General features: G+C 54.1%; 1 protein-coding gene across 4 annotated transcripts; it reads right to left on the bottom strand.

The window, feature by feature from the left end:
- Positions 1 to 17,969: 17,969 nt before the first annotated feature.
- TTLL1 (tubulin tyrosine ligase like 1) lies at positions 17,970 to 48,320 on the bottom strand. 4 transcript variants are annotated; one of them, XM_044227625.1, is made up of 13 exons: positions 48,242 to 48,320; positions 44,382 to 44,413; positions 41,889 to 41,997; positions 41,502 to 41,575; positions 39,255 to 39,371; positions 33,756 to 33,964; positions 32,935 to 33,115; positions 31,840 to 31,974; positions 31,084 to 31,192; positions 27,650 to 27,793; positions 25,811 to 25,897; positions 23,043 to 23,206; positions 17,970 to 18,241 (listed from the first exon to the last, which is right to left on the bottom strand). In XM_044227625.1, exons 5-13 carry the CDS (start codon positions 39,365 to 39,367, stop codon positions 18,112 to 18,114), a joined length of 1,272 nt encoding a protein of 423 aa, XP_044083560.1. In that variant the 5' UTR covers positions 39,368 to 39,371; positions 41,502 to 41,575; positions 41,889 to 41,997; positions 44,382 to 44,413; positions 48,242 to 48,320; the 3' UTR covers positions 17,970 to 18,111. The 4 variants fall into 4 exon arrangements, with proteins under 4 accessions (XP_044083560.1, XP_044083561.1, XP_044083562.1 ...); XM_044227626.1 differs by lacking the exon at positions 41,889 to 41,997; XM_044227627.1 differs by lacking the exons at positions 41,889 to 41,997; positions 44,382 to 44,413.
- Positions 48,321 to 70,060: the final 21,740 nt, after the last annotated feature.

Genomic DNA, 70,060 nt, shown 5'->3' with positions numbered 1-70,060 from the left:
ACAGGAAGCAGGTATTGGAAGTCAGGCTCCCATGGACACCACGGGGCTAATATTTACCCAAATCCCATTCACTGCTTGGTGTCAGAAGAAAGGAGAAGGAGAGGCCTAAGAGACCTGGGCTCTTGAATCTTTTGCTGAAAAGACTTTTTCCCCCAGCAGTTAGGAAAGCCTGGGACTCAGTCACAAGCTCAGAGGTTCCTCATTCTTTCCATTTTGTTTTGCTTTGCTTTTGTTTGAAAAGACTTCATTTTTTTTTTTTTTTTTTTTAGCATACAGCTTCGGGCAAGTTCCCTTACTTCTCAGCCTCAATATCCCCATCCAGACAGGGGAGCGATGGCTCACCCCTACCTAAAAGGATGGCCATTGAGGAATTAAATGCAGTAATGGATGAAAGATCCTTCCCATGATGCCCAGCACAAGGTGGGTACCAGCTCGACCGATGCTGGTATTGCCATCATGCACCTGCTTGCCAGATCCACCTCCTGGTTTACAAAGGGAAGGAGGAGCAGGTGAGGGGCCTGGCAGACCACAATGGACAGGTGAGCTCCTTCTCCCTTGCCCTCACTCCCTGGCCCAAGAGCCGCAGAGCCAAAGGGTGCTTCTCTGGAGAGTAGACATCGTTTCAGAGGATGGGGCCTTGCTCTCAGGTTATCAGCCACGGAGGAATGCGGGCACCATCTCTCTCTCCCAGGCCGCCCCTCCCTCTGCCCGCATTCCCACTCCCACAGCCCTCTGCTCCTCCCAGGCTTCATTCCTGCCTCCGCCTCGTCTCCCTATCCCCTGCTTCTCCCTCCGTGGGAGGGGCCAACCAAGTCTGAGAACAACGCATCAGAACCCACCCACCAATCCAAACTGCCCCACTGGGGGGTGGAAAGGTGCAGGAGGCCACGACCCTCCATATCAAGTTCAAGCAATTCCTCTGCCTGGTGGCCCGCCCAGGCCAGCCACTTTCTCTTCTCTCTGGGTTTGAGGGGCAGATGAGAGATCCAAGCCAGAGGCGGCCAAGGTGAGTACGAATGGTTTTGAATCAACTGAACCAGAGCCGCCGATGCCATGTGGCAGAGCCTCAGAAGTGTGTATGACTAAGGAATATTCCTTTTCTTCTCCAGATGTGTGAATGATGGACAATAGATCAGAATAAGCAGCCAGCAGGCTAATAGGCACGGGGAGCAATGGTTTCCCATTAGCAGCACAGGGCGGGCGGTGGGGCAGGGAAGAAATTGGCAGAAAGACGCTGGGGAGAGCATTTGAGACCAGAGAGTGTCAAAGCCAGGAGGCCCCAAAGGACGGCCAGTGAGTCCTACCCTCCTTCTAAGGTGAGGAAGCAGAGGCCCAGGGAAGACAGATGAGTTGCCCAGGTTTTCCAGTCATCAGTGCTAGGGGTCCTTCTCAAATTGGGGCTTCTGGTTCCTTCTCCAATGTTCTTTCCCCACGCCAACCCTATCTCTCCCTCTAACACAGCAGACACATCATACCAACTGAGGCATGAACGAAAAACACACATTGCCCACTCTGCAGCACCTCCTGCTGGGTGGAGGACCAGGATCCAGAGGGGTCCAAGCAAATATTTGGGAGTCCCGGGCAGGTCCTGAGAAAAGCAAAGTTTGAGCAGATCCTTGAAGAAGATAAGCAGGCCTTGGCAGGACCTGTTTCAGGGGCAGGTAACGGGGGCAGTGGGAATGAGAGGCTGCTGGCCTGAGTCGAGTGCAGGCAGATTCCTGAAGGCTGTGGGCAAATAACCCTCCCTAGGGTTCAAGACCAAGGTCGGGGTGGCTGGCCAGGGCTGAATCCAGCACCCTGCCAAGCACACGCTCCCAGTAGCTCCTGTGTTTTAAGCATCTGGGGCCTGGCTGCTCCTGCGTGGCCTGGAGTGCAGGAAAGCAGGGCTGAGGCCCCCTCTCCACCGTACCTCTGGCAGGCTGCAAACACGCCCTTCCTGTTGTGACAGCTCTGTTCTCTGTGCAACTGGTTCCAGCCTGCGGCTGGGGTTTCAGATTGCGCTCACGGAGGCCGACCAAAGTATCACATGGGTCCACGGAGAGCCCGTCCGCCTACCTGCCCGCCAGGCCAGGCCTGGATTAATTATAGGTCATGCCATTCCCGCCATGTGTCCACGGTGGCTCCCAGAGCCAGGCCCTCCCTGGGACCAGGTCTTGGGGGAGAGCCCCCACTCCTTCATTCATGGGTCCATCGGCCTACAGTGAGCACCTCGTGGGGCAGATCTTGAGTGGGCACCCAGGGAGGATCCAAGGGCTCCGGTGACCCAATAATAATCATGGCTACCACCCAAGCCCGTTCCATGGTGACAGGCCCCATGAGGTTGCTTTGTATGTAGCAGCTCCCAACCATCCCACTTTGTGTTTGGGGAAACGGAGGTTCAAGAGGTAGTGACTTGTCCAAGGTCACCCAGCTCTTGTGTGGCTCCCAAAGCATGCCTTTCACACTCCCCCAGACCATGCGGAGTCTCCCAGAAGAGAGAGCAATGGGAGAGCAGGGGTTGTGTCCCTGGCCCGGGGGCCTCCCTGAGCATGGGCTTGGAGCCCTGCCAGATGTCCGAGGCTGCTTCTGGGCATTTGCTCTGTGGTGCTCCCTCCAGAATTTTCCTGCTGTGGCTCCTGCTGACTATTCCTTACCAGCTGATGCTGACATCCTTGGAGGCCCTCCTCTGGACACTTCCAGAAGACCTCCTACATAGCCCCCTCCCTCTTTGGAAACTGCTTTCTGAGAGCCCAGAGCTCTTCTCTTGCAATTCTTCTGCTCTCTTCATTTGTCAAATTGCAGGGTGGACTTTGTTTTTTTTTTTTTTTTAAGTCCATGGGCCTGTCCTTCGCAACCACACCCAAGAAGCCATGCCCATGCCTGAGAGTAGGGAGCAGTCCAGGAACAGATGTGATCCTCCCAACTGTGGGGTAGGAATTACCTTCCCCATTTACAGAGGAGAAAAGTGAAGTTCAGAGAATGTGGGACATTGCCACATGTCCCTCACTCGAGGAAGGGAGGGATGATGGCAGGATCTGCAGCAGCTATTTCTGCCCAGCGTCTGTGAGTGTGAGAGCCCGGCTCCATGGTGGGCCCAACCCAGGCCTCTCAGGGCCCCATAGCCCCCTACCCCAGGCACGGTTTGCCACCCAAGCCCTTGATATACAGAAGTGTAAACCTCTTGCCCACAGCACCAGGCATGGTAGGAAACTCAGCCAAAGCCCCTGGAGCCCTTCTTGTGGCTCAGGCCTCTGGGGAGAAAAGAGAAGAACCATAGAGATGGGAGATACGCGGTCTCCAAAGGAGGAACATCTTCAGTGCCCTAGAGAAAAACAGTGATTTCTTTTTTTTTTTTTTTTAATGAATGGACATTTTTTTTAGAGTTTTAGGTTTACAGAAAGACTGATCAGAAGGTACAGAGTTCCCCCATCCACATTTCCCCCACCTAGATTTCCTCACTATTTACATCCGTATTGGTGTCCTGTATTTGTTATCGCTGAGGAACCAATGCTATCACTCACAAAAAGGCAGTTTGCAGTAGGCTCCACCCTGTCACACGTTCGATGGATCTGACCAACACATGGTGACATGGGTCCATCTTACCATGTCATCCAGAATACTGTCACTGCCCCAAAAACCCTCCGTGCGCCACCATCCCTCCCTCCCTCCCTCTCCTGGCAACCACTGGTCTTCCACTGTCTCCATAGTTTGGTCTTTTCTAGAATGTCATGGGGAGAGAGACCACACAGTAGGTAGCTTTTTCAGATTCACTTCTTTCACTTAGCAATATGCATCTACATTTCCTCTGTGTCTTTTTGTGATGCGATACCTCATTTCTCATTATTTTCTTACTGTGATAATATTCCATTATCTAGATGCAACGCAATGTGTCCAGTCAGCCACTGAAAGGACACCTTGGTAGCTTCCAAGTTTTGGCAATTATGAGTAAAGCTGCTGTGACCATTCGTGTGCAGGTTTCTGTGTGAACCTTGTCAACTCGTTTGGGTAAGTACCACGAAGCAACAACATGCGTATTTTTTTTTCAATGGGCAATGATTTCGTATTTACAGACTCTTGTGTCAGAACTGGTGACATCAGAAAAAGCACCTGTGATCAACTTGGGTAAATATGTGTGGAGTTCTATGAAAATGGTCATAGGAACCATATTCAAGCCACGGGGGTTGGGGAGGGAGGGGTGGAGAGGGAGAGTGATCCCGTGTAGGGGAGAGAGGTGAGCCTAATGTAAGTGTGGAACACCAACTGACTTGCAGGGCGTAATCCCTGAGCCCTGAAAGGTCAAGGGCACTCAGAGGAGGGGGCAGGCACTGCATCCGAAAATGGCTTCAAGCCTCCAGGACATGGTGTTTTCATTGGGCATCAGGAAGGGGCAGAATTTCAGCAGGTGGAGGGGGGAACAGAAGAGCACGCCCGTGCCAGGCTGTGGGCACAGCCTGAACTGCGGTCAAGACAGTGTGGGGGCCCCGGGGAGGCACGAACAGCTGGGAAGGGGCTGCCTGGAGGTGCACCTGTATTTGTAGATGGGAAAGCCACTCCAGGCCAAGCAGTAAGCAGGGCCGCATGCCTGTGGGGAGCGGAGGCTCCAGAGATCCTCTCAAACTAAGGGGACTCCTGGGTGACTGTTGGCTGAAATTTTCCATTTGTCCTCCTGTTTGTTCCCTTTCTTTCTCAAAGACTTTCTGTTTGGGCTCCCTTGCCCCGAGACATGAGACACAGCACCCTCCTGGCCGGAAGTGAGTGTTATGTCACCCGGACACACCCCTCAGTTTTTGTGGCTGTGACTCAGCCTTCACCGTGCCCAGCACTCAGCCAGCCCCAAGTTCACCCTCCCTTGGCACCTGTCCGCATCCTGGCTCCACCGGCTGCTCCTCCCCGAAGCAGGTGGGTGGGACCTGGAAACTGCCTGCCCAGGGGCCCGGCCAGTGGGAATGGAGGCGGGACCCAGCCACAAAGACCGTGGTCATCGCCATGGAGGAGAGCCGGAGAGCACCCACCTGGAAGGTGGGGATGACCGTCACCCTCACGTCACCACACACACTGAGCAAACAAGGAAGCGGACGCTGAGAGGCAAAGGAGCTGAGAGCCCACGGCAAGCGGCAAGCGAGGGGACAGGGCTACTCCCAAGGACTCGGATTCCACAGCCAGGTTTTGAAGTTGGGGCTGCTGGGCACCAGCTACATACTGGACACCCTTGGGAGCACTGGGGAGGCTGTGGTGAGGAGCCCCTGACCTCTCAGGGCAGACCTGCAGCGAGAGAGAGGACTCTTCCCCAATTCAGCCAGGGAGCAGAAAATCCACTCTTGGGACCTTGGAGTGTGGCCCATCCTCTCCCTGCTGGCCAGTACCCAGGCACATGCTGGCACATGCACGCTGCTGGCCGCCCTCTCCCTGTCCTGAAATGGCTCTTTCCTCTTTTCCAGAAGCACCAGATCAAAATTCTAGATTTTGCTGAGGGGATTCCTAGAGGCTCAGAGGGAGAAAGGCCCTCCCTACAAGCCACCTGCTCCAGCCTTCTCCGTGCTGCCTCCTCTCCACCACACCCTGGGGAGTTGTACTCTCCCTGGGACAGGAGGCTCACTACCTCATAAGATGAGACTATTCCAGAATAGGCAATGCTAATAGAAAAGCCCTCCCTGAGTGAAACTAACTTCTACCTCCTCACTCCTTCTGCCCTCTGAGACAACCCCCACAACATATCCCATTACCTGTGACCCCTCTTCACCTTACAGCCCTTCGAATACTTGTGTTATCCTTCGATCTTCTCTTCTTAGGAGTACAGTTGCTCAGATTTTAAACCATTCCTCAGACACTGTCTGGTCTTGTTCTGGCTTGTCGGCCCCAACACCTGCCACTCTCGCACCGTCCAAAACTGCTTCACTAAGTGACCACTGAAGACATTCAGGACAGAATGTCACCCTGATCTCACGTTCTGCCTCATGACAGCCTGGGGAGGGATGGCAAAAGCCCGGGCAGGAGGAGCTGTATGGATGGAGGGTGAGGACAGTCACAAGTGAGCAGACCCCTGAGTGTCCTCCGGCCAGTCATCCAATTGTCATTCATCCAGTTCCTGCTATTGCCAAGCCAATGCCAACTGGAGGCTGGGGTGGCAACCAGCACTTTGAGGCAGACAAAAGGCTCATCAGGAAAGGATCGTCAGGAAAGCTTCTCTAAGAGGAGAGGGCCAGGCTGCTCCAAATGGTAAGATGGAGCCAGCCCACAACAAGCAAGAAGAAGAGAATTCCAGGTAGAGGGGACAGCCAGTGCAAAGGCCCTGAGGCACTTAGAGGCTGCTGTGGCTCTGGCAAAATGAATAGGCGCAGAACGGAGAGGGTGATGGGAGATGAGGCCAGAGAGGCGAGGAGTTGGAGTTTCTTCTAAGTGCCGGGGGCCATTCCTTTGGAGAGCATTAGGCCTCAGACATGATCTGACTTACGCTTTACATTTTAGGAGAAAGGAGAGACCAGTATAGAAAGAGCTACCAGGAAGGGCTTCACGGAAGAGTCAGTGAAACCTTTCACCGTGGAATTAAAGATAAGTCATCATCTCTTACCAGCAGCAACAAATGCATTCCTTTTGTGTGGTTTGTCTCAAGAAGACCCACGCGTGTCCTGTAAGCCCGGGAAAAGATGCTCCACATCGCTGGTCATCAGGGAAATGCAAATCAGAGTCAGAGGGGGATGCCACTTCACATCCCCAATGACACTGCCGGTGGGAATGCAAAACAGCACAAACCGGCTTTGCAAAATGGCTTATTCACCTGTGATCTAGGGATTCTGCTAGATACCCACCCGTGAGAAACAAAAACATTGGTGCATGCAAAGAGTGTGTGCAAATACCCAGAGCAACGATACTCGCACAGCTAAGGAGCCAGAACGATTCACAAGCCCTCAGCTGCGTGTTGGTAAACACCACACGCTCTCTGCCCCCGCACGCTGGGATACCATTCAGCGGGAAAAAGGCACAAGAGGCTAGCATGTGCTCTGACCTCAAAAACATGATGTTAAGTGAAAGAGGCTAGACATGAAGCTACACAGAGGGTAGAACTTACACAAAATGTCCAAAAGAGACCCATTTGTAGGAACAGAAAGTAGGTGAGCGGTTGTCCGTGGTCGGGAGAAGGAATGGGGAGTTACTACAAGCAGGCACAGGGGATTGGGGTGGGGCGGAGATGTTCTAAAATTGGCCCGTGGTGACGGTTGCACAACTCTGTACATTTGCCAAAAAATCACTGAATTGTACACTGAAAAGGAGTGTTGATGGTGTGTACATCACACCCTGATACAACAGTTCAAGGAAGTGTTTCTCCTCCAGCCCCCACCGGATTTTATGCTCTACAATGGCAGGGGCGGGACCATCTTTCTCAGCAAAAGGTACCCCAGCACCTGGAGCAGCTAGGTACACGGTGAGGATCCAGTAAATCTGGCAGAATGAATGAACAAAGCCATTAAAATGATCGTCTTTAGTTGGGCGTGTGGCCCCTTGGAAGCTCCCTGCCTTTCTTCTCCCCTCATCTCCCTACCGGAAACACTCAACTACGCGGCTCATCCATGTCCTCCCTGCCATGCTGCGACCGTGCGCTCCCAGGTTGTGAAGGCCCAGGGCACCCCCAGGTCTCAGCTCCGTGACCCCAGGCAGCGTTCACTCCTGGCCTCGCAGAGATGCCGCACCCTGCCTGTTCCTGTGGGCTAGCCTGGGACGGCTGACCTTTGCCTTCAGGCCACTTGCTGGGGGTAGCCATCCTGTTTCTATGCTGATGGCCCTCAGTTCTGTGTCACAGTCCAACCTCAGCCCCTCAGCTACCAATGGGACAGCCCACTGGCATGTCCCCAAGACTCAAGTTTGATGTCTCTAAAACAGAAGGTCCTCCTTGCCCTGAGCCCTGCTCCCCTGCAGAGCCCCTGCCATAAAGGAATCTTCCAGAAACACAGGCACCCTCCCTGACACCTCTCTCCCACTTCCTCACTCATTCCTCCCCTTCCCACACCAAGTCCGGTCGATGCTACTTCTAAGCATCTCTTTTCTCTCCAGGTGCCGCCTTCCATCATCTAGATGACGGTTCTCTGAGCTGTTCTCCTTGCTGGGACCAGAACAGCCTTCGTGGAGGTCAGGATGCTGTTGGTTGGAAGCCTCGGGAGCCACATCTCGATAGCTCAGGCTAACAGCACAGAGAGGAAGGAGACTGGGGTGTTTTGTGCAATGGAAGGAAAGCACTGGTCGGGACTAGGGAGAGAAAGTCACAGGGCCACCCCAGACCTCAGCCTTCAAAGCTCATGGTCCTTCTCTCAAGGGGCCTCCACCTCGGCCACTCAGCCTCGAAGTCCCTCTGCTCGGCTTTCCACTGGGCCAGCTTGGCTGAGGGGCCCACTTGGAGCATCGGAGCACTTTCCAGACCCACCAGAGAAATCACATGGGCCTGGCGGCCAGCCCTCCCAAAGCCCCGCGCAGCTCCCAGGCCTCCCCTGATCCCGAGCATCCGTCCTGACGCAACCCGGACGGCTGGCGTCCCCCACCCTCAGCTCCCCCAGGCCCTTCATGGTGTCTCCCGGAGCAGCCTCGGTGTCCACCCTCCAAGTCACAGAATTTCTCACTGGCCTTGGCGTTGTTCCTTTCTCTGCTCTCTCCCCTGGAGGAGGAACCGCGCAGAGCAAGGACCTGCCCATCTCGTTCACGGCTGCACCCCAGCGCCCAGCGCCCAGCAGCCGCCCCTCCAGCGCGGGGTGGCTCGGTGGGAAAGCGGGGAGCTCGGCTTGCTAGGGAGAGGCTCCTGTCTGGGACACCCTTGTACGAACAAGAGTTTGCCTGCAATTCAGTTTTCCTATGGATTTATTTTCATTCTCATTCTGAAAGCTCTGATTTTGTTTTTAAAGATTTTATTTATTCATTTGACAGAGAGAGCACAAGCAGGGGGAGTGGCAGACAGAGGGAGAGGGAGAAGCAGGCTCCCCCGCTGAGCAGGATGCCCGATGCAGGACTCGGTCCCAGGACCCTGGGATCGTGACCTGAGCCGAAGGTGGATGTTTAACTGGCGGAGCCACCCAGGCGCCCCCTGCAAGCTCTGATTTTGTTTTAACTAGTCCAGGACTCAGTAAGCCGTGCCCCTTTCACTTTTCCCTTACAGAGAATTGTGACACGGAAGCAGTGTTTTCTCACGGCCACAACAGACACGGACCGTGACGGACAGCTGACCCTGAACGATGCGGGGGTTGGGGGAGCCGACACCCCCCTCCTGCCGGGCAGTTGAAAATTCACCTACACCTTTTGACTCTCCAAAAACCTAACTACTAAGAGCCTACCATTGACTGGGAGTCTTACCACTAACAAAAACAAGCTGATGAATAAATCCTATACATTCTGTGTATTATACACTGCAGCCTTACAATATTGTGAAGTAGAGAGAAGAAAATGCTATCAAGAAAATTGTAAGAGAAAACACATTTACGGCACTGTAGTGACTGGAGAAAACCCACCTGTAACTGGACCCGCACACTTCGAACCCACGTTGTTCAAGGGTCCAGTACTTGACTCAACTTGATTTTCCTGATGTTTACTTAACTCTACTTTCAAGGCTCAAACCCCTTTCTCACATACGCCCCCTGCTGGGCAACTGAGAATTGCTCCAGTCTCTGAAGCTCTCCCTCCCAGGTGTGCAGAAGCCACTCCCCCACTCCCCACCTCCCACTTCCCCACCCTAGGTTCACCTCTTCAGCTCTCCCCTGCTGTGCTTTCCTCCAGCCTCTTCCCCCCTCGATCATCCTCTGAACCACCCCCCAGACCCACATCTCAAGAACAATAAGCTTGTCACTCCTCAAAAACATTCAATGGCTCCCTAGTGTCTATGGCACTGATCCAAATCCTTTAGCCTGGCATCCAATATCCTTCATGATACGGCCCTGAACCATCTTTCTGAAACTACGCCTCTCTATTCCCCTGCTTTCCATGCAGTTTCTACTCATTCTTTAAAAGGCAGCTCAAGCTGCTCCTCCTCCAGGAAGCCACCCCAGATCAACACGACTGGAACGTGTGCTGTCCAAGCCACTTCTCTAGCCCTGAGCCTATGCTGCCTTTTTCATGGCTGCATACGCCTTGTCTTTACAAGAACCAGCCTGTGAGCTCCTTGAGGGCAGCCACCGAGTCTTAAAAGATGTAGCAAACATCTTAACCGCTGGTGATTTGGCACTTTCGTGGCCATTCCCTTCCCTTCCTCCTGATGGCCACGTGAGGTAGGCGGGCACAGGTTATGACCCCCCCCCACCCCCAACCCCGGCAAATGGGGAAACAGCTCAGAGAAGCTACGTGACCGCTCACAGTCACATGGCGAGCAAGCAGGAGGGCCCGGAGAGAGCTGGTTCCTCCACTGTCCAGCTCGGTCCTTGTCCTAGTACGCCCAGCAGTCTCCCAAACCTTATCTATGGAGGGTGACGGCCAATATTTGTCAATTATAATCTTTCATTTCCGTCCCTGGTTACAGTCCTGCTGCCACAGTGACCCGGTGTTTCTTTGTCCAAACAGCCCCGGCAGCAGACGGCCCCCTGGGCTGGAAAGAGCGGGCAGTCAGTCACATTGGTCCGGGCCCAGGGGAGCCCTTGCCCTTCACCCGCTGTGTGACCTTGGGAAGCTCCCTCACCCCGTGAGGGACTGTGCAGCACCGTGGGGCCCTCTGATTAGATGCTGGGATATTTTTTATTATTTTTATTATTTAGTAGGCCTTTAAGGCTGTGTGGGAAAACAGCCTGTAAGCTAAGTAACGACTCGGCTGCCTCCCCCCACAGGAAGGGGGTGCGGAGTTCCTGTGCGGAGGAGCCCAAGGCCAGCGAGCCCCTCGCCCGTTCTTCCTTCCACTCACCACCAGCAGCACCGAGAGAAATGGGTTTACTTGTTCTCCAAGGTTAAACAGGGCCTCTGCCGACCTTGGGGAAGAGGTCAGTCTTAACCTCAGCCACATCGAAACGAATGAAGTCCGCCACGTGAATGCCGTCCACGTTCTCCGTGGTCTCATGTTCTCCCCACCAAGCCGGGAGCGGGAAAGCCACTGTGGCCGTGTGGGGCGCTCAGCAGGAGGGTGAGGAAGGACTTACGGGGATGTTGGGTAAGTGTTGGGGTGCGGGGGCCCCGAGGAGGCGGGGGTCTGCTCCGGCCTGGGCGCTGTCAGGAAGGAGGCATCCCAGTAACTCTCATCCGGGGGCCCCTGGCTGGCTCCGTCGGTTCAGCGTGCAACTCTTGATGTCGGGGTCATGAGTTCGGGCCCCACACTGGGCACAGAGCTTACTTAAAACAAAACCAAAACCATGGGCGCCTGGGTGGCTCAGTGGGTTAAGCCGCTGCCTTCGGCTCAGGTCATGATCTCAGAGTCCTGGGATCGAGTCCCGCATCGGGCTCTCTGCTCAGCAGGGAGCCTGCTTCCTCCTCTCTCTCTCTGCCTGCCTCTCTGCCTACTTGTGATCTCTCTCTGTCAAATAAATAAATAAAATCTTTAAAAAAAAAAAAAAAATAAAAAAAAAAAAAAAAAAAAAAAAAAAAAAACCAAAACCAAACCTTCGTCCACAGGGAGGGGCCTGAGGAAGCGGGGCCGGGAGGTTTGGTCCTTCTGTGGCCTGAATGATGTTCACGCTGTCGACCGCCGTCCACGTTCAGTTATGACCGAGGGGTCTTGTCTTTCTCTTGATTATCAGGCGGAGTGGCCTTGTCTGGTGTTGGTATCGTGTACTGTTGTTTACGTTCCGCATGAGGACACCAAGCTGTGAGGACCAGGCTCACTCCCAGCTGCCAGGGCCACTTCCTGCTCTTCGGGGTCAATGTCAGAGGACAGAAGTCCTCCGGTCTCGCCAGCTGGAACAGTTCCTGGTGCCCGCATTTTAAGATGTCTTCTCCTCACCACTGGCTCACAGAAGGAGAATGAGGCAGCCACAGGCCTCTGCTCCGCGCGCGCGCGTGCGTGTGTGTGTGTGTGTGTGTGTGTGTTGGGGGGCGGCACCTGGAACTCGGCAGTCCAGCTCGCTGTTCCAGCCACTATGGGAATCAGGCCTGGGTGTGAGCTGAGGCGGCTGGGCCTTGCCCAGAGTCCTCAGCCACAACGGGGGAGAGCCCCCCCAGGCAGGAGGGAACCCCCACAGTTCCCTCTCCCCAGGAGGCATCCGGCTACCAGCAGCTGATGCCTCAGGTGTGCTCTTGGGAGCAGCAGCTCAGGAGGAGGGGTGGGGAGAGGACCTGGAGGCCAATGGGGAATGGGGAAGGAGCGGGGGCAGAGGTGACACTGGGGACCAAATGCAGGAGAGAGAAATCACAAAGACTCAGTTGGAACTGGAAAGAGGGCGGGGAGAGCACTGAGAAGGGCCTGAGTCTGACACCAGAGGCACCAAGCACCGGCAGGGCCTGGACGGTACAGGTCACAGGCATCATGGGGCCATTACTGCCCGGTAGGCAGGGAGTCCCCCCCAACCCGCCCCAGCAATCATAGTCACGCATAGTGATCATTTTACCCAAAACCCCCCGAAAACCCTGGTTTTCTCTGAAGCATCTGACTTGGCAGGAGGCTGAGGTGAGAGCTAAGCAGAGAACGGGGCTGCTCCTGGCTGGGACTGGGGCCACCGCGTGGGGTAGTGGATGCCTAGGGGAGAGGCAGGAGGTGTGACCCTTCCAAGGACCCGCTCCAGACGACACCGGCGCCCTGAGCCTTCATTGTGAGGCTGGGTGGGCTGAGGCAGCAAACCCGACGGAGAACAAGCTGGGTCACTGGTCCCCAGGTGGGCTAGTCCTCTGGACCTGGCTCTTCTCTTACCCCCTGTACTGGTTTTCCATGGCCACTCTAACAAATTACCACAAATTAGGTGGCCTGAAACAACAGAAATTTGTTCTCTCACAATTCTGGGGGCCGCGGTCTGAAGTTAAGGTGTTGTCAGTGCAGGCTCCTGCTGAGGGGGGCTTCTGGGGGGGAGAGTCTGTTCTGGCCCAGCTTCTGGTGGCCGCCGGCTTGCCTGGCGCTCTATAGCAAGGGGCGGCCTCAGCCCCGTCTCTGCCTCTGTCCTCACGTGGCCTTCTCTGTGTGATTGCGTCCTCTCTTCTGATAAGGACACCAGTCATTAGACTTAGGGCCCACCCTAACCCCGAGAGGATTTCATCTTGAGATCCTTAACTCATCCGCCTACAAAGACCTATCTCCAAATAACGTCACATTCCAAGGTCCTGGGTTGGCATGAAATTTGGAGGGGTGCCATCCAACCCACTACACCGCCAAGAAGCCTCGTCATTGGTCCCCCTTGAGGTTGAGGCTCTGAAGAGGACGTCCCCACAGAAGTAAGCCCAGGGACCAGGTCCAAAGCCCTGCGTGGCTCCGGGGGCTACACGGCGGGTGTAAGGTGCTCCGAGGAAGCTGCCACTGCCATTCCCTGGGCCACCATCCTGGCCAAGCCTCCAGGATCCCAGTGAAGATGGCCACGAGGGCCCCACTGGCCCCTGTCACCACATTTTCTGGGGCACACCTGGATCCCCCGCCCAAGAGGCTGCTGCCATTGGTGGTCAGTGAGGCCCACTACACGTCCGCGAGGGCACACGGCCACCCGAGCCATCTGCCCGGCCACCTTTGAAGCCCCATTCAAGCTACAGCTTCTTCACCCCTGAACCCTGGAAGCAGGCTTTGCTTAGGACTTTGCAGTCTCCAAAGATCCAGAAAGAGGATGTGGGCTCCGACTGGAGTTACCGGACAGTGTGTTTACATGAGAAAAATCAAGGGAGCTGAACTTGAAAATGGGGGAAAAAAAATGTGGCCAAGTGGGAGGCAGGAGAAGCCTGTGGCTCCCTACAGGGGACCGTGTGGTCCTCTAGATTGTTTCTGCTCAAGGAGCACCAGCTACGGGGGCAGTGAGCGGGAGATGGACCGCTTTGAATGCTCCCAGGCACAAAAGTATGGAAATGCTATTTTTAACTTAAAAGTATAGGAGATACAATATAGTTCACAGGCTGGGACAGATCAGGGAACATAAGAATACAGCGTCTTCCCAAATGAGAAACAGGGAGCAAAATTGGAAAGATGCTCCGTTGCCTCACAAAGGATCCTGAAATGCCCGGAGGGCGGTCTGCTTGGGCACAGCACCTGTTAAATGACACAGCGGCCACCTTGTAGGTGCCTGGTCGCTGAGCAGAACCAGGTGCTCGGCCTCGAGGCAGGCTGGCCAGGGTCCCTGCAGCCGACCCTCAGCTGCCTCCCTGAGAGCCTGATGATGCTGGGGAGACCAAGGGCCAGGGGGCTGGGAGGAAACACCGCCCCCGGCTAGCTGGGGGAGCCAGCGGAGCTGGAAATGGTCCTTGGAGGAAGATGGACAGTCCAGGGAGAGAAAAGTCGGGTGAGTTTGGGACTGGTGGACAGAGCATGTGCAGAGGGCCTCCTGAATCCTCCCAAGGACAAGAGACTTTGTCTTTTGGGGTGTGCGTCGAAGAACCACCATACACTGGGGCGAAATGGATGCTAGTAAAAAAAAAAATATCTATCTATCTCTCTATCTCCTGCTGGCCTGAGGTTGAAGCCTGACTGGGGACGGGGTGGGGGTGGGGCTGCAGACTGAGACTGGTGAGGGGCTCGGCAGGGGTCCGGCGGGGAGGCCCAGGGGAAGGAGGAGGCTGAGTGAGGAGGCTGTCACCAGGCTTAGGGACCGTGGGGTGGGGAGACATTTAGGAAGACACTGTGGTGTTCCCAGCTTGCGCACCCACCAGGGAATACTGGGGAGCAGCCCGTTGGGGAAGCAGGCAAATGACGAATGTGCTCTGGAAAAAATAAAATCAAACAAAAAAAAGAATCCTTGTGAAAATGACCCTCAGAGTTTGGAACCCGCCCTTCCAGCCCCCGTCGAAAGGGGAAAAAAATAACGGGAGCTGATAAGGAAGCAGAAAGTGTCATCCTGGACGATTCCAAAGGGGGGACCGCTCCGCGATGAATAGCGTTTACAATCCACAAATTTCCGTGGCCTGCTTCGGACATCGCCCGCTTCCCGCCCCTGTGTGTTCTGGAAATGTTCGGAGGAAACATCTGCCCCAGAACATGACATCACCGATGTGACAGTCAGTGTTGGACAGAATCTCTCTAGCAGACCCCGCCTTCACCTAGCAACCTGCACGTCGGCAAACTAACAACTTCACTCCTGAGGTTGACGGCATTGCCCTTTGTGCTCAGATCGAGGTCAGTGTTCCCAGCCGGGGACTCCACCCTGCTCCCAGAGACCCTGAGAACAAATCGAAAACAACACAACTGAGAAGCTGGGTTGGAGGACGTCGTGGCTGGAACCGCCGTGGGCCGGAGCCAGGGGTGGAGGCCCTCTGCCCCAAGGACTGCGCCCCTCCTGGGTCAGGAGACGCGTCGGAGCCACAGCGCCACTGGGGCGGGCCGGACCCGGGGCTGTGACACTGGTGACTCCTGAAGCGGATATAATTAATCTCCTTCTATATACCAACCAGCCAAGGTCCAAAGATCCCCTGGCCAGCCTTGGGACAAGCTAATAAATGGCAGAGTCAGGCTTGGAGCCCAGGTCTGACTCAAGGTCAAAGCCACACCCGCCATGAACGTTAGACCTCAGATCTGGCCATGGAGGTGGAACAATCTTAGGCTTTCAGGGACACCGCAGACAAGTCCCCTCAAACTGCAATTCATGTGAATGTCGGCTGAATGCCACCTGCGTCACACCTGTCTCTCTCTCTGTCCTACCACCTAAAGGGCCCTTTTCCGCAACTGGCCGTGAAACGGCGTTCAGCACATGTGAGCACACAGACACACATGACAGGACGTAGAAACCAGACATGTGTTCACACACGGGTACGAGGAAGACTTCGGTCAGCGTGCTATGTCCTCAGTACACCACCAGGAGACCAAACCCTGTTACTAACACCACAACAAGACAGGTGGGGAGTTTTTTTGGTTTTTTGTTTTTTTCAGGTGGGGAGTTTTTGTTTTGCCTTTTTAAAAAAAAGATTTTATCTATTTGACAGAGAGAGAGAGGGAGAGGGAGGGAGAGAGAGCACGTTGAGCAGGGAGACTGATGCGGGGCTCGATCCCAGGACCCCAGGATCATGACCTAAGCCGAAGGCCGATGCTTAACTGACTGAGCCACCCAGGTGCCCCTCAGGTAGGGAGTTTTAAAGATAAATTCAAGACAGTGACCAAAGCAGCAGTGAACAGTGTCAAGCATGACCATCAGGAAAAGGCTCTTTCTAGAAGGAGCCCGCATCTCGGGGGTTAAAGACGTGCATCAGTCACTCTGCCCGACTGACTCAGGGCTTCCCGGATTCTCCTCCACCTCACTCGGTGTCCAGGGCGGCTTCACGTCAGCTCGGCACCCCTGGAGCTGGGCCTGGCCGCCAGCTGCCAACGACGCTTACCTCTGGTCTGCAGGCCCCCCGGATGCTGACGTCCGCTGGGCCACACGGCGGGGACCTTCTGGGCCCATCTGACAGACTCACCTCCAAAATCGAAGTGACAAACTGGTCTCTTCCGACAGCAGCGAGACGACGGCCTCTGTGAGGACAGATTACTGACACACAGTCCTGGTTGCCGGTTTTCCTCAGAGTCACAGTTAGAGGGAGTGACACCGAAGTAGCTGTCGGGCTAAATATCTTGCTTTCTCACAGCACCATGACTCTGTGAGACAGTCCGCTTTCGTTCTTAAGTCAGCGCAATATTTTTTTTCAGCGCAGTATTTTTAAAATGTGAACACTTTGTAATAAACTCAGTTGGACGCTGAGGCTGTTAGTCTCTGGAAAGAGCTGGTTTCAGGCACTTGTGAATCGGTTTTTCCGGCCCTGATGGAATGGAAATGGGGTGCTGTGATTTATAATAAGAAATACAGGGACGTATGGGGGGCTCAGTCGGTTAAGCGTCTGCCTTTGGTTCAGGTCGTGATCCCAGGGTCCCAGGATCGAGCCCCGCATCGGGCTCCCTGCTCCTTGGGAAGCCTGCTTCTCCCTCTCCCTCCCCTTGCTTGTGTTCCCCTCTCTCGCATGTCTCTCTCAGATGAATAAATAAAATCTTTTAATTAAAAAAAAAAAGAAAGATAGAAATAGAGATTTGGTCTTTGTCCCTGTTCCTGTCACACAGTTCCTAAAACCCCTGTCCTTTCCTTTCCAAGAGCGACAGGGACAGCTTTTTGTTAGAATACTTAGTTTTGTTCCCCGTTCCTGAAATAGCCCCGGTAAAAGAGAAACGGTGTCTTCTGTTATTCCTAAAGAGTTCCTTTCAACCAAGCCATTTTGTGCTGATGGCTGACCCGGTGGCCGGGGGCTCCCAGGTAGCCTGACTGGCTGCCAGGGGACCACGCGGGGATCAGAGGGTGGACACTTCCAGCCGCTGCCCCCCAGCTCTTGGGGAGGAGGTGGGGCTAAAGGTTGAAACAATCTTCGATGGCCAATGACTTAATCAACCAATGCCATATATAATGAAACCTTCACAAATCTCGAATACGGACTCCAGAGAGCTTCCAGGCTGGTCACCCCAGGAAGGCGCTGGAAGGGCGGCGTACCCAGAGAGGGTACGGAAGCTCCCCACCCCTTCCCCCATACCTTGCCTCCTGCATCTCTTCCATCAGGCTGACCCAAGTTGCATCGTTCAAGAGAAATGGGTAATCGAGCAGGTGAACGGCTTTCCTGAGTCCCGTGAGCCACTCTGGCCAAGGAATAAAGCCCTTGGAGAAAGGTGATGGGAACCTCCCACTTAGAGCAGGGAGGTCAGGAGTACAGCAGACAGCAGGATCGGCTTCTGAGGTTATGGGGATGCGGGGGCACGGGGGACAGCTTTGCGGGACTGGGTCCTTCCCCGGTGGGATCAGCCGCCATCTCCAGGCAGATGGTATCAAAATGGAGAGAAATCGTGGACACCCAGCAAGAGCCGGAGGAGCGCTGACGGGCTGGGTGTGGGGAAACTCCCCACACGTCTGGTCTCAGAGGTACTGTGTGAGAGGGAAGGAGAAGCGGGGCATCCTTTCCTCACAAGAGACTCCTTAACCTCCCAAAGAAGTGCCTTTATTTACAGCGCTTAGGAAAGGGGGGAAAAAGCTCTAGAAAAAGGAAAATTTTGAAATGGGCCCGGGTGCACTGAGTATCCGGCAGGTCTGGCTCGCCGTCTTTCGTGGCGACTGGTGCTCACTTCCAGGTGGTGAGGACGGTTCTGCCCGAGTCTCGCGATCGGCCCCCCTTGGGCCCCTGCGACTGACCCTGACGGCTTCTCAGCTCTCGGTCAGCGCCATCGCCCTGCGCCAGCTCTTCGTCATAGCTGCAAACAGAGGATCACCTTCAGGGCTTGGCAGAAGGGGCAGCAGCGCCGAGCACGGCCAATCCCGTAGACCCCACGTCGCCCAGGGAAGCAGCCTGCCCGCCCCCCAACCCCCCCACATGCCTCCCAACTGCCAGCCCAGCAGACCCTGCCTGAGACCACAGAGCAGGCGGGCACAGACTTGCTCAATTACTCTGCGAACTGTTCCCAGCTCCTGCCGTCGACGTTTTCTAAAGGCTTCCTACCAGGCGGAAGTCAGCAGTGACCCCCAAGGAAACATGAGACACCAGGGAGGTGAGGGAGAGGACAGATGTCTGGAGATATTCTTACACACAGCATCTGGGGGCAGGTATGACGGACCCCACTTCAGATGGGAACAGGGTGCGAGTGACCCACCTGGGGAGAGGGGACCAGGACAGGGTGAGCAGGTCACCTCTGCAAGAAAGGCCAGATTGAGCACCCACCAGCTGAGGCCTCCCCTGCATTGGCCCACTAGCATTCACGTGCCAGACCTGTGTGGTGTGAAAGCATGGCCTGTGTAGGACACAGAGCCTGGGCTTCTGCCTCAGAAAGGACGGAGCTAGAATCGTGGATGCCCGTGCCCGATTCGGACATCTGGGTAGTCCCTGGCTTCTCTTGCCACAGTGAGCCCCTCCTAAGGGGTCCGCGAGGCTGAAGAAATGTCACTGCACCCACTGTGGGGCCTGGCAGGTGCAGGCCCTGGTGATGGGGTCCCACTTGTGGGGTCCCAGTGACTTCGATCACCCTCCTGACAGATCCCCACTTTCCATCTGACCCTGGGGAGAGGTTTACTCAGGGTCGGAAGGTCTGTGGGATCAAATAAATCCCAAGACTTCAGACTCTTAATTGGGGCCTTTTAACCCTGTGTATCAAGAGCATGAAAAACATTTCTGTTCCCTAGTAAACCTCCTTCCTAGGTGTCCTTTGGTGGCCACGCCCTGACTGAGGAGACTCTGTCGTAAGTAGATGTTCATGTCCAATGCGAAAGGTACGATGCTGCTCAATTAGGTTGCATTAGCTGAATTTTGCTGACTTCTCGAAAAGGGGCTATTTCTGTTCTACGTTTATTCCCAGAATCGGAATCCGCAAGCTGAGAGCAGTGTGGGGGAGAAGCTTTGGAACTGAAGAACATATTTGCTGCCTTGTGCTTCTGCTGGCAAATGGGGGGCCGCAAGGGAAAGGCACGGAGGAGGAAGGCCAGTTTGTTGACTGTTCTCCACACGGCAGACACTACGGGGTTTCCCTCTTCTAGAATGGGGATCAGGGCAACAGCGGAGGGCCCTCCTCTCCCTATCTCCTTAAGGAGAGATGCTGCTACAGGGGGGACTCCCCAGGGACACTGAGGTTCTGCCTGTGGGGGTCCCTCCCCACCCCAAGGACTGCTAGAGCCCCTGACTCCCCGCTCACAAGTTAGCCCTCCCCGTTAGCACTCTGTTGCTGGTTCTGTGTCTCCATCGCTGACCTGAGGACTGCAGTGACCCCCATCTGTCTGGCTCACAGTGCCCCCAGCACCTCACTGCTGGGTGGGCGTGCAGGAAGAATGCACTGACGACGGTGGGGGGAGTGGGCAGAACGACCACGCAGGGCTCACCGGCCTCGCTGTGCCTGTGGCAAGCAGCGGGGCTCCGGGATGGGCTGTTCCCAGGGGTGCTGCAGGGATGGTCTCCTAGGGCCCCTCCTCATTCGAGTAGAATGACAAGGGGGTTGCAGTCACTGGCACGGTCCAGACAGTAGTGTTTTATTTTTTATACCAGACCAGTGGTGTTTTATTTTTTATTTTTTTATTTTTAAAAGATTTATTTATTGGGACGCCTGGGTGGCTCAGTTGGCGTCTGCCTTCGGCTCAGGTCATGATCCCAGGGTCCTGGGGTTGAGCCCCACCCACATCAGGTTCCTTGCTCAACGGGGAGCCTGCTTCTCCCTCTGCCCGCTGTTCCCCCTGCTTACGTGCGTGTTCTATCTCTCTAACAAACCAATAAATAAAAGCTTAAAAAAAAAGATCAGGGACGCTTGCTGGCTCAGTGGGTTGAGCGTCTGCCTTCAGCTCAGGTCACAATCCCAGGGCCTTGGGATCGAGTCCCACATCAGGCTCCTGGCTCAGTGGGGAGCCTGCTTCTCCCTCTCCCTCTGCCCCTGCTCATGTGCCCACCTCCTCTCTCTCCCTCTCTCTCTGTAAAATAAATAAAATCTTAAAAAAAAAAATCAATTACCTTATTTAGAGAGGGAGAGAGGGAGTGGGGGGAGGGGCAGCAGCAGAGAGAGAGAATCTCAAGCAGACTCTGGGCTGAGCAGGGAGCCCCATGCGGGGCTGGACCCTGCATCTCATGACCTGAGCCGAAGGCAGATACTTAATGGACTGAGCCACCACAGTTGGGCTTTAAAGGCTGTACAAGCGTATACCCAGCACCTTCAGCCCTGGGCTCTGGAGGCTGCAGGCACAGAAAGCCAGGCCGCATGGCTTGAAGGCCAGGATGGCGATCAGGGCAACAGGAGCACCTACTTTTGGGGGCCAGCACCGGTAGCATGACCTTGGGCAGCTAACTGGCGCCTGGCTTCCTCCTCTTGCTTCTGGCATACTCTGGAGACCACTGCGAGCCCCCGACGGGAGGCAGAGCACAGACGCGGTAGAAAGTCAGGGCCCTCCATGCCCACGCAGCTGCTACCGCTGCAGGAGGCCGTGGCTGGGAGCCAGCAACGGGCTTCCTGACCGTGAGGTCCTCTGAGCACTGGGGAGCAGGGCTGCGTGGAAGCGCCTGGATCGATCAGCTCTGCGCGGGAGCCCTCCTTACTCACAGGGGTGGGGGGGGCGCTGAGCGGGTTGGGGGGTCACCTTTTTGCTTTGTCAGCTAACAGCAATGAGGCTCGGACTCTGTCTTTAACCGGAAGTGGGGTGTCTGCCGCCTTCCCCCAACAGCCCCGGGGCTCCGAGAGCCCGGCCTGCCGCCACGCTGGCTGGAGGAAGACCGATCCCCTCAGAACTCACCGCTCACCTGCAAACTCCTGAGTCCCCACCTCATCCTGGAACGTCCTCTGCACCTTCCTGCGCTAAACCCCGGTTCTCCCTAAAGACATGGCTTCCCTGCCACCCCTCCAGTGGGGGTGCTTCCCTCACACCCATCATGCCCCTGGGTCTGGACGGAGTCCCCCCAAAGGCCCCCTCCCAGCTCAGCAGGATCCACCACGCGCCTTGTGCAGTTACCTGTAACCTGATTCCTTACGATTCAGGCCCCTGGCTCACGGTTCTTGGTCAGGGCGATGACCAAACAAGAGACCCCAATTCCCTGACCTTGCACCCCCCCCATGACCTCATCCTTCGCCTCAGCTCAGGCCCGTTTCCACGGCCCCCGACCTTGTAACCACAATCCCGCAAAGCCCGGATTGCAGACCCTCCCTCTGACCTCTGCCTCTTCTTCCCCCGCTCCCATCCCTGTGCCCCAAGCCCAGCAGTCCGCAAGCACCAGGACCTCCAGTCCCCTCCCACTGCCCCCCACTGTCCTCCCCCTCACCCTCCTCCCTGCCCGACAAGCCCCCAGTGCCGGCTCACCCTGCACTTACCCACTTAACCACTGCCCGTGGCTAGAGAAAACCACCCCCATGCTGAGTGGTCACACTCGCAGCTCCCCACCACTGCCCCGGAGGCCCCACACTGCCCTTCTGAGCTGACCCTCCCCGCTCCCCGGTGCTGCGCGCATACGTCAAGGGCACACACGGAGGAAACAGTGCCGCCAGCTGTGGGCTCTGGAGTCCGAGTCCCCACGCCAGTAACGCCCACCTGGGATCGGCATGCGGCACACGAGGGTCACTACAAATTCTTCCTTTGTTTTCTTGAAACGTTAAATGTGCATTTTTACTTTTACACAAAGACTAACGTGACCCTAACACACACGCCCCTTCCATCTGGGGCACTGATTTCGTCTTTTCTCCAGCTCCCCTTCCAGACCTCGCAGCCCACGGCAGCCGCACCCACACAGACGAGCGAACACGTGTCCCTCGCGCACCCTTTTCTACAACGAGCTTTCCTCCCGCAGCCCCCAGGCCCCACCAGAGCTCCTGGGCCTTGCTCTCAGCGGTCACTCACTATCCCACAGTACGAACCAATGGTACGTCACCCAACCACTGTCCCCTTGACAGGCTCTCACGCTGCTCCCACTCGAGGTCACCACCAATAGGCCACTGTAGCTCTCCAAACCTTGTTTCCGCATGCGTGAGAGGGCGCTCGTGACAACACTGACCTCAGGGGGTCTCTGGGGAAATGAAGCTCTGCACGATTTGGGGCATGTGGGCAGCCCTCAGCTGTCAGGATCATCGCGAACATTCTCGCCTTCCCAACTCTGTGAGATCGCTTGCAGGAGCCCCACTCAAGCGGGACACACGGAGGCTCAAAGAGCTGCAGAGAGTTCATCAGGGTCCCACAGCTCCAGCTGCTGGAGCCTGGGTGTGCGCCGGGGCTCTCTGCTCCATGGTGGCCCGGGAGAAGGCAAGCCATAGAGCTCTCCTGCTCCCACCTGTTCCCACCTGCTCCCACCTGCCCCAGTGGCTCACGTGGTGCCCAGCAGGTGGCAAACGCTCCATCAATGTTGATCAAGCAAAAGACCCAGGCAAGGGCCTAGTTTAAGACACATTTTTCTGCTACAACATGACCTATCCCGCAATACTGATAATAAATGAAAATACTTGGCCCAAGGCAAGTCCACACACGTGTAGAAAATCCACGTTGGGCTGAGACGCCCCTCAACCCGAAATGCACAAGGACAGCTGCCCAGTCTGCACACAGACTTACAGAATTTCGTAATTGCCGAGGACTTCCTTCGGGGGTGACTTGTTCCATTTACAGTCTGGAATCTCGCCGTTCGGGACCGCGATATTGAGAGTGTCGTTGATCAGGTTATACTTCAGGATTCGGTCGTTGGCGGTACTGGAGGTGAGAGATGGGGACGCGTTCACCTGCGAGAGGAAAGGAACCACGTTCTTCACTGGGATGGCGGACTTCTGCGGCGTGAACACGTGTGCTGCTGAGGAAAAGGCCAGCTACCACACGCTGTGGGTCAAGCTGTCATGTCATACTGTTCGTATCTAATACCCTCCAGTACTTCGCATAGGAAGCATTTTTGGATCTGCTTACATTAGCTATTGGATGAAATATAAGTAATATTGAAAACGGGCCAGGAGGGGTGCCTGGGTGGCTCAGTGCGTTAAAGCCTCTGCCTTCGGCTCAGGTCATGATCTCAAGGTCCTGGGATCGAGCCCCGCATCGGGCTCTCTGCTCAGCAGGGAGCCTGCTTCCTCCCCTCTCTCTCTACCCACCTCTCTGCCTACTTGTGGTCTCTGTCTGTCAAATAAATAAATAAAATCTTTAAAAAAAAAAAAAGAAAGAAAGAAAACAGGCCAGGATTATGATTTGCAAATCACTTATCAAACAAATAAAAATGTTAAGTGAAGGCGTGCCCAGGGGGGCTCAGTTGGTTAAGCATCTACCTTTGGCTCAGATCGTGATCCCTTGTACTGTTGTACATTGGTTACTCTGCTAGCAGCACAGAGACAGAGTCTGGCTGTTTGGGAGAAACTGGATTCTAAAATCTTTAGAAAAAATGATGGGGCACTTGGGTGGCTCAGTTGTTAAGCATCTGCCTTCGGCTCAGGTCGTGATCCCACTGTCCTGGGATCGAGCCCCGCATCGGGCTCCCTGCTCAGTGGGGAGCCTGCTTCTCCCTCTCCAGCTCCCCCGCACTTGTGTTCTCTCTTTCACCATTTCTCTCTCTGTCAAATAAACAAAATCTTTTAAAAAAAATGTCAAGTGACTGTAGATCACAAATACAACTTCCGTGTCCACCTGTGTGATGAACTCTGTCCCAAGTATTGACAGCCCCCGCCACCCCTAGCTTTGCTGGAATCAGTGAACCAGATCAGCCTGACCAAGCAGCATCGTGGGGTTGGAGTAAAAAGTAATGCACCCCCTTTGAGTAATCTCTGTACCCAACATGGGGCTCAGCTCAAGCCCCAAGATCAAGAGTCGGATTCTCTACCTACCGACTGAGCCCCCAGGTGTCCCAGGGGGCCCCTTTTTGGCGAAAGGAGTAATTAAGTCACCAACAAAGCAATATTCTGCCCAATTAGGAACCCATCTGAAAGACAGAAAGTTAGTCCCATAAGGTCCCTGAGCTGCTAAGCAATGTCAAACGTCCACAGGTTAATATGCACTTACTGTGCGGAGAGACCCACGGGACACCAGTTACGACCTACTTACTCTTACTTAGGCACAGTTGTAACGCTCTTGGTTAGCTGTTCCCTCAGGCCGCGGGAGAGCGGAGCAGCAAGTCTGCAAGTGGCTCAGGTTTCTCCCGCACAGCCAGACTCTGTCTCTGAGCTGCCAGCGGAGTGCCGAACGTACAACAGGGAAAGGGACTGTACGAACCTCAGGCGCCCTTGGAATTACTCTGCTCCCATACCAGAACGCCAAGATTATCATAAATATGCTAAAATTAAGGTCTGTTATTATGTTAGTGTTATTCACAATTACCATCTAGCTCGTCAAGGAAAGCTTGACTTCCATTCAAGTTACTTTTTTTTAATGGAAAAAAAATGCTCCGTAGAACAATGGGTTGCCCAGTGGACTTTGAAAATGGAAAAAGCGAACACAGAAATATTTCATATTTGCACCTGCAAATCCCTCTCTATCTCTACGTATATCTCCATGCATGCCTCCCCCCTCCCCACAGTTTTGGCAGATAACAAGTAACCTGGAAAATATTGTTCCGGAACAGTTTGCTCTCTGATAAGGCGGCTCTCCTAGCAGCTTCCTGTAAGGGCTCCCACTGCACTGCCCTACAAGGGACCGCTCGCTATGCCCTCCTTTTGAGACTGAACTTTCCTGGCTCAAAATGGAACTGAGCTAAAGGACTTGAGCCATCTACCTTGGCAGGTGTTCAGAGGCACACATAAGGAGACAAACCAACGGAACAGACGGCCCTCGTTCTCATGGCGTGTGTCCCCTGAGCCCCAAGCCCCTCTCTCTGGCCACAGAGCAAAGCAGGGCAACCCCAGCAAGGCAGGCTCTGGGCCTCAGGCGCGTCCACCAGCACCCACAGCGGCTGAGGCAAGCATCACCCAGGCCTGTCACCAGGGAAACGGTGTGTGCCCCGAGGCCAGCCACAGCCAGAGGGATCCACTCCCAAAGTATGCCTCGGCATGGGAAGATAACATCCCTTATCTCTGGCCGGTAGGCTACCGCCTCCCACAGGCTTCCGGGTCTGGGCGCTCCTTTCCTGAACAGCAACAATGTCCTCAAGAGGACAGGACAGGACCTCCAGGGCACTACATGTCCGGAAGCACCTGGGAGCGCCACGGCACGCCACGGCGCTGAGCTCCGCTGAGTGATCTGGGCTCGGTGCCAAGAGCTGGGGAGTGGCTCCCTGTCCACCTGCAAGCTTGTGGCGCCTGCGCACCCTCCCGTTCCACCTCCTCAGCTGCATCGGCCGGCCGGGGGCCTGCCCAGGGCCTCCAGGGTGAGACGGGCAGAGGCAGCTGCTGGGGCTGCAGCCGCAAGGTTACCTCGATCAACCAGGGCTTCAGCTTGTCGTCGATGATGATGTCGTACCCGTAGCATTCGAAGCAGTGTTTGTCGTTGTTCATCACCGGCTGCAAGAGAGGAAGCGGCTTGCGTGGTGGCCCCGGGGGCCTGGCTGACACCACCACCAGGGAGGCCACAGGCGGCGGGGCGGCGTGACCTCTTGGCGGTGCTGGGTGCAGGAGTCTCACTGCCAAGGCCAGCGCGCCCTTCTCCACCCCCGAGGCTACCCTCCCTCCCTGCCATGTTCCTCCCCCTCCTCGGCTCAGACATGGAAACTGCACTCAGCCGCCGAGAGGGGACATCCCGAAGCAATCACGGGGGTCTCGGGGCCTCACTCATCTGAAGCCTGATCTGAGCAGCGGCGTCTCTGTCCGCCCAGGACTGTCCCCGGAGTGGACACAAGTCCGGCTCCACAGCCAGCACACAGAGTTCAGCCTGTGCAGTCTCTCATCGCAAACACACGGACGCTCTCCGCCCGGCTGCCAGGCCCTTCTCGGGCCCTTAAGGATGCGGGGTGCCCGGTCAGGAACCTCTGCTCTCCGTGACAAGAGTCCATGCATTTACTGCTGAATTTTGGATTTTCTTTTTAATGTTCAATTCTACTTCATAAACTGGTCTCCGGGTACATCAGAAACCCTGCTGGCCACTCACAGTGCAGATTCCCAGGCCCAGCCCCGCCTGCCTGGATCAAAACCTGTGGGAAGGCCTAGCAAGCAGCCACATCCTGTGTGCCCTAGGGATCCTCGTGCACCCCACAGAGAGAGCAGCACACAGACCCGACAGCAAGGCCTTTTTAAGCCTTAGTGGGTGTGTGGGCTCTACTTTGAACACTGGACTTAGAACTCAAACTCCTCAGGGGAGACAGGCCAGTCCAGCCTGACCCACTGGAGGAAAACCAGGCAGGAGGCAGGGGGCAGTGGAGAATCGGGGGCTGATTTTTCAGGGGAGTCAGTGGAACTGCATCTCCCCAAAGAGCTTGGGGTGCCACCCCCCAGCCACTGCCCACACCACTGTCCCAGCAGCCTCTGTAGGACAGGAAGTTGCTAACTCTCCAGCCCCCCACCCCGCCGTCTCCCAGTTCCACAGAGAAGGCCTCCAAGGCTCTGAGGAGGGCATCCACTCCACACAGGACCTGTTGCCTAGTCCCTGGGCCAGGCCGAGTGCCCTCAGTTCCCACAGCCGTGGGGCAGTCTGTCGGGGGCCCCCTCGGCAGGCCTGGGCCCCAGTGCCTGTCTCTGCACGTCCGTGCTCCAGGCCGAGTCTCCGATTCACTATGAGTCATGGGTGTCGAGCATCTGGAAGCCGCACGTGAAGCTCTGAACACAGCAGCCCAGAGCCAGTGGCCCAGGGTCGACTCCTTTCCCTTTCCCTCAAAAACATGCCTGTCTGCTTTGAATAGTAAAACAAGACACAAACAGAAACCACAAACCAGCCAGCAAATAGCCGACTTGAGGCAACAAACAGAGAGGCGGTGTCCGGATGCCCACGACGTCACAGAGCCGGAGGCCTAAACACGGGGAGGCCACCACGAGGCCATCCCTGACCGTCCGCTCACGCCGAAGTACGCCTCCTGCATCCACGGGCCCAGGGGAGCTGCCGGGAACCCAGCAGGACTCGTCCGGCCCCTGGCGCGCCCCACGCAGCACCTCATTGGAAGCTGGGCCCGAAGCCGCCTCGGCCTCTGGCAGACACGTGCACACGAGGGAGGCGAGCCCGTAAAGACAAGTATTTGTGGCGAGAAAACAAGCATCCCCCGCTGCCGGCACCTGGCCGCTCTCTGCTCGCAGGCCCCGCCCAGGGCCCCCCGGCCCGGAACCCACCGCCACGGCCTTCAGCGACTGCACGATGATCCAGTGGATCTCGTCGAACAGCTTGCTGGTCACCTCCTTGCCGCGGGTGCTCTCCAGGTACAGCCGCAGGTTGCTCACGGTCCACTTGCCCCCGTGGATGTGGTTGTAGTCTTCCTGGTGACAGCAAACGGCACAGTGTCCCAGGCCACGCATCCTGAGAAATCTAGCACCTGCTCGTCCCCCTAGAACATGTGCTTTATTTTTTAATTTTTATTTTATTTTAATTTTAAATATTTTATTTCCTTATTTGAAAGAGAGAGAGAAAGCACGAGAAGGGGGTGGGTCAGAGGGAGAAGCAGACCCCCTGCCAAGCAGGGAGCCCAACGTGGGACAGGACCCCGGGACTCCAGAATCATGACCCAGGCTGAAGGTAGTTGCCCAAACAGCCGAGCCACCCAGGCAATCTGGGTTTGTTAAACTACTCACCTCTAGTAGTTAACACTCACGATTAGTAATCCACGCCTTGTGGCGCGTGCTGCAGAGTGCCACCCAGACCCCAAGTTCAAGCCCAGACGCTCTTCTGGCAGAAACCCTCTCTGGGTTAGCCCGTGGCTAATGGGAGCCGCCCAGTGCAGGGCCCCTTAGTCCCTGATCCAACACGGGTGGCTCTGCAGGACGACCCAGTTCCGGGCATCCCGCGGCAGCTGCGTCCTAGCTCGACCCTCCCTCCGCCCTGTCTGACCCCCCCGCCCACGCTGCCCCAGCTGACCCCCTGCACTCATCTCTGCCTGCAAGTCTGCTTCTAGAGAAGCCGCACGCCAGCACCGGGCACTGTGGGCCAAGAGCACCACCCACGTGACTCCTCACGATGTCCCATCCGTGGGCAAGAGCCTCGGGCTGAGAGGGCTTATGTGACCGCCCCGAGCTTCCACCCAGGTCGTGAGGCAGCTGGCACCGAGCCCGGCCTTCTCACCCTCATCCACTGCTCTTTCCGTGCCTCTGACCCTGAACACTGACTCTCAACCCAAGGCTCTCTTTTAGAGACAAAAAGCGAGAAAACCCTGAAGTACATCAGGAGGTAATGAGACCAGGTTTCGTTTCCCTAAGTATAAAAATGGGAAGTGGGGACAAGGGCGCCTGGGGGGCTCAGTCGGTGAAGTGCCTGTCTTCGGCTCGGGTCATGATCCTGGGGTCCTGGGATCGAGCCCCGCACTGGGCTCCCTGCTCAGCGGGGAGACCACTTCTCCCTCTCCCTTGCCCTCCACTCATGCACTCTCTCTCACAAAAATAAGTAAATAAATATTTTAAAAGTTCTAGGGGTATAAAGTATCTACAACAGAACACTGCCTTACACACACATAGATATGAAAAGCAGGGAACATCTCCTGCTTTATGGACATCAGGAACATTATTTTATCAGATTTATTCAGAACACTTAATCAGTCAATCTGCAAACATTGCCCACGTCCAGGTGCACGCCTCCTCTTTCCATCCCCTTCTCCGCCTGCTGGCTCCATCTGCCTCCTGCTGGGCTCCCACCCACACGCCTGCACCCCTACCCCAGCCCCAAGGCCTCCCTTGTCATCGGTCCTTTGCCATCTGCCTCCCCTGCTGTCCCCTGAACTTCTGAGGGCGGGGATGCCCCCTCGTGGTCTCTGACCCAGGCACCGGGCTGTGCTCCGCACCTCGGGACGCCGGTGGGTGCACTCGACGGACAGCTTGAACATTTTGGTGTCTGGTACCACATCTGCCCTTCACGCAAAGTCTAAATGTGAGCCACGCGAGGCTGCTACTCAGAAATGAAACTCCGGCTTCTCAGAGTCAGCACTTTCTCATGTTCGTGAGCTTTAAAGCATTTACAAATAGAACCTCTGGCACATTGCTGAGATGCTACGCTAACAGGCCTGCCCTCTGCTCTCTCCTTCCGTGGATTAAAAAAAAAAAAAAAAAATGGCTTCTGTTTCTTATTGGTGAAGTGACTCAGCTGACTGGTGTCCTGAGAAGGCCCATCCAGTGGGGCCTCCCAATGTCACTGTGGCTCCCCAGCGCCTGCACTCCCCCGCCCCGGCGGCTTAGCCAGCCAACGCGCTCGGGAACACCGAGGGGACTCAGGTCGGCGCTGTCCTGTCCCAGCCACACCCAGACCTCGCTAATGTGCTACTTGGCGACGAAGGGCCTGACGTCACTGCTCAGCTTTCTCCAAATGACTGACCAGTTCTGTGCTGCGTTCCACGAGACTCATCTTCCTAATTCTTACAAATAAGGTTCTGGCCCAGCTATCCTTGCTCCTCTAACCTTGAACGTGTGATAGTGGTGCTCCCCAGTCTGCTCTCAGGGGGACCTGCTGGGCGGTGAATCAGGGTCCGCTTCACCCAGAAGACCGGCGAGGCCCTCAGTAAATGGTGACCAGCAAGGCAATACCAGGGGTCCTGCCGGCAGATGAGGTGCCCCAGGGAGGCCGGGGTGACTTGCCCAAGTCACACGGAGGGTAAGGGATGGACGGGGTTGGAACCCAGACTGGTCTGACCAAGCCTTTCAGTAGGTTCTCCAAAAAACGTTTTCTATCAACACTTATCCTCTTTCCACTTAAATCACATTTTAAAAAGGACCTAGTTACAAGGCTTCCGACCAAGCAAGATCCAAATAGAAGAATCTCTCATAAGGAAATGAGACCTTCCGACCATTTTTGTTAGGACCTGAGGAAAGGCCCAAAGTCCACACAGAACCTGCGTCCTGCGTCCCGCGTCCCGGCCCTCGCTGACCTCACCAGGTACCCCTCACGCCGCCACCCATGCTCTGGGGGTTCCAGCCACCCTGACCTGCTCACAGCCCCTGCAGTGCTCCTTCCTGCCACGGGGCCCGGCCCACGCTGTCCCCTCCTCCCAAACACCCTTTCCCGACCTGGGTCAGCCCTGCTCACACGGCGGGTCTCTGCTCGGACACCACTGCACTGCTGCACGGAGGGCTTCTCCAGCCCCCCTGGACGACGGACCCCTTCATCCCAAGCTCTTCTAGACGCGCATTCTCTGGTCTCAGAGCGCACATCTCCGTTCATGATTACACAGTCCTCGACACCTATCTCCCCCTGACAGGCCCAGGCTCCTTGAGGAGGGACCAAGAGAGTTTCTGCCCATCGGCGTAGCCCGGGCGCTCAGCAGGGGACCAACCGAGACAGGCGCCCAGCGAGTCGTGTGCCCCCTCCCACCACTCCGCGAGGGGGGGACATCACCGCCTTTTATAAACGAGAAACCCACGCTAGGCTCGGAGACTCAGCTTGCTCCAAGTCACGGGACCAGAAAGGCAGGGCTTGACCCCCGGCCTTTCTTTCTCTGTGAGCCCCTGACCTGAGGCTGCACCAGAGCATCTGGAATTCCACTCCTGCCGCCACCTGCCCTCTCTGGCAAATAGAAAGAAACCCACACAATGGGCCCGTTTCCTCCAGCTCGAGGGAGGGACGCGCTTACCCCGTGCTTCTGAATGGCGACGTTGGTGAGATGAACAAACATATTGTCTAGCTCGCTGGTGCTCGGCGTGTACTTCACGGTGCAGAAGCGGCAGAATCCGAGCTTATACCTACGTGGGAAGGGAGACTGCGTCAACACTCTGAGGAGAAGCATAAGGAAAATACAGGCTTTGGGGCGCCTGGGTGGCTCAGTCACTGAAGCATCTGCCTTCGGCCCGGGTCATGCTCTCGGGATCCTGGGGTCGGGCTCCCTGCTCAGCTGGGAGTCTGCTTCTCCCTCTCCCTCTCCCTCTGCCCCTCCCCTGCTCCTGCGCTTTTCTCTCAAATAAATAAAACCTTAAAAATATATGTATATAGAATACTTTGTTCCCTTCGAAGAGCCCCTGTTTTTGGTTTTATGCTTTTTAATTTTTTTATTGCTATTATTTTGGGGGGGGTTAAGCTTTTTTAATCAAGAAGAGCTCCTTTTTTATTTTCTATCGTTCTTTTTAATAACCATCCTACTAAGATATAATTCACATGCCACAGAACTCCTTCACCTAGCCAGAGCGCACAGCTCAGTGGTTCTTGGTACCCTCAGACGTGCGCGACAATCGCCGCTCCATTTCCCGCGTTCGTCACCCCACAGAGAAAGCCTGGGACCGTTAGCAGTCACTCCCCAAGCCAGGGCTGGGCCAATGCCGAGCTGCCTTCTGTCTCTGAGGAGTGGCCTACCCTGGGCGGTCAAAGCTCCAGGCAAAACGCTGGCAGCCCTTACATGTAGCAGCGCAGCGGGCGGTACGTGGACACCAGGACATACAAGCGGAGGTCAAACTTCCTCCCGCCAATGAGCAGCGGGTTGTTGATGTAGAGGGAGATCACGTAGGCTTCCTTGGTAGACTGAGTCACGAACCTGAACGTGTCAGAGAAGGTCAAAGTTAGACGCAAAGACCAAAGGTTGGTAACAAGCCTCTGCCACTCATTAAGCGAGAGGCTGGTGTGTCGGGGAGAAAACGGGGTCGGGTGGATCCATGGAAGAGCCCCCGAGCCTGTGCCCTACCCCCAGAGGACAATGCCAGCGGCCCCTGGAGCCCACCAGGGACGTGCTCCCTGGACCCGACCCACGAGGGGGTCAGCAGTGTGCACTCGGACTTAAATTCTCTGCACGAGGAGGTGACCCTGTCACTCCTGAGAACCCTGACAGTGAGCCACCAGCCCCCAAGAGAGGATCACTGTCCGGCACCGACGAGCAGGTCAGGACCCTCAGAGGCTGGGGGAGGCCCAGACAAAAAACTGGTACCCTCAGTTCCAAGGAGCCCTCAAACCCCGGGCAGAGAGCTGACCTGACACAGCCTAGCGCCACCCCCACTGACTGCTCACCCTCCCGTGTGCCTCGCACGGCTTCACCTGTTCCATCCCCATCTTGTCCCCACGGGGGTGGTGCTGTTGGTGTCCGCCGTCTACCCGGATGAGGCATGTAAGCGTCTACCGAGACAAAACGTACTCAGTAAGTGTAGACAGGGATTTAAAGCCACGTACGCTGGGCCCAGATCTTAAGCGGATACTTTACTACCTCAGAAGTCCAGGACTGAGTGGGTCTTACAGAAGCTTTCAGAACAAAGAACAGCCCACAAGGGTCCCAGCTCCTGGGGCCGTATGCTGGTTCACACACTATTTCCTTTGCAACTTGCCTCAGGTGGGATCCTATAATCAATCACACGACGGCAGCCTCGGAACCCTGCCGTGGTGCCCGCCATGTGGCGAACGCCATACACCTACAGAAGCAAGCAAGGGTCCCCGGCCGCCGGGCAAGACCAGGTGGCCCGGAACTCCCAACTCGGAAGCCCCCGGGGTGGGTGGGCCCTGCACTCACGAAGACGTCTTGCTGTCCCGGGACCACTTTTTGATCTGCGAGAGCTTGTTGATCAGAAAGATGCCCTTCCCCTGGGCTTTGCCGCAAGGTTTCATGATCCAGGTGCTAGAGGGGCTCTTTCTGAATTCTTCCACAAACAGGTTGTAGTCGGCAGGCAGCATGTAGGTGACCGGAACAAAGTCTGACAGGGGAAACAGAGGGGACAGCAGTGGGTGAGCCAGCCCAATGTGCCCACGGGCAGGGACACATGGCCCCTGGCTTTTCTGTGGCTGCTTCACGCCCCCAGCCACCCCCCACCCCAAGCCAGGATCATAAGGACAGGCCCCCTGCCATTCAATTCTTGCGGGATAACCTTATCCCCTCTGTGCTAAGCCCTTCGCAAACCTTTAATCCCCATAGCCCCCTGTGGGCTAGGTCCTGTTATCATTCCCATTTACCAGATGAGGGAACTGGGGCCCAGTGAGATGTCAAAGGGTCATCTAATTTTCCTGGGTAGGCAGAGGGATTCTGAAACTATCCCACAGTCCAGCTTTTACCACCGGACCGGCACAGGGACACGCCTCTCCCTGGGAACCACCAGATGCAGCGAGAGCCTGCATTACAAAACGCAGCTTGCTGCTCGGAACAGGCTCCCCGCCACCTGCGCACCAAGGTCGCGCGCTCCCGCACGGGCACGGCGTTCCCAAGGCGCTCCCAGAAACTCGGATCCCAAAGAGGTGCCCAGCCCAGCGAGCATGGGCATGTCCCCGTCTTGGTACCTGGTATCACTAGGGAACTCAGAGATTTGTTTCAAACCTGGGGCCAGCGAGAAAGGCACAAACCCAGATAGAGATATTTCCCATTTTCGTCTTTTTCTGCTAGAGGGCTCCCTTCCTTCTCCAGCTCCTTCCTGTATCTTTTAATATTCTTCACCATCAGGTCCTTCCGGGTCAGCTCGTAGTGGTTCGGAAAATGGTTCACTATTTGATCGTCTGAGAGCCGATAGCCAGTTTCAACACTAAAAACGTTCCGGATGGTTTGTACACTCATCCTATAAGGGAAGCACAGAAGGGGCGTGCGGGGCACAAGCTCAGAGTGGGTCCACGTGGGGGCAGGGCTCACCAAAGCTGGTGACCGTTCCCCCCACCCCTGACATGCGGGCCAGGAGACGCCCAGCCCAGTGCCACACAGGGTGGTGTCCAGGGACCGGCTGGGCCCGGAGCTGTTGGGGGGCAGAGGGGCTGTTCTGAGTCTCCATTGTGGATGGTTTCACTCCCCAGCGCAGAGGAGATGCTTATCGGTTCTGGGTCCCATTGATTGTGGACACCAACCACCCAATAAAAGGACCTCCTCCAGACTCTGAAATCAGGAAAATCATTTCACGCCCCCAGGCAAGGTGGGCTGTCAGCGGCATGTCACTCCTGGCCCCAATCCACCCCACCGGGCCCAGGCACCAACTACAGAGGGCTTCCAGCACCCAAAGCATTTCTCTTGATCCTATGATCATGGGAATAATGGGAGTTTTAAAACGTTTTAGGAGGGAAGAGCTCGACCACATGCAAAAGCAGAGAAAAGTACAGAGAGGCCTATTACTGGCATCGCAGCTGTGGCCGGAGGCCAGCCTTGTTTTGATCCTACCCCACCCATGCCCCACAGCGCACACTTATTTGGGAGCGATTTCCAGACACAGCGTCCCACCCAAAATATTCCAGTTGGCATCTCTAATCGCTAAGGGCTCTTTTTTATATTATACTATATCCTATTGTATACTGTTATAACTAAAAACAGTCATTTCTGGTATCGTCAAATATTACTTGGTGCTCATACTTCCTTCGTTGTCTGAGGCATCTTACTTACAGCTTGTGCAAAGAGCCAGGCTCTTCTCTCTCCCGTGGCTCTTTCCATCTGTCTTCTCCCTCCTTTCTTCCTATGCTATTGATCTGTTGAAGACCCTGGGTCACCCGTCCTCCAGGGGAGCTCCAGGGGTCCCACGTTCCTTACTCAGCATGGCTACGCGGGTGTCCCCTCTGTCCCTCCCAGTCCCCTCCCACATGCTGCCGGTAAATTAGGAGTCGGACTGCAGACTAGGGGGCTGCAGGTCAATCTGGGGGCACATCTGCATTTGGACCGGCCACGTTTAAGTGCTCATTAGCCCTGTGGTTAGTGGCTCCCGTACAGGGCAGGCCCAGACCCTTACGTCATTAAGGAAGGCAAAACAGGTGTGTTTCTACACTGTCATTTCTCCTTCGTGGGTTAGCAGGAATATTTCTACAAGAAGTTCCCCTTCATCAACAGTTTGGATACTCAAAACATAGTTCATACAGAAAAGACGAACAAAATGTTTGTCTCTTTCCCTTTATCAGTTTGCAAAATACTGAGCTGTTTCCCTACCATCCTCAGGTCAGGTGATGGATAAGATATATTCTGGGTATCCAATACTGAAAAGCAAATGGCCCCGTGTTAGCAACTTAAGACAATATCCACTAAATCCCATCTTGAGGTTTTGGGGATCAAGACGTGGGCCGGGGGGGTGGGGGTGGGGCACCTGGGTGGCTCAGTAGTTAACCGTCTGCCTTCAACTCACGTCATGATCCCAGGGTCCTGGGATCGAGCCCCACATCGGGCTCCGTGCTCAACAGGAAGCCTGCTTCTCCCTCTCCCACCTCCCCCTGCTTATATTCCGTCTCTTACTGTCTCTCTGTCAAATAAATAAATAAAATCTTAAAAAAAAAAAAAAAAGATTCAGGGCGGGGCTCAGTGGAGGGTGCTTCTGCTCACTATGGCCCTGCCTGGGGCCACTTGGAGGATACTCAGGGGTGTTCAGTGTATGATCGGACCTGGAACATCCAAGAAGGCTTCATTCCTGCCTGGCACCTTGGCGGGCACGGCTACAACCGACCCACACAAGCCTTACACACGGCTTCTCCAGCAAGATGGTCCCAGAAGTCAGGCTTGTCCCGTGGCGGCTCGGGGCTCCCTCCAAGAGTTCCCATAAAGGAAGTGGAAGCCGCTAGTTTCTTAAGGCCTGGACCCAGACGTCTCACTCTGGCTTTGCTCTGGCCGAACAGGTGGCAGAGGCGGTGGTGTGCCACTTGGAGACCAGCCCTGAAAGGCCTGCAGAGCTTCCAGGCTCCGTCCTGGCCCCTCGCCACCGCGGGAGAGCAAGGCCCCGGTCGCCGGCCGCAGGGACGGGAGAGCTGTGTGGAGAGAAGCCGCTGTGCTCCTCGCCCCGGGCGGCCAAGAGCAGACAAGCCCCAGCTGACCTCCCCCAGGGGACAGCAGATGCACAGGGGAGCCCAGGCAGGATCAGCTCTAAAAGTACCACTGAGCCAAACCTACAAATGCTATCAAAGGGTTGTTCTGAGCCCGTATTGTGCTGTCTCGTTACACCCGTCAGTCTGGACTCAGACAGCTCAGCTCACGCTCGCGCCCTGGGACCGCCACGCTTTCGTGTTTCTCCTGCTTCCTGCCTGTATGCAAGCTGGGATCTCACTGTCATCATGTTTATTGTTACACAATTTTCCTAACTGCTTTAGAACTGTCAGTTGTTTTATTTTTTGGTAACATTTCTTCTTTTTTTTTAAATAAAGATTTTATTTATTTATTTGACAGAGAGAGATCACCAAGTAGGCAGAGAGGCGGGTGGGGGTGGGGGTGGGGAAGCAGGCTCCCTGCCGAGCGGACAGCCGGATGCAGGGCTTGATCCCAGGACCCTGAGACCATGACCTGAGCTGAAGGCAGAGGCTTTAACCCACTGAGCCATCCAGGCGCCTCTGTCACTTGCTTCAATGGCTGCGCCATAATCCACCCGCTTAACGTGGGTGCCTTTCCCTATAACCATTTAACATTTGGCTGATGTCAATGTTTTACCCTAACCAATTGTTAAGACTTAATGGGACGCTTAGTGCTTAAAACGGGAGCTCTGAGGAGTTCAAACATCCAAAGTGACACAGTTCTACTCTTTTCTCTCTCTCTCTCTAAGACTAGCTCCAAAATGCTTCTCATGTGGCGTGAAGAAGGGAAGGAGGTGCTCTGCACCCTCCCAAGCGTCGATGAATCACTGAGAGAAGCAGAAAGGACTGAGGGCCGGCTAAGCCCAGGGCACAGAGCCGTGGGACACAAACCAGTAAGTTCAAAACAATTTTTTTTTACTGACATTTCAAGATTTTATTTATTTGAGGGAGAGAGAGAGTGTCTGTGAGCGAGCACAAGTGGGGGGCAGGGGCAGAGCGAGAAGCAGACTCTCCACTGAGCAGGGAGCCCAACCAGGGGCTCGACCCCAGGACCCCAACATCATGACCTGAGCCAAAGGCAGACGCTTAACCAACTGAGCCCCCCAGGCGCCCTACAAAATGCTCTTACTCAGCCTTTCTTTCAGAGCTCCTCTGGAAGCAGGGCTCTGCCGGTTATTCTCTGCCTCAGAGAAGAATACAAGCGTGATGCCAAAGCACACACAGCCGCTGCATTTCTCTATAAATGCTTCCTCTACTGGCATTCCATGCTCGCCAAGGGAAATTGGGTTTTGGTTTAAAGTACAGGTACCTTAAACTGCTACAGGGGCAAAGAGTCATCCCGGGGTGCCTGGCTAGCCTGGTCAGTAAGCGTCTGCCTTCAGCTCAGGTCATGGTCTCAAGGTCCTGGATCGAGTCTCACATCGGGTTCTCTGCTCAGCAGGGAGCCTGCTTCCCCTGCTCTCTCTGCCTGCCTCTCTGCCTACTTGTGATCTCCGTCAAATAAATAAATAAAATCTTAAAAAAAAAAAGAAAGGAAGAAAAAGAAAGGGTCATCTCTCTAATCGCTGCAGGAGATGGAAGCTGGACGCCAGTGCACTGTGCACCTGGGCCAGCGCCAGGCTCTGGGGAGCCTGGGTAAGCCAGACAAGGTCCTCACCGTTGTGAGGCTCGCGGTCACATGTAAAGAGGGCACAGGCGGGGAAACCACATTTGCTTCCTGACGCCAGGGAAAGCAGGCTGGGGGGCTGGAGAGGCACCGGCGGCTTCCGGGGCAGGAAGCTCATGCGCCAGTGCGTGAAGGACAGCGACAGCACACGCTTATGGGGCGCCCGTCACAGCCCATGCTCCATGCTTTACTGAGTCATTCAAATTTCAAACAACTGGATTTGCAAAGAGAGGTCGAGTCCTTTGCTAATGGCCACAGAGATAGCCGTGGGAGAGCCAGGGTGGGAAGCCAGGCACGACCTGTCTCCAGGGTCCACCTAAATGCCGGATGCGTCGCCCCTCTCAAGGCTCAGCTGAGGGGGCAGAAAGCACAGCCTTTACACGGTGTAGAAGCAATAATGTCTTAGCAGGTCAGCAGGGGGAAACATGTCGGCTGACACACTAGGGCGTAAGGGAGAAGGAAGCAGCTGGAAAGAGGCCGAGGAACATCTCTCGAGGCAGCAGAGGGGAGCTGGGCTCAGGGAGGGCAGATGCACAGGGTGAAAAAGCCTCCAGGGGTGCCGGGGTGGCTCAGTTGGTTAAGCGTCTGCCTTTGGCTCATGTCGTGATCCCAGGGTCCTGGGATCAAGTCCCACATCGGCTCCTTGCTCAGAGGGGAGCCTGCTTCTCCCTCTGCCTGCCGCTCCCCCTGCTTGCACTCTCTCTCTCTGACAAATAAATAAATAAAATCTTAAAAAAGAAAGAAAGAAAAAGCCTCCAGAGTCCCACCAGCTCGCCCTTCCTCAAAGATTCACGGGGCAGGAGCTAAAGAGGGCTGGGGATGGCAGGGGCAACCGCAGGCGGCAGTCTGGGCACACAACCCCGCCCGAGGGCGGAGGCCGCCCCGAGGCAGGGAGCAGCCCAGCCCTGGACAGGGGAGGACACAGGACCTCACCTGGTGGAGCGGGGGAGGCAGGCGGGAACAGGAGGCTAGGACGACCCCTGTGTTTGCCGCTGGGTGAAACGCCAGCAGGGAGTCGGAGCCGAACCCTGCTTCTCTGTTCCTCGCGCCACTCGCTTCTCGGCTGTTGGTGACCAGTCCCACTGGCACTGTGCGCCGTGAGAGGACGCAAAGGGAGCAGAGATCCCCCAGCGCTGGACAACGGCACTGACTGAGAACGCCGACCGGCGGGGACTCCGGCTTCTCACCAAACCCCGGCCGTCTTAGCCACGCTGGCTTGTGCGGAAGCGTCCCGGGACGTCCGACGCCAGGCTGCCACACGGGAGTGCGGGAACACGCCGGGACGTGGACGAGCCAAGGGCGTTCTTGTCGTGCGCTCCTCGGGGGCCTCGGCGCGGAAGATGTGTGACGGGAGGTGTCCCTTGGGCACAAAGCCTGCGCCAGCATTCACCAGGCGACAAGCGGCCTTGGAAAAACAATCGGATCCTGCCTTCTCTACTTACCAGTAAAAGTTCCAATCTTCGTTTTCTGTCACTTGGATCCATCCTCTCTTTTCAAAGTTATTTATCAGCACGGACTTCTCGATATCAGTGACCCATTTCACTTTTCCTGCCATAATCCTGGAAGAGATCAACGTGGTAGAGGTTGGAAATGTCAACAGCAAGACACTATCCCTCACACACCCCAAGCTCCCCCGACGCGGGCTGTGGTTCTCGGCCATCTGGCAGAGACATCTGGCCATGTCTTTTGTTGTCACAGCTGGGGACACGGATGCCTCGATGCCGCCCGACACCCTACGGCGTATGGGACGCCCCCTCCCCCACAGCAAGTCACCAAGCCAAAATGTTAACGGTGCCAAGACTAAGAAGCCCTGGCCTGCTCAGGGCAGGGGGGGAAAGGCAGCAATGAGAGAGTCACCACCCAGTGGGTGTCACCATGGCGACCGGAACCACCAGGCAGAGGTAGCACCTGGGTTGTGAGGCCTGAGGCGGGAGGTGGCCCTCGCAGGGTGGCTGGGGGAGACCGCCCTCAGTAGAGGGCGCTGGAGCTGGCTTCCGGAGGCTGGGTGGGAGCCTGTCCCAACAGGAGCACCTCCCACCCTGTCCAGCGCTGCTACCTCCCTGCTTCCTCCCCCGCCCTGCTCCATCTCACTCTCTGTAAGCGCAGGTGACCTTTATCTGACCATATCACTGCCTTTTACTAGCCTCCGTGGCTTCCCAGTGCTTTTAAGATCTGCAGACCCTCACCCTCACCTGCTTCTCCTTCACGTGCTGTGTTCTCGTCACACTAGACTTTTCTGCCCACACTCTGCCTCAGGGCCTTGGCATGTGCTTGGTGTCTGTGCCTGTGGCACTCCCCCTCCCTTCCTGCCTGGCAAAGCTGCTGCCCACTCATCGGCCAGTGTAAGTGAATGTCACTCCCTCCACAAAGCCTCCCTGACTCCAGACGTGGTTCACGGCCACTCAGTACTCCTGCACTCCTAGCCCTGCAAGAGGACATGCAGCTGGCTTTCTTCTTCGCTGCTCTGGGCCCAGGGTCTAGCCCTGCACCTGGCATGTGACAGATACCCATTCAGACTGACTGACTGTGGCCCCAGGTCTGTCAGCACCACTGTGTGACTTGGAGAAAGTTAAAAGATGAGACCTGGGTCTGCCTTGCCTCGGGAAAGGGAGAGGGAAGACAATTCCGTGGAGCCCACTGCCTCCGCACCCTGCCCAGTAGTGGCAGTGTCACAGAGCTGGGACTGGAGTTCGAGGGCCAGTTCTGAAACTCACAAGCTGTGTGTCTCTGGGCAAGTTACTTAACCTCTCTGAACTTGTTTCCTTCTCTCTATGAACAGCATGTACCCATCTCACAGGGCTATAGTGAGGATGAAATGAGTGAACAGTGGAACAGTGCGCAGCATGTAGAAAGCACTCAAGAGGTATCTGGTGGTACTGTTGCCATCGTCACCACTTTATGGATTTGGATGCTGAGGCTCAAAGGTTAAGAGCCCCTCTAAGAATCAGACTGAAGGGAGCCATGGAGCCCTGACTTGAGCCCACGGTGACCCTATTTTGATGTGCCACCTCTTTTCAAACAGTCTGCTGTCCCCCCCACCCCCCGCTCTGAACATGGGCTTCATCAGGATGCCATGCCCCCCGGGGTCAAGGTAAGAAATGCACGGAACTGCTCTCTGCAAAACGAGAAGCCGCCCTGTGATGATAGGAGGCGGTTACCGTGGAAAGTCAGCAGCCGCCACACAGAAACGCTGGCAGAGGCAGCACAGGAGTGGAATCCCCGCGCGCTGTGACCCCACACCCCTCCCTGGGCCAACCCCAGCCAGTGTCCAAAGCCTGGCGCCCAACCTCAGCCCTCGCAGCCCAGCAGCCCAATCCTGCTCCAACTCTGCCCCCTAGAGTCCAACCGCAGACTTGGATTGCGGGAAGAACCATCCCCCAGGCAGGCAACGACAGCCCCACCACCACCCCTGGTATCTCAGTGATTGCCACCTGGCACAGGCGCTGACCCGCAACCCACCTGGGGGTGACCCAGAGGGGCACTGATGGGGCCGTGCTTGAACAGTCAGAAAACGCTTCCCGAGTGTGATCCCCAAACCCCATAAAGCAGACAGGGCACATATTCTCATCCTCACTTTATGGAGCAAGACAGGGAGCCTCGGAGGTCAGGCTTTCTCGCCACCCCACCCATGCACCCACCCACCACTTCCGCAGGGCGCTAAGGAAACCAGCCTCTCAGGCCCGACCCACCATAGGGACTCCTGGAACCAACAGGCACGGCCAAGTTCGCTTCAGCTTCCAGGCCTGCTGCTTGGGGTTCGTACCTACAACAAAATGAACACACAGGCAAAATGTACATGGCCCAGGACCGAGAGATGGTCTGTGAACACGGCAAAACCGTGTCTTCTGCTGAACAAGAGCACGCCACGAGCTGTCTCAGGGTCTTTTCTTATTGAGATATATTTTTCTGGATTCTCTTCCTTCTTGACTCCGGTGGGACTTTCTGGGCCGCCCTGCCACTCCACTTCACACGCCCCCTGCTCCGGCCCAGCACCTGCCTCCCTGCTGCTCCCACCCAGCTCCGCTGACCCCAAAGCTGCAGGTCAAGGGCCACCTCCCCCGGGGAGCCATTCTCACCGCCTTTTGCCTCCGCCGAACCACCCAGCCTTCCCTGTATGTCTCCTGCCGTCTTCATGGACACACAGAACTTCCTGCCTTGCCTTCCTGGTCTCTGTTTACCTTCCTTCTAGAGGAAAGTAAGGTGAGGGGAGACTTTCTTAGTCCCCTGCTTCCTTCTCACCCCCCGATTCTTTCTAGACTTCGGTGTGAGCATTGGCAACAACGTCCACAGCGAATGCGGCAGGCCACTGTCTCCAGCACGCAGCCGTCCAGCACACGGGGAGGGGGGCAGCCAGTGCCTACTCCTCACGAAAGTGAGGGAACAGACACATCCCCAAGGGTCAGTCCTTTGAATCTGACTCTGTTTTCAAGAGTTACTTCCCTGTAAATGTTATGGGTTGGAACTGTATCCCCAAAAAAGATACGTTGAGGGGTGCCTGGCTGGCTCAGTCAAAAGAGCATGTGACTCTTGATCTCAGGGTTATGAGTTCAAGTCCCACGTTTGGCATCGAGATTACTTAAAAAAAAAAAAAGAAGGAAGTGTGGATGCAGGGACACCTAGACACACAGGGAAGATGGTCACATGAACATGAAGGCGGCGATGAGAGCCGCGCAGCCACAGCCCAAGAAAAGTCTGGGTCCACCACAGACTGGAAGAGACCGGGATCCCGCCCGGATTCTTCGGAGAGAGCACAGCTCTGCCGGCACCTTGATTTCAGACATCTGGCCTCACTGAGCCACTCACTTCAGGGCACTTTCAAAGTACAGCCCAGGAAATGAACCCGAGATATAGCCATCCCAGGCCCTAGAAGAAAAAGGAAATTTATACCTATAAAGAGTTTTAAGTATATATGTGGGAGACAGCACAGTAAAGTGATGTGCAAAAGGACAAGACAGTTGGGGCGCCTCGGTGGCTCAGTGGGTTAAGCCTCTGCCTTCGGCTCAAGTCGTGATCTCAGGGTCCTGGGATCGAGCCCTGCATCGGGCTCTCTGCTCAGCAGGGAGCCTTCTTCCCAGCCCCCTGCCTGCCTCTCTGCCTACTTGTGATCTCTGTCTGTCAAATAAAAAATAAATAAATGTTTAAAAAAAAAGACAAAACAGTTATCTATAGTTAAAAAAAGAAGAAAAAAGGGGCGCCTGGGTGGCTCAGTGGGTTAAAGCCTCTGCCTTCGGCTCGGGTCATGATCTCGGGGTCCTGGGATGGAGTCCTGCATCGGGCTCTCTGCTCAGCGCGGAGCCTGCTTCCTCCTCTCTCTCTGTCTGCCTCTCTCCCTACTTGTGATAATAATAAATAATAAATAAATAAATAAAATCTTTTAAAAAAAAAAAAGAAGAAGAAGAAAAAGAAAGAAATGAACTAAGGCCACCTCCTTTAAAGAGACGTGGGACCTCTTTCCAGAAATGCACCAAACCAGCCTGACAGCCACCACTGGGAACCAATGACAAGGCAGCCCCAGCAGAGCCAAAGGAGGAACAGCAGTTCCCCGCACCTGAGGCTCGGGCACTCGGTGCATTTCCCGCGCTCACACATCCATGGGGACTCGCGAGTCTTCTTGGGGCCTCCATTTGCGCCATGAAGAAAATGGGACTGAGAGCCCCGGGGCCTGGGCAGGACGGCTGAGGTTGCTGGGAGGTCGGGCGGGTGTGCTTGGGGCACGCCACAGTTCACTGAATTTGAAACGAGCGCACCCGCTTTCCCTGAAGGTTCCTGACGCTCTCCCCGATTCAGCCCTGCACGCTCCTCCAGTTCAGCCCCTACTTACACAGTGGGCCTGCCGGGCTCCTGGCCAGGTGCTGGAGGTCAGCCCTGCCCTCACGAAGGAAGTAACTCGATATTTACTTTATCATCCAAAACAACAGCCACGACTTCTATGAAGTGCCAGGATCCACCGGGCACAGGGCCGGGCACTCTGTACACGTTCTTCTCCACTTCCTCTGTCCCTCGGGCTCACACACTGCTGGAAGGCAGGTGTTCATTCTCCCCGTTTACACACGGAGAAAGCAGGGCTCACACAGTAGCAGGCAGGGGCGCCTGGGTGGTTCAGTGGGTTAAAGCCTCTGCCTTTGGCTTGGGTCCTGGTCCTGGGATCCTGGGTTCAAGCCCCATGTCGGGCTCTCTACTCGGTGGGGAGCCTACTCGGTGGGGAGCCTGCTTCCCTCTCTCTCTCTGCCTGCCTCTCTGCCTACTTGTGATCTGTCAAATAATTAAATAAAATCTTAAAAAAAAAAAAAAAGAGTAGCAGGCAGAGCAGAGACTACAGCCTGTGGATGCCACACTGCCTCCCCTCCCCACTCTGTCAACTATCCCTTTACCCCACAGGGCAGGGGGTGGCCGGACTCTGGGGGTCTCTGTCCCCCAACACCCAGCCACGGCCAGCCACAGTCAGGGGGCTCAGAAATGGTCTGCAAAACAGACAAAGGAACCTGCTGGCCACAGAAGCCAGGGTTGACTCCTTCCCAACGCTAAGAAATACTAAGCCCCTTCCCTTAGAAAAATCAATAAAGAAATACCGGATGTCAGACAGTTCTCCTGTTACTTCCTCCTAAAACAGGGAAGAAAAATAAGTGAGGTTAGCAGGACCGTGTAATGAACTCTAGCGGGGTTCACGTGAACTGAACGTGAAGCCATTGGGTCAGCTACTTGCAACACTGAGCCCCACAGGAAGGGATAAAGACGATGTGGTATATATATGCAAGGGAATGATTACTCAGCCATCAAAAAGAATGAAATCTTGGGCGCCTGGGTGGCTCAGTGGGTTAAGCCGCTGCCTTTGGCTCAGGTCATGATCTCAGGGTCCTGGGATCGAGTCCCGCATCGGGCTCTCTGCTCAGCAGGGAGCCTGCTTCCCTCTCTCTCTCTCTGCCTGCCTCTCTGTCTACTTGTGATCTCTCTCTGTCAAATAAATAAATAAAATCTTTAAAAAAAAAAAAAAAAAGAATGAAATCTTGCCATTTGCAACAACGTGGATGGAACTAGAGGGTATTATGCTAAGGAAAAGTCAAAGAAGGACAAACTACATGATTTCACCCGTATGTGGAATTTAAGAAACAAAGCTGGTGAACATACGGGAGTGGGTAGAAAGACAGAAGGAAACAAACCATAAGCGACTCTTAACTGCAGAGAACACAGAGGGTTGCGGAGGTGGGGGATGGGCCGGATGAGTGATGAGGACGAAGGGGGCACCTGTTGTGATCAGCACCGGCTGCTCTATGTAACTGACGAACCACTGAATTCTACTCCTGAACCCGATATCGCGCCTATGTTAACTAGAATTTAAATAAAAATTTGAAAAAAAAAATTTAAAAACCCAAACTGAGCATCATAAAACCTAACCCAGAGAAACAGAGTTAGGTGTTCGGTGATCTTTGTGCTGACTGTGCTCGAATCCCAGTGGGCTGTCCCAACCTGAGGTTCTCCAGTTGGGGAAAAGCGTTCTCGAGGCAGGCAGTTAGCTATGTTCAGAAAGTGATGTGGGTCCCTCTGCTGGGGCCGGTGGGCAGGACCTTCAAAAGCTTGAGGACAGGTTTCCACCGGGACAGCCCTGGGTGTCTGAGCTTCGACAGCCCAGCTTCTCACCCACCCACTCGGCTCTGACAGCCACCCTGTGCAGGGACCACTACCAGAGACGCGAGCACCCGAAGGAGGTGCTCGTGGACAGTCCCGATCCAGGGAGGCAAGAGAGTCATTTCACAAGCTGGAAGCCCTGGCAGCAAGGTGCCTCCACAATCCAGCAAAGCTCAGCTGTGGTCCTGCGGGGGAGGGGACTCTTAATCCCGCCGGCAGCAAATGGTGCCAGCTCTACTCCAGAAGGTTCCAGATCTGTCTGTGCCTCTCCCCAGCGGCCCCATAATCCTGGATGACCACAGCAGGCTCCACTGGTTTCCTTAGCACCATGACCCCATGGCACCCATGCTCTCTCTGCCTAGCAGAGTGACCCTCTCACATGCACAAAGCAAATAAGGTCATCCTGCTCATGAGCCTCCAGGGGCTTCCATTAGCCCCAGAATACAACCATCACTTACAACCATATATAAGGTGGACCCCATGTAATCTGGGCTCCCCATCACCTCTCAAGCTCTGTCTCCAGCACCCCTCCCCATCAGCCCTCTGCAGCCCTGGGCCACCTTTCAGCTCCTCACACCCACCAAGCTGCAGCCTGTCTCAAGGCTTTGCTCTCCCCCACATCTGGCCCCTTCTCGAAGGTCAGCTCTTCAGAGTGACTTTCACAATGCCAATCTCAATGCCCCCACTCATCACACTTTACTTCTCTGTGGCCGTCAGGCTGCGCACGACTGTTTAGTCCAGGGCCAGCTCAAAGCATGGCCCACAAACCACCACACAGGCATCACCTGGAGCTCGTTAGAAATACAAGTTCCCGGGCACCTGGGTGGCTCAGTGGGTTACGCCTCTGCCTCTGGCTCAGGTCATGGTCTCAGTGTCCTGGGATGGAGCCCAGCATCAGGCTCTCTGCTCAGCAGGGAGCCCGCTTCCCCCTCCCTCTCTGCCTGCCTCCCTGCCTACTTATGAGCTCTCTCTCTGTCAAATAAATACAGTCTTTAAAAAGAAATAAAGAAAAAAGAAATAGAAGTTCTTGGGTGCCTGGCGCCTGGGTGGCTCAGTCAGTGAAGCATCTACCTTCAGCTCAGGTCATGATCCCAGGGTCCTGGAATCAAATACCGCATTGGGCTCCCAGCTCGGCAGGGAGCTTGCTTCTCCCTCTCCTCCCTGCTCTCTCTCGCTGTCTGTCTCTCTCAACTAAATAAATAAAATCTTAAAAAAGAAAGAAAGAAATACAAATTCTTACGCCTCCCCTAACCCCTACACAGATGTGCACACTTGGACTCCTTGAGAGCGGGCCCAGGAATCTGTATCTGAACAAGCTCTCAGGTGAGATCCCTACCCTTGCCCAAGTTTGAGAAGAACTGGTCTAGTTCACGTATTTGGTTCCCTGGTGATTACCTGTCTTTGGCACACATAACTCATGTCAGGAGAGCAGAAGTGCTCTCAATCATTGCCTACTGAACGCCCAGCATCCAGAACAGCGTCTAATAATAGCAGGTGCTCAATCAATATTTGATGAATTAGCAAAAATAAAGAGATGAATTCCCTTCCCTCATGCAATCAAACAAGCCAAGCAGTGCTCAGGCACAGCCCAGCCCTCCAGAGGCTGGCAGACCCGCAGGCAGGAGAAAATGGTAAACAAACACCCCCAGACGTCCACACTTTTTCCAGGGGCCTGAATTAGGAGATCTGGAGTTTAGCAGATCTCCATGGAGTGAAGGAACATCTCGGGGAATATCCGTACCCCCCACCCCAGGAGGACAGAACTTTGCCAAAAGGCCTTTCATTTCCCGGAGTTATGACTACTCCCTGACAAAAGCCAGGCCAACCTTTCAGGAGAAAAAGCAAGCAGAGGGAAGAAATTATAATCATAGAATGAATGCACTTTTCTGGGTCCAGCCATAAAAAACGGGAGGCCCCTCCGTCCCCAAACCCACGACGCAAACACTTTTGGTCACTATCACTTTCAACAAAGTCCCAACGAGGTCAGGATTCTAGGGCGTTTCGATTCCTTTCCAGCTAGTGGAAAAGGAAAAAATACCATCTTTAAAGGAAATAATTAACAGTGTAAACGAAGACTTCCCAACAGCTGGAGGGCCCTGTTCCTGCTCCGCACGCCCCTGGGAGACAATGCCATGCTTACAGCAACCACTTAGCAGGGATCGTAATGCCTTGGGCGCAGGGCAAGACCAATCTTTTTGTAACCGCCACAAACCAGCACCGAAATGTGCTCAGTACATATTTCCGTGAACAAAGAGCCTCTCTGCAAACACTAACCTGCTTAGAACAATGAGATTCTTTTACTTCTAGAATGAGTTCCCTGTAACGTCCCGGCTACTCTACGAGGTGCTCGGCTACCTCCGCCTCCCACCCCCTTGGACTGAGAAAAAAGGGAGGAGAAATGCTCAGGTCCAATCCCGCACAGAAGGGCAGGCAGGGCGGGGGACACGAATCCATCTCCTAACCAGCGCTGTCGCCACAGGTCCCCCGCCCCCTGCAAAAGGTGCAGGAGAAACAACACAGACTGCAAACGAATGGGAAAAGCCTAAACGATGAAATTCTGGGGTAGCCAATATGAATCAGAATGCAATAACAACGCCCGGGCAGCACAGGGAAAGCCACAGAAGCTCGGAGGAAAAGCGGGGGCACAGTGGTCAGCGCAGGCTTCCCGGAGGACGCGGGTCCGGCAAGCAGCCCCTACGCTAACCGCCCGGCCGCGGCCGCGCAGACCCGCTCGCGCATGCGTACTCGTCCACCAGGGCCGGCCACACCCTCGTCCGGGGATGCGGCCTCGGCGGCGGGGCCTCACCTGTGAGCGCAGAGCCCCGAGGAGCGCCGAGCAGCGCGCAGCTGGGCGGCCCCGCGCCGTGCCCCGGCCCCGCCTCCAGCCCCACTCCGGCGCCGGCAGGAGGACGCCACTCGCAGCCCCGCGGACCGGCCCGCCGCGCGCCGCGCTGTACTTCCGGGGCGGCGCTCTGGCAACCGAAGACGCCGCCGCTGGCGCCGCGACCGCTTCCGGGGTCACATTTTCCTGGCTCACCTGTAGGCCCCCAGCTCCGTGGTGCGGGCGCGCATCCTACGAAGAGGAAGGCGGTCCATCGCCAGGAGGCTCGCAGCCTTCAGGACCCAGAAAAGAGGTCGAGCCTGACAGTGGGAGGCAGAGCCATGTGAGGAATTGGGCCCCGTGTCTGGAGCGCCCTTGGTCTCCTCTGCTGCTCAGCTTCCCAATCTGCAAGGTTGGGACTGCAGGTGGCGCCGACCTCGCAGGTCGAGTGTCCTTAGGTGTCATTCTGTGCCCAAGTCGTATTAATCAGTAAATGTAAAGTCGGTACTCAAAGGTCCCCTCATTCATGCTCAGTGCCCTCTGAGCATGGGGCTGATTTAGTTTCTGAAACTATATTTTGTAAACTCTCTGTTAGGAAGAGGCAGGGCAGCCTCGTGAGCAATTTAAAACTGGGGTCAGACCTGGATTGCATCCTCGCTCCAAAATCACGGCTCTGTGGCTTTAGGCAGGTCGCTTCCCTATCTGAGCCTCAGTTTTCTTGTCTATAAATGGGGATAACAGCACTAATATTAAAGGGTTGTTAGGAAGATTATTCAAAAAAAAAAAAAGAAAGAAAGAAAGAAAGAAAAGAAGAGAAAGAAAAGGCGGGCCGCCTGGGTGGCTCAGTTGCTGAGGCAACTCCCTTTGGTTGGGGTCACGATCCCAGGGTCGTTTGCTCGAGGCCCCCATCAAGTCCCCCAATCAGGCTCCCTGCTAAAAGATAAATAAAATCTTAAAAAAATAAAATAAAATAAAAGCAAGTGGTATAGCACATAATAGTTGCTCAAATTGTTGAAATAATTCAAAATAAAAGCATATATTCCAGATGTTTGTCAGCCACAAAAGTGCACTTAGAAGCGGCATGAAAGAAGAGAAACAGAATTTACAACCCTGCTCTGATACATTCTAGCTGCTTGGGCATCCACACAGCTCAGTCTCTCAATTACAGTTTCTCCCCAGAGATACAGGAGTAATGATAATCTCTCAGGGGCAGAAACGATTTTAAATTCCTGGTGGCTAGCACCTAGGAAAGTGTATGTTTTACCCCAGCCTATGCTTGTGTAGCATATGTGCCATTCCAAAGAGAGTCGCCAGCAGCCAAAATATCAGAAGGCTTGATGACAACCACTGCCGAGAGATCAACAGAGAAGAGAAAAAAAAAAATTGTGACCAATGTGAAGAATTAACTGGGAGGCAGATAACCCCAAGAGGAAGAGACAGGAATTGGAGATACTTGGTGCTAATCCAATCTTGTTAAATCTAGTTTAAAAAGTCATCAAGGGCTTTCTATTGCCATCAAGATGAAAACCAGACTCCTAAGCATTTTTACTTTTTTATTTTTTTTTAATTTTTATTTGTTTATTTGACAGACAGAGATCACAAGTAGACAGAGAGGCAGGCAGAGAGAGAGAGAGAGAGGGAAGCAGGCTCCCCGCTGAGCAGAGAGCCCGATGCGGGACTCGATCCCAGGACCCTGAGATCATGACCCAAGCCGAAGGCAGTGGCTTAACCCACTGAGCCACCCAGGCGCCCTACTTTTTTTTTTTTTTTTTTAAGATTTTATTTATTTATTTGACAGAGATCACAAGTAGGCAGAGAGAGAGGAAGGGAAGCAGGCTCCCTGCTGAGCAGAGATTCCATCTATGCGGAGCTGGGATCCTGATGTGAGCCAAAGGCAGAGGCTTTAACCCACTGAGCTACCCAGGCGCCCCAGCATTTTTACTTTTATAAAGTACTTAAAATCTGTCAACCTTTTTCCAGTTTGGCATCTGTTGTGCTTAGAAAGACCCATCCTCACGGGTTCTAAAAAGCATAACTTGTAAGAGGCCAAAAAGAAAATCAGCCAAATTAAGTGATAAATTGAAAATGTGTGCATCATATATGACAAAGCATTAGTTAATATCCACAATATACAAAGAGTCTGCACAAATCAATAAGAAAAAAAAAACGTTTAATTTAGAGGAAGAGATGGAACCACAAATCATACAACAAAAAGTGTAAAAAAATCTTAACTAAAAATGTGGAAAGAGGGGCGCCTGGGTGGCTCAGTGGGTTGAGCCGCTGCCTTCGGCTCGGGTCATGATCTCAGGGTCCTGGGATCGAGTCCCGCATCAGGCTCTCTGCTCAGCAGGGAGCCTGCTTCCTCCTCTCTCTCTCTGCCTGCCTCTCTGCCTACTTGTGATCTGTCTCTGTCAAATGAATAAATAAAATATTTAAAAAAATAAAATAAAATAAAAATAAAAATGTGGAAAGATGCCCAAATCACTAAAAATTAATGATACTGAAATTTTCAATGAGGTGGGTTTTTTGTTTGTTTATTTGTTTGTTTTAAGACTTGTTTTACTGGGGCACCTGGTAACAACCAGTTGTTGAGCCTCTGCCTTTGGCTTGGGTCATGGCCCCAGGGTCCTGGGATTGACCCGTATTGGGCTCCCTGCTCCGTGGGAAGCCTGCTTCCTTCTCTCCCACTCCCCCTGCTTGTATTTACTTTTAGAGAGAGAGAACAAGTGTGTTGAGGGACAGAGGGAGGGGGGAAGCAGGCTCCCCACTGAGCAAGGAGCCCATGTGGGCCTGGATCGCAGAACCCAGGCATCATGACCTGAGCTAAAGACAGATGCTTAACTGACTGAGGCTCCCAGGCGCCCGTCAATGAGGTGGTTTTTCTGACTAAATTAGCAAGCATTTAAAATCTACTTACAACTAATATTAGAAAGGATATGGAGAAAAGGCACTTGCATCCACTATTGGTAGAAATACAGCTTTTGGGAGGCTGGCAATTTGTCAGTAAAATTGTAACAAGTAATATATTTAATTATATACTCTTTGACCTAAAAATTCAAATTTTAGGTATTCATTCTATAGAAACTCACAAACAAAGATATATGTACAAGAGCATTTAATGCAGTATTTTTCTAATAATAAAAAGTTGGAAAGAATATAAATGTTTAGTAGCTTAAGTTTGGTTTGCTAATTTAGGTTCTTCAATTTAATGAGATAGTATTTTACATATCCAAAGGGATAAGGTGGATCTACATATGCTGACCTGGAAATATATGCATGATATATTACATAAAAAAGGCAAATTACGGGCGCCTGGGTGGCTCAGTGGGTTAAGCCGCTGCCTTCAGCTGGGGTCATGATCTCAGGGTCCTGGGATCGAGTCCCGCATCGGGCTCTCTGCTCAGCGGGGAGCCTGCTTCCTCATCTCTCTCTCTCTGCCTGCCTCTCTGCCTACTTGTGATCTCTCTCTGTCAAATAAATAAATAAAATCTTTAAAAAAAAAAAAAAGGCAAATTACGCAACTGTTCGTATAGTATGGCTTTTAAAATTGCTATGTATAGGGTGCCTGGCTGGCTTTGTTGGTAGATCCTATGACTCTTGATCTCAGGGTTGTGAGTTTGAGCCCCACCTTGGGGGTAGAGATTTCTTTAAAAAAAAATTTTTTTTTTTAGAGGCAGCTGGGTGGTTTAGTCATTAAGCATCTGCCTTCTGCTCAGGTCATGATCCCAGGGTCCTGGTATGGAGCCCCGCATCGGGCTCCCTGCTTGGTGGGAAGCCTGCTTCTCCCTCTCCCACTCCCCCTGCTTGTGTTCCCTCTCTGGCTGTGTCTCTCTCTGTCAAATAAATAAAATCTTAAAAATAAATTTTAAAAAATTTTAATTAAATTTTTAATTAAAATTTCACATATATAATTTAAGAAGCATAAAAATTAAAATTAAAAAATTAAAATTAAAAAGTATTAAAAAGTCTGAAAAAATATGCGCAATACTAAATCCTTTCTTTTTTTTTTTTTTTAAAGATTTATTTATTTATTTGACAGACAGAGATCATAAGCAGGCAGAGAGGCAGGCAGAGAGACAGAGAGGAGGAAGCAGTCTCCCCGCCAAGCAGAGAGCCAAATTCAGGACTCCATCCCAGGACCCCGAGATCATGACCTGAGCCGAAGGCAGAGGCTCAATCCACTGAGCCACCCAGGCATCCCTATACTAAATCCTTTCTATTAATTGTAACTATATTTTAAACGCTTGCTGATTTAAAAAAGTCCTTCTTTTTTGAAGCTGGGATAGAAGGTAGTTTCTCTTTTTACAGCCTATATTTTTTGTCTGAATTTTAGTAGTGCAAAAGTACTATTTTGTAATTTTTTAAAGTTTAAGTAAAATAAAGAAACAAACTGTTTTCAATTTTGAAAGGGCAGTCTGAACATATGTACTTCTCTTCACACCCCGAAATCTCACTGAAATGATAGAAGAAATAGAAAAATACAGAAGATGAAATCATTCAAGCGTCTAAATAGCAAAGGCATCCAAATAGAGAAATTACCCTAAAAGGTTAAAGGTTTTTTGTTTTGTTTTGTTTTGTTTTGTTTTTTTAAGGTTAAAGGTTTTATCTTAAGATCATCTGTCTCTTCGGGGCGCCCGGGTGGCTCTGTCTGTTGAGCATTTACCTTTGGCTCAGGTCATGATCTCAGGGTCCTGGAATCTGGCTCCATGTCAGATCTGGTCCTGGAATCTGGCCCCCTGTTCTGCCTTTCCCTCTACCCCCTGCTTGTTCTCTTCTCTCTCTCAAATAAAATCTCTTTTAAAAAATCATCTGTCTATATCAGGCCATCTGTAGTTGTTAAGGACAGATTCGCTATATGGTGTTGTCCCAGGTGCTGGTGGGTCCAGCAGGCAGGGCAAGATTCATTGCCCACATCAGGGAGTCCCTGTGGGTAGAGCGACACGGGAGCTGTTACGTGGCGATGTCACAACACAGGTTACTGCAACTCCCAGTTTGTATGTTTTGAAGGGTAATAATTGCATAAACTACTAAGTTGAAATTGTGCCAATGTAAATACATTGGTTGTTAAGTTCTTTTCAAGGACATTATTCTCTTGAAGTGCTAAGATATTTAAATTACAGAAACAGTCTTTACCCAGAAAAGATCAGTTTCCAGACTGGGTTTCTGCATAAATGACCATCTGCTACAGATCTGTGACATCGCTGGGAAATTAGAAGAGATACTCCCGACAGACAAAACAGTGAAGAATTCTTGCCAGATGAGATGAGAACAGATGAATGGGGCAACTCCCCGTAAAATGAGGACAAATATTCCCAAACAAGCAAAAGAGGGCCACTCCAAATAAGGTGCATTTTCTGAACAAAACCCTGGAATGCCCTGGAGATAAGCAAGAGGGAGTGTGAGGAAAATACACGCGCTGACAGTTGGCCAGGAAGTGTATTAATGGAATTAATGGGCGGTTGGTCTGCCTCCCCAGAGAGCAGTCTCACGTTTTGGCTGAAGCCATGGTCTTCGACGGCTCAGGCCACCATAACAAATCACCAGCAAATGGTTGCCTTCCGCACACCACAAACTGATTTCTCAAAGTTCTGCTGGCTGGGGAGTCCAAGATCAAGGCACTAGCAGGTGTGGTGTCCGCTGAGAACCCCACTTCCTGGTTCATAGTCTTCTTGCCTGTGTCCCCACGTGGCAGGAGGAGGTGAGGGAGGTCTTCCAGGTCTCTTTTTTTGTATGGGCACGAATCCCATTCATGAAGGCTCTACCTTGGGGACCTAATCACCTCCCAAAGGCCATTCCTTCCATCAGCATCACATTGGGGATTAGAATTGTCGCTCATGAATTTGGGGGCGGGGAATGTAAGCATTCAGTCCACTGTCCCATGAGAATAGATAGTTCATAAAAGGCAAAGTTCAGGGGTGCCTGGGTGGCTCACTGGGTTAAGCCTTTGGTTCAGGTCATGATTTCAGGGTCCTGGGATCAAGCCCCGCATTGGGCTCTCTGCTCAGCAGGGAACCTGCTTCCCACCCACCCCCCACCTCTGCCTGCCTCTCTGCCTACTTGTGCTCTCTGTCAAAAAAATAAAATCTTTTTTTTTTTAAGAGTTCAGACAAAAATATTAAAGAACAACAAAGGCACAAAACTCAGCAAAAGGAGATCTGCATACCAAGGAAATAGAGTTAACAGAGTTACTATTCTAGGTCAGGAGAGACAGCAAACCACGGCCAAGTCCTGCCTGCCACGTTTTCAACAATTCAAGAAAACTAAGACCGGTTCAATTGATTGGACGAAAGAACACACTAACTTTGAACCCCAATTAAGTGTAATCTACCCCCCTCCTACTCACCCCCCCAAAATTCCATCCCTCTCATTAGTGGACCTGTATTTTCCAAGAAAAAAATTATATTCAATCATGTTTTTAATTTCATCAATTAAAAAGTGAAAATTTGGGGGCGCCTGGGTGGCTCCGTGGGTTAAAGCCTATGGGTTCGGCTCAGGTCATGATCTCGGGGTCCTGGGATCGAGCCCCGTATCAGGCTCTCTGCTCAGCAGGGAGCCTGCTTCCTCCTCTCTCTCTGCCTGTCTCCCTGCCTACTTGTGATCTTTGTCTGTCAAATAAATAAATAAAATCTTTAAAAAAAAAAAAAGCCTCTGCGCTCAGCTCGGGTCATGACCCCCCATAGGGCTCTCTGCTCGTCGGGAGCCTGCTTTCCCCTCTCTCTCTCTCTCTGCCTGCCTCTCTGCCTACTTGCGATCTCTGTCTGTCAAATTAAAAAATAAGTGAAAATTTGTATAAGTTGTAAGTGGCACAGCCTGGATTTGAAGCCCAGAAACCCGACCGTTCACACTACTGCCCGGAAAATAAGGGCCACCTCCTGGAGAGACTGGGCATTTCCTAGCCTTGATGGGACACTCCGGGACCCTCCCCACAAGCTCCTCCCAGGCCCGTCACCATTTCCACTCAGCGCCATCTAGTGGAACCAGCGCGAAGCGCAGCCTCACGGGCTCTGAGTTCCCACCCACCAAGGTGCGGTCACTAAGGGCCTGGTCTCTCCTGGGGCTCCAGGCCTCAGTGTTCTGTCACTGTATCTACTGGGGTGGAGGGAGAGCACAAGCAGGGGGAGCTGCAGAGGGAGAGGAAGAGGGGAGCCCGACACGAGGCTCGCTCCCAGGACTCTGAGATCATGAACTGAGCCGAAGGCAGACGCTTCACCGACGGAGGAACCCAGGCGCCCCTGTATCCTCCCACTTTTTACAAAAAATTATGGCAAAATAAATATAACATAGAATTTACCATCTCAAGTGTACGGTTCAGGAGTGTTAAGTGTATTCAAACTGTCGTATAACTAATCCCCAGGACCTCAGCTAACCTTGCAAAACTGAAACTCGACCCATTGAACAACGACTCTCCGGGTCCTCTCCCCGCCCCACCCCTACCCCAGGCAACCGCCGTTGTACTTTCTGTCTCTTCGAATTTGACTACTCGAGCGACCTTATGTAAGTGAAATCAGACACTGTTTGTCTTTTTGTGACTGAACACAACGCCCTCAGAGTCCATCTGTGTTGTGGCAGGTGTCCGGATCTGCTTCTTTTTTTAAAGGTGAATAATATTCCATTGTGTGTATAAACCACATTTTGCTTATCCATTCATCGGGCCATGGGCATTTTGGTTGTTTCCACCTTTTGATTACTGCAAATAACGCTGCCCTGAGCATGGGCGTGCAAATATCTGTTCAAGACCCTGCTTCCAGTCCTTTCGGATATCTACCCCGGAGGGAGCTGCTGGCTCACATGGTAAGTTAATTTTAATTCTTTTTTTTTTTTTTTTAAAGGAAAACATCCTTTTTTTTTTTTAGATTTTATTTCATTTATTTGAGAGAGAGAGACAGTGAGAGAGAGAATGAGCGAGGAGAAGGTCAGAGAGCGAAGCAGACTCCCCATGGAGCTGGGAGCCTGATGTGGGACTCGATCCCGGGACTCCAGGATCACGCCCTGAGCCAGAGGAAGTTGTCCAACCAACTGCGCCACCCAGGCGTCCCTAATTTTAATTCTTTGAGGAACCACGGTACTGTTTCCCATTGCGACTACCCCATTTTATACGCTCACCAACAGGGCACAAGGATTTCAGGTTTTTTCCATATCCTTAGCAATACATATTTTCTGGGTTTCTTTTCATCTTTGTTTTAAATAGCAGCCATCCGAATGGATGGGATAAAAAAGCAGAGTCAAGGACTTTGATGGAGCCCCAGCCCCTTGCTCTGAGGCATCGTGACCCCCCTCCCACCCAGTGCCACTGTAGGAGCCAGGCCCCGCCCACCCCAGGCCCAGGATCCGACCACCCGCTAGCACCCAGCGCTGCCCCAGGGCCACCCCCAGGCTCTGGCTAATCGGTGTTTCTAACTCCCCCTCCTCAGCACCTTGTGGAAGAGAGGCCAGGAGGCGGGGCTTGGTGGCCAGACAAAGGGGTTCCAGACTGAGAATCTACCAAGGATGGGGAGGGGCTGTGCCCCGGGAGCCCAGCTCTGACTTTGTTATGACCATGCAAGTGGGGTGGGGCAGGGTTGGGAGGGAGGTAGGGGTCTCTGGGCTCAGGGGTTGAAGTCCTGAGAGCAGGCTGCCTGGCCTGGGGCCAAAGGAATAGAGTCCCTGGAGGATCAGAAACAGGAGAACAGAGATGGGGAGGGGGTGGAAAGCGGGGTTTCCCCCCTGGAAAGGGCCGCCCCCCGAATAGGCCCTTTCTAGGTGCTGGTCCAGGAGTGAGACACAACCCCCAGTGGGCTGTGAGCTCTGTTTAGTGGGTCGTACCAACATTAAAAAACAAACATTAATTCATTCAACAAATAATTACTGAACGCCTATCCCAGGCTCGGCTCCGGTGGGAACAGCACACATTCCTGCGGGCAGAGCAGAGGATAAGCCAGTAGATGAACAAAGGCAAATGAACCAGGCGGTGTATGAAGAGATACACGCGGCTTTGCCGGGCCAGCGACTTCCGACCTGCCCACACCCACACTTGAGTCTGGGGCCTTCATCTCCCCACATCGTCTGGAAGTTTCTCCTGCCCCGTCCCCTTTCCTTCCTCTCTTTTCTTCAGAATCAGTGGTGTGCCTTCTCTGACCCAAGCCCCTTGCACGCCTGTCCTTTCCTGCCATCCCCTGCCATGCTGTCCCGCAGACTGTCTCTACCTGCTCTTCCACACACCAGGGCCCCCTCGCCGTCCACGTGGTTGAGCAGGAAGGAGCACTGGACTGGGAGTCCCACCGGCTTCCCTCCGAATCTCAGTCCCGCCAGCTCTCTGGCTGCGGAACCCTGGGCAGAAAATGTAGTCCCTGAGCCCCTCGGTTTCCTGTTTCACGACCCTTGTCCCAGGCTTGGCACATGACAGGAACCTGGCCTAGGAGTAGTCAGAAGGGCCTAGGATGCCACGCGGCCCCGTCCAGGAGCCTGGGCTTGTGGGAGCTGGGCCCAGCTTTCCTCCTGTCCCCAGGTCAGGGCGGGCACAGGGTAGCTGAATGAGGAAAGGGTTTGGGGACCCCTGGGTCACGTGGCCTCTCCAGCCTCATCTAGCTAGGTGACCCGGACCACAGAGACAGCAGAGGGTGGAAATCATTCACCGGCGACGTGGGCCTGAGAGGACCTTACAGGGTCGAAAGCTGTCCAGCTTCTGTGCTACCCTCTGGAGAGCATCCTCAGTGCCCAGAGCTGGCGGGAGGCACAGGCCCTCCTCCTGCTGTTGCCCAGTGAATAGCCGGCAGGCCGGGCCATTTCTGCGGGGGGCCCAGTTTTCACTCCTGGCCCCCCTCCTGCCCTTCCCTCCCAGTCCCGAGCCTGCGGGGACCTCGCCCCGTTGCCCTCATGTGGGCTCCCCCAACTGTCCCCTCGCCCTGGGGGGGTCCCAGGTGTTCAGACCCTCCCGCAGGTGAGGCTGAGTAGGTGTTTAGTCGGTGGTGGAGGAAAAAACAATGACAAAAGAATCGATTTATATCCCTGAAAGCCACCCACAAGCTCTGGTTTTGAATACTTCGCTTCCTCTTTAAAACAGAATCATGGGGGGGAGCAGGGAGGGGGAGCAGTTTGCAGGCCATGGGGAACCCTGGTCGGTCGGTTGGCCAGCAGCCAGGCGCAGGGGGCGGCTTCTAGTAGCATTCATTCAGGTCACTGTCATTATTCATTTTTTTTTAATATAATTTTTTTAAAGATTTTTTAAATTTATTTATCAGAGAGAGAGAGGGAGAGAGCGAGCACAGGCAGACAGAGTGGCAGGCAGAGGCAGAGGCAGAGGGAGAAGCAGGCTTCCCGCCGAGCAAGGAGCCCGATGTGGGACTCGATCCCAGGACACTGGGATCATGACCTGAGCCGAAGGCAGCTGCTTAACCAACTGAGCCACCCAGGCGGACCCCACGCCGTGCGTGTGTATGTGTGTGTGTTCCCCTCACGACAATACCCAGGTTTGATGGGCAGGGATGGGGGTTGAGGAGTCCGATGGAGTCCAAACCTTCTCTCCAAACCAATCTCAGATTCGTGGGCGATCACGTGCCCCACCCCACCCCCAGCACTGACCCAAAGCCAGTGAGAGAGACGGGGGGTGCTGCTCCTCCCAAGAGCCGGGGTCCTGCCCAGTCCCTCACTCCCCCCACCCCCCACCCCGTCCAGTGCCACGAGGCTCAGGAATGGAGCCCTCGTCCGCACCGGTATCCAGTCCAGTCCTCTGCGTAGTGCTGTGCTGGGAGCACTGCGGAATGGGGGGAGGGGACGCCAGATCTGAGGGGCTTTGAGCCCAAGTCCGGGGGACTCCGAGTTTGCCTCCCTTGCTCTCGTCGCCGCTGGAGGTGACCAGGCTGTGCACGACCAGCAGGGAAGGCAGAGTGCCCGTGGACATGGAGGAGGCTGAGAAGTGGGGACGCAGCTCCGGGGACTCGGAGCCCAGGTTGGGGGGGGCGGCCAGTCACCCGTCTGCCTCGCCCCCTGCTCGTGGCTGCTCAGGCTGGGCCCCTCATGACTGGGAAGGACAAAGAACAGCTCCCTGCGTGTGTGAGCCACGAAAACACCCAGACTTGTCCCAGCCCCAGGGCTCCCCTCTCTCGGCGGGTACCTAACCCTCTCTCCAGGGCCTGGGCTCTGCTCTCGGGGCTCCGGTGCCTCAGTTTCTCCAGCGAGAAAGATCTGCGCACTTCACCTGGCGGGACTTTTGACAAGATGGGGTTTAACCTGCACGAGGGGACGGAGGCTGATGTCAGGAGCCCTCGTTCCTCCTTCCAGCCCCCCACCCCCACCCCTCACCCCTGCAAACTGTACCAGAGGCAGTTGTGCCAGACACAGGAGTGAGGAGGCGGACAGGGGTTGGGTGTTGGTAAGACCAGAGAAAATTCCTGCCAATGAGTGAAGCTACCAGACTCAGGCAGGAAAATGTGAGGCCAGGTCCCCGCCATGGGATCCATGATGTCCGGCAGTGGCCCTCTAAGTTTGACATCTGTGCGGCACTGAAGGAAACTGAGTCTGGCAGAGGCGAGGAGGCAGGTGGAGATGAGGAGGCCGGCCCGGGCCCCACAGGGCGTCAGGGACCTGCACGGACCTGGCGTGGGCACCGGAGAATATTCTCCTGGGCAGACTCCCTGAAACAGGCGCACACTCCTGGACAGGTTGTGCTGGGTTTTATTTTTCTCCCGTGCCCTGAACTTCCAATTCCACCTCCAAAACGACCCACGTATCAGAGCAGGATTCAGGGCCCTATGCCATTTGCTGGATACTTTTTCCCAGTTTCATCCTCCCCTCTGGATGCTGAGTCCCCTGAGGCAGGGGCTGTCTACACCCTGTGTTGCTCCCGGAATCACGCTGCTCCGTGGAGATGCCACAGGGAGGTTTGGGAATGAATGAATGACCTTGAAATTGGGAACTGGACATACCTGAGTTCACAGTTTTTTTGTGGGGGGTGTTTTTTGTTTTGTTTTTATTTTTGTTTTTGCAGTATAACTTTGGGGCAGCTGCTGACCCTCTCTGAAGTCAGCTTCCTCATCTGTGAAATGGGTTCACAATGCACATTTCACCAGATTACACAAGAGAAATAGAATAGACCCTCCCAGACCCAATGCAGGCTGAGCAGTGAGCCTCCAGCCCCCAGTGGGCACACAGCCCAGGCCTCCTTCACGCTCATTGGCTCCCAGAGTGCTCAGCCCGGTCCTTGATGGAGATGATCCTTCCTGCCACCTGGCTTGGCTAGAAGCTCCCTCCTTTTTTTTTTTTTAAAGATTTTATTTATTTATTTGACAGAGATCAAAAGCAGAGAGGCAGGCAGAGAGAGAGGAGGAAGCAGGCTCCCTGCAGAGCAGAGAGCCCGATGAGAGGCTCAATCCTAGGACCCTGGGATCATGACCTGAGCCGAAGGCAGAGACTTTAACCCACTGAGCCACCCAGGCGCCCCCAGAAGCTCCCTCCTTCTGAGGCAAAGAGCCAGACTGGTTTGGATGGTCCAGCCCCCATACCTCTGCTCACGCCATTCCTTCTACCCAGACTGTCCTGTAGCGGAGGATCTGGGTTCTAGGACATACGCATTTGGCACATTCTGAGATACTTACCAGGCTGCCCTCCAAGCCCTACATAATCTTTATGTATTACCAGCACGGGTGCCCAAGAAGAAGGGGCTCCCCCACCCCCATGCCTTTGCAACACTGCGTGTCATCAAAAGCTTGATGACTGGGTCGTACCTCTGTCGCTTTTATCTGTGTTTCCTCATTTTAGTGGGACAATCATAACACGTAGACTTCCTCAGAAGAAAGGACAAGCAAGATGACAGAACTTTGAGGAAAAAGAAGATTCCAGAAACCTGTGGTCCCCACCCCCCCAACCCCCACCCTGGGTTCCTTTGAATTTTTCCAGGCTGGAGCCGGGATGTTTGAGACAGCTGTGACCAGCAGTCCCGAGACAGGGAACCCTGCAGGCCTGGAAGGAGACCCGAGGTCCCATCAGCAGCCCCCCGCATCACCTGTCCGCCTTTACTTTCCTCCTGTGTGAAATGGGAACAACTGTACTTGTCCTGTAGGTTGTGGTGTCCCACGGGTTGGGAAGGGCTAGGGAAGGCGACAGTCACTCATCTGTGAACCACGCAGCTACAGGGTACAGGGGAGTGAAAGCGTCCCTGGGCCCCACCCTCCCGGGGTGTATGGACCACAGGAAGCCGGACTGCGAGAGGTCCTTCTTGGGGTGCCCCATCCCCCAGAGCAGAGATGTGGGCCCCGGCGGCCCGGATGGTGGGGCCCGCCCATCCTTGTGCGGCATGGGTGTGTGACCTGGTCGAATCTGCTGTTACTGTTTTGAAAAAATCTGCTATCAGGCTGATAAACTCAGCTGTCAGAAGGGATGTTATTTCTGGGCGAAAGGAGATTCTGCAGGACCAGGCCTCCTTCCTGCCCACAGCCACGTGGGCCTGGGCCCTCCTGCCAGACCTTACTTGAGTGATAACCTGAGGCCTTGAACCTGCCCCTGGCAGGGAAGAGGGGTGGCCCCTGTTGCAGGTCGCCCATGGCCCCCTGCCCGAGACCCCCACCATGCCTCTGCAGCGCATATCACCCCCTCCCTGACCCCGGATTCCTGGAATTGTCTGATGGAGCGGAGGCCTGTTCTCCATCCCCCTGACAGGCTGCGTGAGATTAGGTTATTTTGGTCAGCTGAGCCTTTTGGTTTTTTGGCCCGAGCTCCCGTCTATTAAATTCTCGTGGCCCTGAGTTGAGTGGCCTGGCTGGTTAGGCCTCCGTAATCTGCTTGAAGGCACGGGTCCTGTTTTCGGCTGTGATGTTATCCCTGTCCCCAGCAAAGCTGGCCCCTCCAGTTCCAGCACAGGCTCGCCCTGCCAAGTCCTCCTGGCAGCCAAAAATCTGGGACTTAATTAGAATCCTCACGCTGGGCTGTTTTGAGTCTGATGCAGTGGGCTCTGTGTTGTTTAATCTCGTTTTGTAGGGTCAAGTTTTAATTTACATACCAGAAAAATCTTACAAATTGCTCTCAGATCATAAGAATTCAGCAGGATGAGTGTTTTATTTTTGTTTTATCATTTTTTTAAAGATTTTAATTATTTATTTGACAGAGATCACAAGTAGGCAGAGAGGCAGGCAGAGAGAGAGAGGAGGAAGCAGGTTCCCTGCTGAGCAGAGAGCCGGATGCGGGGCTCGATCCCAGGATCCTGGGATCATGACCTGAGCCGAAGGCAGAGGCTTTAACCCACTGAGCCACCCAGGCGCCCCAGGATGAGTGTTTTATATATATGTAACCCGTGATCACCCTCCGTAGTACCCTAGAACATTCCCTCGTGCCCCTTCCCAGCCCATACCCACCCCCACCTCCAGACCTCGCCACTAGTCTCATTTCTATCACCATAGATTAGTTTCACCGTTCGTTGAACTTTGTATAAATGGAATCGCACAGTACGTTCTCTCTTCTGTCTGGCTCCTTTAAGTCATCATAATGTCTATTAAAAAGTTATTGTTTTATGGCCAGAAACATAATAGATGTTCATTGGAAAACTTGCAAATAATGTGCAAGGGTCAAAAAAACCCTGCTTGATAATGTCCACGCCTATTAATCAGTCTTGACCTTCTGGTATGTTCCTTATAGATCTTTCAAGGAAAATGAAAAATATTCTTCAACTTAAATAAACTCATATGATGCATATGATTCTCTCACATTTTTTTCTCATTCAGCCCAGCAGAGGTGCAGATGTCTGTCTGTGTTAACACGTGTCTGTCTACCTCAGACTTCCCGGGGCTGCGTAGAGACGACAAGGTTTATCCCCCGCTGATGGAGACTTAGGCTGGCCCCCGTACTTGATTTTCTCTCATTTACCCAACTCTCTCACTCCGTGGACAGCACACTTCCTAAGAATAGAAAACTCAGGATGCATGCGTGGCTCAGTGGGTTAAAGCATTTGCCTTCAGCTCAGTTCATGATCTCAGGGCCTTGGGATCGAGCCCTGCATTGGGTTCCTTGCCCAACGGGGAGTCTTCTTCTCTCTCTCTCTCTCTCTCTCTCTCCCTCTTCCCCTTCCCTTGTTTGTGCACTCTCTCTCACTCATTCACTCTCTCAAATAAATAAATAAATTCTAAAAAGTAAAAATAAATAAAATAAATAACAATAAATTGACGAATTACCTTCCAGAAAGATCTGTTTAATCATGTGTTCATTCTACACACTTTTAGTGAACACCTACTTTGTGTCAGACACTGTCCCAGGTGCTGAGGGCACAACGGAGAGCCGTCTCTGTGTTCGCGGCGCCTGTGTGCGCCCCACACGCACTGGGGAGGCCTGAGGTCACTTTCCCACTGTCCACCCTCACTCAATTTTGAGGTACATTCCCCTTTGGATGAGAAGGGACATCTCATCAGTGGGGATTTGTTTGTTTTGAGAGAGAGAGTGCATGTGTTGGGGGAGGGGCACAGGGAGAGGGAGAAAGAGCATCTCAAGCAGGCTCCGCACCCAGTGCAGGGCCCGATGCGGGGCTCAATCTCAGGAGCCTCAGATCATGACCTGAGCCGAAACCAAAAGTCAGATGCTTAACCAATTGAGCCACCCAGGTACCCTCTCATCAATGTTATTTTTTTTTTCATCAATGTGACATTACATCAATGTTAAATTACAGTCTGTGATTTCCCTTAAAGGTGAAGATCATTTTATTCATTTTCCAGCCATTTGTATTTTTTAAAAGATTTTATTTATTTATTTATTTGACAGAGAGAGAGACAGAGAGAGCACAAGCAGGGGGAGAGGGAGGGAGAGGGAGAAGCAGGCTCCCTACAAAGCAGGGGAAGCCCAATATGGGACTCGATCCCAGGACCCCGGGATCATGACCTGAGTCAAAGGCAGTGGCTTAACCCACTGAGCCACCCAGGCACCCCAAGCCACTTGTATTTTATTACTTTCTTCAACACATATTTTTTGAGTGCCTACTATCTGTTAAGCCTTGTTCTAGGCTCTGAGGCCACAGCAGCAAAAAAAAGGGAAAAGGTTAGACGAATTTCCCTGTCCTTGTGGAGCTTATAGGCCAGTTGGGGGAGACACACAATAAACAAAACTAAGAACCACAGTGCCGGGTAAGAGGCAGTAAATGCAAGGCAGGGAGTCAAGATCGCAGTGTTCAGTGGGAACAGGGGATGGGTCCCCAACGAAGGCGACGTTTGAGCCAAGATGAGAGGAGAAGACGACCTTGGCAGATTTCTAAGAAGAGAGCCATCCGGGCAGAGGAGACAGCAGGTGTGAAGTCACTGAGACAGCCGTGAACCCCTGTTTGCAGAATAGCACAGAAGCCAGTGTGGCCAGAACAGAATGAGCAATGATATGAGCAGGTGAAAATGAGGCTGAAAAGGTAAAATTGGGTTGGGTTAGGTGGGGCCTTGAGGCCTTTGGCTTTTACTCTGTGTAAGAGGACGCTGGGTGTATGTGAGCCCCAGAGAAACGCCGCGCACCAGGAAGGACCCGCTTCCTATGGGGGTGTCAGACGGGGAGCTCACGGGGTGCCTGCCGTTGTGATCCAAGAGAGCCAGAGCCAGGAGAGAGCTGTCCTGTAACATCTGGCTTTGGAAATCCCAGAGTGTTCCTTCTGTCACATTATGTTCACTAGAACTGAGTCCCTGAAGAGGGGCGCCTGGCTGGCTCAGTCAGTAGAGCACGTGACTCTCGATCTTGGGATCGTGAGTTTGAGCCCCACGTTGGAGGTAGAGTTCACTTAAGAAAGAGAAAAAGGAAGGAAGGAAGGAAGGAGTCCCTGAACCTGGTCCGCATTCACGGAGGGAGGCGTGAGGGAAAGAACAGTGGAGGACAACTCGAGGGTCTCCAGCCTAAGGTTCTAGAAGGATGGGGCTGCCATCAGCCAGGACTGAGACGGGTGTGAGCCTGGGAGGGGGTGAGCCAGTCGGGCTCTGAAGGCCTGTGATGCCTCTCGCTGGGCGGGGAGATGAAGCAGCCTCCTCGACGTCTGTGGGATGTCCAATTCTGTTCTTCCCCGGAGTTCGCTGGGGCTTCGGCCCTCTGTTTTTGGACAGCTCTGTCCCAGCTCTTGGGGGCACTATGGTTCTGCCTTGCACTGTGGCCTCCCTCCGCGGCCCCGAGGCTCTGGGCCTGGCCCTGGATGCTCCCACCAGCTCGTTGCTCTCCGGGGTCCTGGTTGAGGCTGCCAAGAGGCCTTGGGCCCTGCCCATTCCAGGGGTTAGCAACAGACAGAGGACCCTAGAAGGCTGGAGGGCAGGTAGCCTTCTGTGAATTCTCCCCTGTGTGGAGGCTCCTGCCAGAGTCTGAGGAGAGATCTGAGGGAAATGACAGCCAGGCTAAGTAAGCTCTCTGCATATCCAAGACATAACTCAAACAGCTAAGAACCAGCCTTGTCTTTCAAAAATAATCCTACTGGGGTGCCTGGGTGGCTTGGTCGGTTAAGCGTCTGCCTTCAGCTCAGGTCATAATGTCCAAGTCCTGGGTTCGAGTCCCATGTTGGTGCTCCTTGCTCAGTGGGGAGTCGGCTTCTCCCTCTCCCTCTGCTGCTCCCTGCTTGTGTTCTCTCCCTCTCTCTCATGTAAAATAAGTAAAACCTTAAAAATAATAATCTGGGGGGCGCCTGGGTGGCTCAGTGGGTTAAGCCGCTGCCTTCGGCTCAGGTCGTGATCTCAGGGTCCTGGGATCGAGTCCCGCATCGGGCTCTCTGCTCAGCAGGGAGCCTGCTTCCTCCTCTCTCTCTCTGCCTGCCTCTCTGCCTACTTGTGATCTCTCTCTGTCAAATAAATAAATAAAAATAATAATAATAATAATAATAATCTGGGGCACCGGGTGGCTCAGTCGTGGGTGTCTGCCTTTGGCTCAGGTCATGGTCCTAGGGTCCTGGGATCGAGCCCCACATCAGGCTCCCTTGCTTGGCGGAGAGGCTGCTTTTCCCTCTCCCGCTGCCTGCTTTTCCATCTGCTTGTGCTCTCTCTGTCAAATAAATAAATAAAATATTTTTTAAAATATTACATAATAATAAATATGAATAATAATAAAATAATCTTACCACCATTGACTCTTACCCCCAGAGCCTGCTTACGGCTGGGAGAAGATCTACCAGGCTCCAGGCTCTGGGCACCCAGGGACCCTCCCCCACCTCCAGCTTCCCCTCAATCTCCAGCAGCGTCCCAACCCAGGACACACAGATGCTTGATTTCAGCCATTGACCTTGATCTTAGTCATCCCTGAAGCTCCCTGGGAGTTCCCAGAGCAGCGAAGTGCCCTCCGCAGTCACACAGCCTGGACTCCAGGTTCCTGTGTCCCAGGGGTTACGCAGCCCTGCCCTGATCTGTGTAGACTCTGCCGACACCTGCCTAGCAGCAATTCCAGGCAGGGCTGGCCACACGTGTGTGTGTGGGTGGGGGTGGGGGGGTGTCTTTTAACCCAGGGCCCAGAGGAAACTCCCCGACCCCCACCATGTCCCTGGACTCCCAGGGGTTTGCTTTACTTTCCTCCAGGGGGACCAAGCCCCTTCCGTTTCTTGAGAATGCCCCCACCTCCTCCCCCTGAAAGCTCCGCGGGCACCAGCGTGAATATCCGGACATACTGCCCCCCCCACTCCAGGTTGTAAACCAGCAGGACCTCCCCCTACCCTCCCTTAAAGAAGAAAAGGATGCTTGAGCTGTCCCAGAAACTATTTTAAAATGTGGTTCGAGGGGGGGAGGTGATGCAAGGGCAGAGGGAGGAAGCAGACCTAAAACATTGAAGCCCGAGGTGCTCGAGGTGCTCGTAGAGTCCTGAGTCCTGAACACACCGTCTGGCTTGTCTCAGTGGGGAGCAGGGTTCAGACAACAGACCCGTTTGTGAATCCCGAAGGTTCTGTGGAGGAAGGTAAAGCAAACCAGGTGACAAGGGATGCCAGTCGCCCGCCGGCTACGGAGTGACCTGGGGCAGTCTCTTCCCGCACTGGCTGCCGCCCTCACAACAACCCTGTGAGCTGAGTGTCGCTGTCCCCGCTCCGGGCAAGTGAGAGAAACTGAGGCTTCCAGGCCTTAGACTGTGTTCCTGCTCACAGAGGTGGGAGCGGAAGCCCCCGCCCCCAGACCCCGCCCCCAGACCCCGCCCGCATCCCGGTGCAACCGCACCTCTCTATCCTACGGATCAGCATCAGCGGGAGCGCTGAGCCTCAGTCTCCGGACTTGCAAAATGGGACCATAATGAGGTTCCCAGAGGCTTCCCAACAGCTCCATCCATAGAGGGCCTCCCTAGCTGTGGGGTACAGCACAGGAGGGCCAGAGGTGCAGACAAAGTGGAGGGAATGCTGCCGGCCAGCTGCAGGGGTGGAGGCCAGGTGCAGGGGGGGGAGGTCAACTGCAAGGGGGAGGGGCAGCTGGCCCTTTCCACTAGTTGGGTGGAGGCGAGGCCCTCTCAGACTCAGGGCTTCATTTGCCCTCCAATACCAGTTCAGATGGCTGGCAGGTCCAGTTCCTGAAGATCTAGTCCCTCTCCTGCTCAAAGCCCTTCCATGGCTCCCCAGTACCCACAGGACAATAGGACAGAACCCATCTTACTCTTTTGGTCAAAATGCAGCCCCTTCTCCTAGCCTTCAAATCCAGCCCTTCAAAGACCTCCTCTTCCAGGAAGACTTTCCTGATATGTTTGAGTCCTCTCTAAGGAGCTGGACTCAGTTTTCCCTTCTTTTCCGTCTCCTGAGGTCTAGCACTTTCTGCCTGAGACCTGTTATGTACTACTGTCCTGGTCTTATCTCACTTGGAGCTAGGGATTTGCCATTGTCTCTGGCCTAGCTCCATCCTGAGACAAAACCAGTCTTCAGGGCCATCTGAGTGGCTCAGTGGATTAAAGCCTCTGCCTTCAGCTCAGGTCATGATCCCAAGGTCCTGGGATGGAGCCCCATATCAGGCTCTCTGCTCAGCAGGGAGCTTGCTTCCCTTCCTCTCTCTGCCTGCCTCTCTGCCTACTTGTGAAAAAAACAAACAAACAAACAAAAAAAACAAACAAAAAACAAAAAGAAAACAGTCTTCATCCTTGTCTTAAAAAAAAATTTTTTTTTTTTTTTTGGATTACCAAGTTAATACACATCTGTAGAGAAAATCTGGAAAATACAGAAAACTACAGAAAAGCACAAGGCAAGAAATTATACCGCTTATCCTTAGGCCTAGAGATGACCACTATTCCCATTCTGCAGTCCTATATTTCTTCCCAGACTTTTTTTTTTTTTAAGATTTTATTTATTTATTTGACAGACAGAGATCACAAGTAGGCAGAGAGGCAGGCAGAGAGAGAGAGAGAGGAAGAAGCAGGCTCCCCAATGACCAGAGAGCCCGATGCAGGGCTCCATCCCAGGACCCTGGGATCATGACCTGAGCTGAAGGCAGAGGTTTTAACCCACTGAGCCACCCAGACGCCCCTCTTTCCAGACTTTTCTATATGAATTTTTTCAAAATGTGGGATTGTACTGGGCACATTGGTTTGTAAAAGTGTGTTATTTCATTTAATAGAATGTGTACCTCCAAGATACTGCTTCTTTTGCGAACATGTCAAGTGGACTCCTTGAGAAAAAGCCTCTGGGCTCCCTGACCACCTACTGCGTGCCAGGCACCACCCTGAGGGCTTCCTGTCTTTTACTCCCTCAGCAGCCGAGGAGGTAGAAAACTTCCAGAAGCCATTGTCTGTGGCCATACAAGGTATCAAGGCAGGATCCACATTCAGTGCCGAGGGATCCCACGGTCCCGGGTCTCACTTACTAGGCTGCAGGCTCCTTCTCCAGAAAAAGCTTATATTATACCCCACACGAAATTCTGCTCCATTTGAAGGGGTTCAGACTTCCTGAAGCCTATCTACAGACCTCATGTTAGATAGGACGAAGGGTCCTGGATTCAAGCCCCAGCCCTCCAATCTCTCGGCTAGGTGGCCTTGGACCCGTTAGGACACCTGTCTGACCTCAGTTTCTTCATCTGTACCATGGGGACACCTACCCTGCAGGGGTGCAGGAAGGTTACATGAAATGACCCCGGCAACACGCCCAGCCCACACGATTCTCGACAGCCTCTCCTCTCTCCCCACAAAGCAGCCCCCGCCCCCACACTGGCGCGGGTGAGGGCTGCTGGGAGGAGCCAGCTCCTGGAACTCCTGGCAAGGATCTCAGGCGTAACCCGGGAGAGAACAGCAAAGCCCTTTAATGGGTCCCTCCTGATATTACAAAGCCTCTCAAAGCTGGAGAATTTTCCAGATAAGGTGTCCCAAGGAGAGGACAAGAGTCTGGGATGGTGAGTGGAACAACAGGACCGTTGAAAAATCTCACCAGAGCCTGGTTCCCTGACGGGGGCCCTGGCCACAGAGGCTGGCACTTTGCAGACATACTTTGTCGGCCAGCCCTCTGGGATGCTCCTAACTCTTCCTCCTCCCCTCCCCTGCCTGTGGCCATCCTGGCTAGAAGGCTCCACTGTCCCTCCTTGAGCACCTGTGTGTGCCAAGTTGCCCATGGCCCTGTCTTCCTGTTGACTGCTTTCTCCTCCACCAGTTCCAAGATTTGGGGGGGGGGGGGCTCCCTGCTGGCCTGGGTCATCTCTAGACCTCCGTCAGCTACCACCCTGCCTGCCACAGGGTGTCAGTCAATATTTGTTCAATGAATGATCCCCCCAAAAAGTCATATCAAGGACAAAACTCAACCCTAATTTGGTGCCAGAGGAACTACTGGATGGTGGATCCCTAAACCACTGAGACAAGGGGTCACAGCCTCAGCAGGAGGGTTTCAGCTGGTGCTGGAGGATCCAAGGCCCCTGGAAGCAGCTCCTTGGGATGGAGGACCCCCAGGAAAGAAGGGGCTGTCCCTCC

This window comes from Neovison vison, chromosome 12, assembly GCF_020171115.1.
Source record: "Neovison vison isolate M4711 chromosome 12, ASM_NN_V1, whole genome shotgun sequence".
In the NCBI taxonomy this organism is placed as follows: domain Eukaryota; kingdom Metazoa; phylum Chordata; class Mammalia; order Carnivora; family Mustelidae; genus Neogale; species Neogale vison.
Note: the sequence above shows the minus strand (reverse complement) of the source record. Positions and strands in the feature narration are given on the sequence as shown.

Bases quoted from the DNA above. Each gene is read 5' to 3' on its own strand.
- TTLL1 (XM_044227625.1), bottom strand. From the start codon at position 39,367: ATGGCAGGAAAAGTGAAATGGGTCACTGATATCGAGAAGTCCGTGCTG. The intron at 31,975-32,934 runs GTGAGTGCAGGG...TGACACGTTCAG, and splicing joins CGGGACAGCAAGACGTCTTC to GTTCGTGACTCAGTCTACCA. The intron at 31,193-31,839 runs GTAAGGGCTGCC...CTTCCCACGTAG, and splicing joins CGCCCGCTGCGCTGCTACAT to GTATAAGCTCGGATTCTGCC.